Source organism: Rhinoraja longicauda, chromosome 1 (genome assembly GCF_053455715.1).
Source record: "Rhinoraja longicauda isolate Sanriku21f chromosome 1, sRhiLon1.1, whole genome shotgun sequence".
Lineage (NCBI taxonomy): Eukaryota > Metazoa > Chordata > Chondrichthyes > Rajiformes > Arhynchobatidae > Rhinoraja > Rhinoraja longicauda.
Window position 1 is genome coordinate 40,816,055 of NC_135953.1, and position 72,089 is coordinate 40,888,143.

A 72,089-nucleotide genomic window follows, 5' to 3' on the forward strand; every position below is an offset into this window, starting at 1 on the left:
CTAAGTAAAAGACAGACATGTATAATAATCCAGTGAAAAGTGTGTGACTAAAATTATTAATCTGACTGTATTATAATGAAACATTATAAATAACTAATTGTAAAACTTAAGCACAAATTAAATTAAATTATGCCAGGCATGGAAGGGTAGGTGATGTGCTGTGGTTACAGCATTTGGTAGCAGACGGAGACCATTGTGATGCACAGCTGCCACACTTACAATAAGTTGTCTGCAGCTTGAGGAACTTCAGCTCAAAGTCAATGGGCTGGAGTTTGTATTCAGGACACCGTATTGCATTTTGTTTCAGGAGTTATCCATGCCACTTAGATTTCCTGGACAAAGACAGGATGCTGTAGCTACAAGTGAAGGATGTATGAGGACCCAAAAGGCAGCTTTGGAGGAGCTTTCCTTCTTGCATCTGTTCCACAAGTACAGTTTCTTTAAGCTTGTAGAAATATGAGCAGAAACTACAATGAGGTGACCACAATTGTGGTACTGGGGGCAATTAAAGTTGAGGGAGCCAAAAGCAATGTAGTAGTCAAAATAGAAAGGCACCATTATCTCCAACTGCTGGGGTGACCCCCAGAGGCAACAGTAGGTATCTGGCACCATAGCTATTTTGCTCCAAATTGGCATTGACCATCAAGTAACCATTTGCACTAATCTCATGCTGATCCTATATTTATTCTCACATTCCCATTAACTCACCCAGATTCTAGCATTTGCACTAGCAGCAATTTGGGGTGTCCAGTTAACCTAGCAACCCTCATCTCAGAAGGAGATGAGACAGCCTATAGGGATGAAATCCAAAGGCTGGCAGCATGGTGTTCAGTGAACAATCTGGTCCTGAACTCCTCCAAAACAAAGGAACTTATAATTGACTTTAGAAAAACCAGTGGAGATTACGACCCACTCTACATCAATGGGGTCTGTGTGGAAAGGGTACCAGCTTTCAGGTTCCTGGGTACGCACATCGCAGAGGATCTCACCTGGTCTACCAACACCATCACCACAGTAAAGAAGGCACAGCAGAGACTCCACTTCCTGAGGATCCTCAGAAAAACCAACCTGCAGGAGAAGCTCATGTTGTCCTTCTATCGCTGCTCCATCGAGAGTGTGCTGGCATACTGTATAACCACATGGTATGCCAGCTGCTCAGAAAAGGACAGGAAGGCCCTTCAGAGGGTCATCACGACGGCCCAGAAAATCATCGGCTGCTCACTGCCCTCCCTGGAGCACCTGTTCAGCCTACGCTGCCTCAGTAGAGCAGGCAAAATAATAAAAGATCCATCCCACCCCGGCCACCGTCTGTTTGTTCATCTGCCCTCTGGTCGACGTTTCAGGTCGATCAAATCCCGAACAAACAGACTTAAGAACAGTTTTTACCCCAGGGCCATACGAGAACTGAACACTACCTTGCACTAGGCAACACCGTTAAAAAATCGGTCATATAATTGTATTTAATTGTATTTATGTATTTATTTGTTTTTGCATTTATTGCATATATGTTTGTACGCACCGTCAGGATTGGCTATTTTTTAATTTCGTTGTACTCGTTGCAATGACAATAAATGAATATTATTATTATTATTATTATATCTTTGGGATATCGGAGGAAACTGGATCAACCAGAGAAAGTCCACTCACTGTCCGAAAGAACGTGCAAACTCAAAACCTCCACTGGAGGTCAAGTTTAAACCATGCTGTGGGGATGTTACGGTTAGCAACTGGGAGAACCGGTAGTTCCTGATGGTCCGAGCACGTGTTCGACGAAACGGTCACCAAGTCTGCGTTTGGTCTCACCAATGTACGGGAGACCATATCAGAAACACTGGATGCAGTAGATGAGATTAGAGGAGGTGCACATGAACCTTTATCTCATGTGGAAGGACTGCTAGAGTCCCTGAATGGAGTCGAAGGAGGAGGTTTAAGGACAGGCGTTCCATCTCCTATGGTACCAAACAGTAGCATGAGTAGACAAATGACCAAGTTCCAAAAGTAAAGTCAGGACACAGGGGTCATTTTCAGGTGCCAAATTGTAACTCATATGACAATAGACAATAGACAATAGGTGCAGGAGTAGGCCATTCGGCCCTTCAAGATAGCACCACCATTCAATGTGATCATGGCTGATCATTCTCAATCTGTACCCCGTTCCTGCCTTCTCCCCATACCCCCTGACTCCACTATCCTTAAGAGCTCTATCTAGCTGCCACACAAATCAGTTTAGGGGCCCCAATAACTTGTAATCTACACTAATGAGTGAAAAAGAAAAGATACTGGGTGAATAGTGCGCAAATTTGCTGATGATACAAAGGTATATGTGAAAGCAAGTTTTGAGGAGGATGTAGACAGCATACAAAGAGATACAAATGGCTAAGTTTAGCATTTTGGTAACAGTTTGGCAGATAGAGTTCAATATGGAGAAATGTGAGGTTTTCCAGTCTGATAGTAAGAATAGATAAACAGTGTGTAAAATTAGAGCACATGGTGTTGGGGGTAGGGCATTAAAATGGATAGGGAACTAGTTGGCAGACACGAAGCAAAGAGTAGGAATTAATGTGTCCTTTTCAGAATGGCAGGCAGTGATGAATGGGGTGCCACAAGGCTCGGTGCTGGGACCCCAGTTATTTATATATTAATGATTTAGACGAGGGAATTAAATGTGACTTCTCCAAGTTTGCAGATGACACAAAACTGGGTGGTAGTGTGAGCTGTGAGGAGGATGCTATGAGGCTGCAGGGTGACTTGGATAGGTTGGGTGAGTGGCAGATGCATGGCAGATGCAGTATAGTGTGGATAAATGTGAGGTTATCCACTTTGGTGGCAAGAACAGAAGGCAGACTTTTTGTGTTTTACTGAATTTAGATGATCAGCTATGATCATATTGAATAGTGGTGCTGGCTCGAAGGGCTGAATGGCCAACTCCTGCACCTACTTTTCTATGTTTCTAGAATATTATTTAATGCAGAAAGAATCCAGAACGCTGTAAAGAATGTTTATTTTTTATTGTAAAGAGAATGGAGGAAGAGAGTACACCTGATACAACGAGATGAGGTATTGGTAAGACCATTCATGGAGTACTGGAATTAGTTTTGGATTTCTTATTTTAGGAGGGGTATACTCTCATTGGAAGAAGTTCAGAAAAGATTCACTTTAGAGTGAAGGGGATGTCTTGTGAGGAAAAGTTAAGCTTTTACTCATTAATGTTGAGAGAAACATGGTGATCTTGCATAGAGTTCCAGAGGGTTTGTCAAAGTAGATAGTAAGAGCATGTTTTCCCTTGTGCAAAATTACAGAACGATGGGGCTTGATTTAGGGGAAGAGGTCATGCATTTAAGATAGAGAAGTGGAATTTCTTCTCTTAGGAAAGTAGAGGTGAAGCTAAAATCATATCAACCATAATTTTATTGAATAGTAGATCAGGGTCAAGGGATTACATGGCATACTCATGCTCTTTTTCCTTGTTTCTTATTTCATCGTACTGAACATTTCAGAGTCTGCAAATCAGATATTCCTCTCCTCTCCACTTTCGGTCCCTTGGCTAATTTCATTTTCCAAACTGCTGCTGCTCATTTAATCTTATGGACGTCAAAGTCACGAGCAAATTTATATTATGCTTGTCAAAGGCCTTTTGGCAATCTGCACCCTGTCTTTATCAAGATCCATGGTAAAACCTTATTTTAGTAAAATATTGTATGGATGTCAATGGCAATAGACAATAGACAATAGACAATAGGTGCAGGAGTAGGCCATTCAGCCCTTCGAGCCAGCACCGCCATTCAATGCGATCATGGCTGATCACTCTCAATCAGTACCCCGTTCCTGCCTTCTCCCCATACCCCCTCACTCCGCTATCCTTAAGAGCTCTATCCAGCTCTCTCTTGAAAGCATCCAACGAACTGGCCTCCACTGCTTCTGAGGCAGAGAATTCCACACCTTCACCACCCTCTGACTGAAAAAGTTCTTCCTCATCTCCGTTCTAAATGGCCTACCCCTTATTCTTAAACTGTGGCCCCTTGTTCTGGACTCCCCCAACATTGGGAACATGTTATCTGCCTCTAATGTGTCCAATCCCCTAATTATCTTATATGTTTCAATAAGATCCCCCCTCAACCGTCTAAATTCCAGTGTATACAAGCCCAATCGCTCCAGCCTTTCAACATACGACAGCCCCGCCATTCCGGGAATTAACCTAGTGAACCTACGCTGCACGCCCTCCATAGCAAGAATATCCTTCCTCAAATTTGGAGACCAAAACTGCACACAGTACTCCAGGTGCGGTCTCACCAGGGCCCGGTACAACTGTAGAAGGACCTCTTTGCACTCTGTTATTGTAAGAAAATATGGGTTACATCTTCCACTAGATCTAATTGTTGGCAATTTACTGAATTTTATTCCTTGATTTCAAAGCTCCTCTTCCTGCATTTGTTTCTTCCAAATCAGTTGAATTTGGACCATTGTAGGTATGCAAATATTCTTTCAGAGTAGCAATTCAATAATCTACCCTAATCCATGTTTCATAAATTAACTGGCTAAATAGTACTGAAACTATAATCAGAACATTGAGGGATTGACCAGCATAGATTGCAATATTGCTGACAACATAACTCTTTCTGACTTTCCTGCAACAAATATTTCAAAATTATATTGGCTAAAAACACAAAAGTCACTGTGCCTCCCACTGCACACTGGAGGCCCTATTAACAAAATATCTGTTACCATATATTTCAATGGATATTGTAAGGAGGAATTAAATTCAGAATTGGTTGATTTGACTGGAATATGTCTGAGTTACATCAGAATAGAAAAAAACTATACCTCACTGAAATACAACAATAAAAATAAGCTTTTTAATTGGAATATTTGAACTTAGAAGGTCCATCTGTGACCTCCCAGATAATCCTTAGAAACACCGACTGGTAATTCCCTGGCCATGTGGTAATATCGATTGATAAAAACAATTTGTATAACCATAGTGATTTTAAGGCAGTAAAATTTAAAAAGCATTTCGTATGATGCTATCAAAATAAAATTGATACCAGACAACGCAAGCAAATAAATTAGATCTTTAAAACAAACATTACAGATTGTAGGTGGCACTGGCCAAGATCAATGTTTATTGTCTACTCCTAATTGTGATGAGCTTGTCTTTCTGAACCGATGTCCAAAAGCTTTTTAAGTGAAAGCGGTTTTAAATATCTTAAATGCAGAGAGAGATGGAAAGGTTCAGAGGAATCCCAGGGACAGCACATTGGCACAGTGGTAGAGTTGTTGCCTTAAAAATATATATCTTAGGAAGTTCAGCAGCAACTATCACTTGTAAAGAAGATCCATAGAAAGCATTTTGTCGGGGTGCATCACAGCTTGATTTGGGATCAGCTCCATCCAAGACCACAAGATAATTGCAGAGAATTGTGGATGTAACCCAGACCATTACACAAACCAACATCCCTTCCATTGACTCAATCGACACTTCACGCTGCCTCGGCCAGGCCTCCAGCATAATCAAGGATGGGTATCATGCTGGTCATTACCTCATCTCCCTTCTCCCATCAGGCAAGAGGTATAGACGTGTGAAAATGTACACCTCCAGATTTAGGGACAGTTTCTTCCCAGCCGTTATCAGGCAACTGAACCATCCTATCAACAACTAGAGAATGGTCCTGAGATACTATCTACCACATTGCAGACTCTCGGAATATCTTTTATCAGACTTTACTGGACTTTGTCTTGCACTAAACGTTCTTCCCTTTATCATATATCTGTACACTATGGACGGCTCAATTGGATTCATGTATAGTCTTTCTGCTGACTGGTTACTACACAACAAAAAAGCTTTTCACTGTACTTCGGTAGACGTGACAAAAAACTAAACTAAACCAAACTAAACTACAGCTCCAGAGACCCAGGTTCGCTCCTGATAATGGGTGCTGTCTAGATGGAGTTTGCCATCAGGTCCAGATGCTTTCTGAGGGTTTACCCCCCTGAAGGATCTTCTGACGTCGGCCTCTATGACTGTGACTGTAATATCATCAGGGCGTGAGGGGGCTTGGGAAGGCACATTACGTTCTCCCTATCAAAGCATACATAGAATGCATTGAGCTCATCAAGGAGTGATGCTTCGCTGTTGCCTAAGCTGCCCCCTGATTTCATCTTGTAGGAGGTGATGGCATTCAAGCCGTGCCACAGTTGTCGAACATCCGCCTCATCTTCCAGCTTAGAACAAAAGTCCCTATGGCCTTTTTGATGGCCTTATCAAGGTCATGTCTGGACTTCTTGTATTCCTCTGTGTCGCCAGATATGAATGCCTGGGATCTGGTCCTCAGAAAGCAGATCTCCTGATTCTCCGGAATCTGGAATCTGGATTCTCCGGTCCAGAAGGAGATACAGATGCTTGAAAGCACATACCACCAGACTCAGGAGCAGCTTCTTCCCGTCTGTTATCCGGCTCCTAGATAGTGCTTCCATAGGCTAGGGTAGTGTTCGATTCACCTGTATCCCATTGATGACATTGGACGTTGTCAATAGTACTGATGCACTGCAATGCTGAGAACTATATTCTGTAATCTGTATCATCCCCTTTGTTCAATCTATTCATACCTGCAATTAACTGATTGTATCTATATATGGTACATATGACCTGCTTGGATCGCCTGCAAAACAAAGCTTTTCACTGTACCTTGGTACACGAGACAATAATAAACCTAAACTTAAGCCTGCAAATGCATTTCTCCGGGTGGTATTAGAAGGGATCACTGCAGTTTTTGTGGAGCTGAAGTCTCATCATCACATTGCCATCTTTCACCATATTTTATTGGGCCACATACATGTTAAATGTAATAGACACTGAACAGAACTGGCAGCTCAATGCTGGGTATCCCGGAATGCTGTGGATCATCATCAGCAGAGCAGAAATGTACACAATCTGCAATCTCACAGCCCTGCATGTCATTTACTCTCCTTTTGTTCTTTCTATTGCTCTGTGCATTTGCATCAAGCTGAATCACAGAATGGGGATAAGATGAAATGAATCTAATAATTTATTTGTTTAATAATTTATTTGAAAAAGGGACAATGTACATTAATTGACATTTAAACAAATGTAAATGTACTCGAGTTAGTCGAGAGGCTGGTTTTCATCGACAGTCCCTTAGCCTGATGTTGTTAGGCATCCTAGAAAAGAAATACAATACAATATGTACAATAGTTAAAAACATAGTACATTACCATACAAAGCAATGCATTTAATTAAAATGAGCAGACGAAACCCAAACAGCAGATGTAAAAATACATTGTGAGTAGTCTTAATTTAAAGTTTACATTTTTTAAGTTTAAGTTTTAAAAGTCACATTCAAGTTGGAGAAAAACTAGCATCAGTGTTGACATTGTTGGTTCTCAATACGCCATTTCTTGACGTTATGCTTAAATGAATAATATGATAGAGTTAGATAGAGTTAGAGTTAGATAGAGCTCTAGGGGCTAGTGTAATCAAGGGATATGGGGAGAAGGCAGGCACGGGGTATTGATTGGGGACGATCAACCATGATCACAATGAATGGAGGTGTTGGCTCGAAGGACAGAATAGCCTCCTCCTGCACCTATTTTCTATGTTTCCATGTTTCTATGTTTCTAAGATGGGGAATCTCTAACTATAATATAGGTATTGATTTGGAGGGAAGTGCGGGTTCTAACCTGGAGCAATTATAACTATTAGCTACTGTTAACAGTATTGTAGGGTAGTGTTAGTTAACTACTGTTAACTAAAATAAGTAAATTCCAAACTGTGAGCATCTGTGCCTGATCCAGCATCTGTAAGCATCGGAATGGAGTTGAAGGCATGCATTCAGATATAGAAATATACACCAGACTTCATGATGCTAAATGGGTCAAAATTTAAGAATTCTAATTATTTTATATTCACATGGTATTCAATGTAATCTTTCCTTTTATTTCCTGTGTAACTAGATTCAAATATTCAGAAATTGGATAAGAGAAAATTAATTTGAATCCAATTATTCAACATTAATATTGCAGAGCATTTGATTTCAGACAGGTTTAGAATTTTTCCTGGAAAATTAGACTGATTTATCCAAACAACTGTTCTTGTCCTGTCACATTTTGCATAGGTAGTGTTGTTATCAGTGCGCACGGTGCATTTTATTTGCTTGTTAGCAAAAACTGGGTGAAAATTTGAGTTTTATTAGCTCACAGTTTAACAATGAACACATCGTTTTGAAAGCAGTGAAGCCTGTGTGATTTAAAAGGACATTGTTGGGGATATTTATCATAAATTGACTAGGCACTGTTTCAAACGAGTTTTTATTTTAATAACATTGTTAGCCACCCCTAGTGCAAGGTGGAATTGCAGGCTCACTCCCTATCAAATCATAACCCCCTTGCTCATTCCTCAGTCTACTCAGCTGAACCCAGCGCTCAAAACATGCCTACATTTGGATGTGCCCTTAAAACCTCCCTCAATGTAGGGCCCTTCCTCCAGTTTCCTTTCTATGCCCACAGTTTCATCCCCTCACTGTCCCCTGCCCCTCCATCCCTTCCCAATATATAACTTGATAACATAGTTTCCTTCACTTTCCCTCAGTAAGAATATTCCAAATTTATCTTTTGCTTTGGTATATTCTCAAGATTGAGAATTTCTGCTTATTAGAGCACTGTGCCGATGAGGGCAGCAGAGTGGCGCAGCTGGTAGAGCTGCTGCCTCACAGCGCCATGGATCTGCGTTCGATCCTGACCTCGGGGACTGTCCGTGTGGAGTTTGCATGCTCTCCCTGTGGCCGCGTGGGTTTCCATCGGGTGCTCGGGTTTCCTCACACATCCCAAAGACGTGCAGATTTGTAACCTCATGAACAGGATGAAATAAAATCAGGATTTCCATCTGCAATCAAAAACACTGATGACACAATCCACAATAACATACACATGACTTCCATGTGCATCAAAGATGTATTTCCAAAGGAACGTTTATATCCCTGCTAGTCTGACTGTATGCTGAAAACAAAAAGGCTTCAACTTGTTTAATGTATGTTGTAACAGCCAATAAATCCAAACCTGTTTCACTCATGCTATTTTCCATTTTAGATTCAGATTTAATCATCCAGAATGCGATCTATTGGTTGTTATTAGCATAATTGTCTGATGGATATAGAAATTGATAAATAGACAACAAGATTGATCAATCAACTTAACTATCCATCTATCAGCATTTGTTTACACAAAATTGATTCCTTGTCCTGATATAGGTTTCCAGAAGCCTATAAATTATGTTCAACGATGTATTTGCCTAGGTTTGGACATTTTAAACAAGAATCATAATTTAACAATGTTAATGAAGGAATAAAATAATCAACAAAAAAAATGTGCAACAGCTTATCAAAGACCACTGAATTTTCAGCTTAAAATAATTTCTCCATGAGATTGCCAGCATTTGCTATCCAGGCTTAGCTGCCCTTAAACTGAGGAAGGGTACTAAGGGTCAATCATATTTGTTGGCCTGGAGTCACATCCTTGCCAGACTCAGTAAGGACAACTAATCTCCTTCCCTGAGATATTAGTGAATGGCAATCCTATAATTTCATGTTACCTATTCAGAGACTTTATTTTAATTCTACATTTAATGAATCACTTAAATTTGAACCCTAGCTGGCACAAAGGTATTTGAACTTGTATTTCGAGATCAATTGTCCAGAATTGGAACAGCGCGGTAGCTCAGCGGTAGAGTTGCTGCCTTACAGTGCCAGAGACGCGGGTTTGATTCTGACTATGGGTGTTGTCTGTACGGAGTTAGTACGTTCTCCCGGGGACCACAAGGGTTTTCTCCGGGTTCTCCGATTTCGGGTCGAGACCCCGCTTCAGTCTGAAAAAGGGTCTCGACCCGAAACGTCACCCACTCCTTCTCTCCAAGGTGCTGCCTGACCTGCTGAGTTATTCCAGCATTTTGTGATACCTTCGATTTGTACCAGCATCTGCAGTTGTTTTCCTCCAGGGTTGTAGGTTAATTGGCTTCTGTAAAATTGTCCCTAGTTTGGAGGGGAGAACTAGTGTATGGGTGGTCGATGATCAGTGCAGACCCGATGGTGTAGTGCCTGTTTCCACGTTGTATCGCTTAAAAAAAACTGATTGCTATTCAAGTCACTTAACCACTACTTAACCACTACTTAACCACTACTTAACCACTACTCTCATGGTACCCTCACCATGCCGCAACCCATACTGTCTCAGTCTGGTGTGTTAAAGCTCGTTCTATGATTTATATGTGTTCACCGCAAGCCTCTGCATGTTTGTATGAAGGCAGCTCTTTATCATAGCACAGAGATGCACCTGCCAGTCGATAGCATATTATCAAATAAATATGATCCCATTTGTTGTGCAGTATGAAGCATATCAAAGAATGATTAACAAAACTCTCTGATCATTCTTTTTGATTTATACTAGAACATGTGGACCAACTCCAAACTGCAAACGTTAATTATAATTATGGAACAGGATGGTCCGGGGCAGTGCCTCATTCTGAGCTGTCTGAGGCTTACCTGCAGCTCATGATCTGCTCCACTTTGTGGAACGGCCACAATGGTGAGGCCTGGAGATTGTTGGGAGTCACATGACCACAACATGCAACCAAGGGGCCGGACTAGAGGTAACAACAGGAGGCTGTCTAGGTCCAATGTGATTGATCCAATGAGTGTAAGCATGGTTGATGATGATCTTAGTTCAGGCCTGGAATCAGCTCGGGTGCCATTAGTATCATTTGTACCTCTCTGTACAACTGTCACAGTGAACTGTGCTATTTTGTCAGGCTTAGGAATTGAGGAGTCTGCAGCAGTTTGCTGATGTTGAGCTTTGAACCACAGTAGTGCATAAAGTCATAGAGCTATACGGCATAGAAACAGGTCCCTCAGCCCAACTTGTTGAAGCCGACCCAAAAGCCCCATCCAAGCTAGACCGAATTACCTGCTTTTTGCCCATATCTCTCTAAACTTGCCTGGTCAATGTACCTCTTTTAAAGTGCCTTTTAAAGTGCCTTTTAAATTATGTTGTGTTACCTGCCTCAACTAGCCCCTCTGACAGCTCCAAATACCCATCAACCCTGAGTGAAAAAGTCCCCACTCAGGTTCTATCTAAATCTTACCCCTTTCACCTTAATCCCATGTCCTCCAGCTCTTGATTCCCTGGGTACGAGTCTCCGTGCATTCACCTCATCAATTTCCCTCATGATTTTATACATCTTTATAAGATCAGCCATCAGCTCCCTACGTGTCAAGTCCCAGCCTGCCCAACCTCTCTCTCTCGTTCAGGCTTTTGAGTCCTGGTAACATCCACATAAATCTACTACACACTCTCCTGCTTAATGACATCCTTCCAATAGCAAAGTGACCAAAACTGAACACAATACTCCAAATACGGCCTCACCAACATGTTATACAACTGTAACACAATGGAGCAACCTCTGTTGTCAATAGTCTAACTCAGGGGCCTCCAAACTTTTCAGCATGAGGGCCACATTATATATTTGGCACATTTTGACGGGCCGTAGGAAGAAATAAAGAAATGTCAGTTTTATAAATTTAATGAGGTTTATAAGGAAACAAATAAATAATATTCAATTTTTACAAAAAGAGCTTCAAATATTAGAATATATATATACCGTAGGTATACAATTATTTATAAAACAGAAAAATGACAGTGGCCACCAGTGGCATGCAGACAGTATAGAAATATATATAATGGCGGAGTGACCAAATGTGTCACCGCCGCAGTGACTTGCAGGTGGACACTCCGCTAACAAATCATTAAAATTTAAAATTATTATTAAGTCGGCAGCAGCATACAAGCCCTCAACTTGATAGCCTACCTAACCTGTAAGTTCGGAAGCTGCCGAGATCGGCCCTGAAGACCGGAGAGCCGAGGAGGAGGGAGCCGCTGGTGATGAACGGATGCGATGAGTAGGCCAGTAGGAGAGGGGTAATGCCTCCAGCACCTGCAAGGTCGGCTGCAGAAAGCATTTCCCCCGGGACAGACAGGCGGTCGGTCGGGCGAGGAGAGGGACCTCGAACGACGGGCCGAGCCTCTCGAGGGCGACGGAGGAGGCCCTGCAGCAGCCTGGGGCTCGCCTGGATCGGGAGCCGCTCCAGTACATCCAGCGCGCGGACCCGACTTTGGAGTTTTTGTAAACGGCGGCAAAATATGGTGGTGACTCGTGCACGTGTGATCTATGGTAAAATAACTCCACTGTGCAGTGCACATGTGACAATAAACCACCATTCATATAGGCCGCTTAAAAAATAAAAAATAAAATTCCCACGCCACCACAGAACCTGCAGCACGGAACGTGCTTGCTGTGGGCCGGATAAAATCTTGTGGCGGGCGGGATGTGGCCCGGGGGCCACAGTTTGGAGACCGCTGGTCTAACTGATGAAGGCCAAACAAAAGCCATCATTCCCAATTTATCTACTTGTGACACCACTGTCAGGGAACTATGTACCCGTACTCCTAGATCCCTCTGCTCCACAACACTTCCCACAGCCCTGTCGTTCGCAATGAAGGTCCTGTCCTGGTTTGATTTCATGCTACACCTCGCACATCTGCATTAAACTCGATGAGCCATCTCGTCAGCCCACTTCCCCAGCTGATCGAGATCCTGCTCTATTTTTGATAGCCATCTGCAAACTCTACCACCTACTTTAGTGTCATCTGCAAACTTACTAATCATGCCGGCACAGCTACCGACTTATAGCACCAGAGACCCAGGTACGATCCTGACGATGGGTGTTGTCTGTATGAAGTTTGTACGTTCTCCCCATGACCTGTGTGGGTTTTTACCAAGATCTTTGGCTTCCTCCCACACTACAAAGGTTTGTAGGTTAACTGGCTTGGTATGAATATAAATTGGCTCTAATGTGCGGGGATCGGTAGTTGGCACAGACTTGGTGGGCCGAAGGGCCTGTTTCTGCACTGTATCTCTAAAACTAAAACTAAAACTAAATCTAAAACTAAATGCACTGTAAATTCTCATCTGCATCATTAGTCTAAGCCACAAATAAAAATGGGCCCAGCACCAGGCCCTGAGGAACACCACGAGTCACAGGTCTCTAGTTTGAAACACAACCTTCTACTACCACACTCTGCTTCCTTCCATAAAGTTAATTCTGTATCCAGTCAGTTGGCTCTCCCTGGATCCCATGCAATTCAATGTTCCTGCCTTGCATGTTGAACATAACCAAGTTTATGCATTTTAAAGATCAAATTTCATTAGCAAGAGCACGAAGTAGGATTAAGTGATGAGCAATTTCAGTACAAATTAATGTACTGAAATTTAATGTTCTACCTGAGCTTTACTCTCACTGGTGTTGTTAATGTTTAGAACATAGGCTCAAATTGTTTTCGTAATGAGGTTAATGGATGGTAAAATAACATAGCTAAACAATAAAATTACTGCAGTGAATTCATGTTTTAATCTATTAGTGTATCAATTGACAGCAAGAACTGCTCTAACAAATCATATTTCCATTCACATAAATGGGAGTACAAATAAAGTAATTTGAATTACTTTGATGCTGAAGAACGAATATGTTAGTAAAGCCATGTAGTTTAGTTTAGTTTAGTTTAGAGATACAGCGCGGAAACAGGCCCTTTGGCCCATCGAGTCCGCACTGACCAGTGATCACACATTAACACTATTCTGCACACACTAGGGACAATTTACATTTATACCAAGCCAATTAGCCTATAAACCTGTATCTCTTTGGAGTGTGGGAGGAAACCAAAGACCTCGGAGAAAACCATTACAGATCACAGGGATAATGTACAATCTCCGTTCAAACATCACCCATAGTCGGGATCGAACCCGAGTCTCCAGCGCTGCATGTGCTGTAAGGCAACAACTCTACCGCTGCACCTGTAAGATTTGAGAAGTTTTCCCTCATCCTGCAATCAACACCAAACCAAAGAGCTGCAGTTTGGACATTTTACACGGGAGACTGGGGCTGATAGCGGAGAAAGGCTGCGATCAGTTTAACAAGGGATGTCACAATCCGTGGGTCCTAAGATGGCCGCGGGACCTCGTGACCAGCCACAAAAGCAAAAACCTTACAGCCCAGTCTCTAGGTTTCTGCAAAGCCACGGCCAGAACAATGGATGGATATTGGCCATGCAGAAACCCGCGAAACCAGGTCGAAGTCCAGACACTGGGGCGCTGACATCAGCATATTCACAATGCCCCAAGCCGACCTACACAGTTAATCCCGTTAAGGGGGCACAATAGCCCATAGAAACATACCTGGCAGGTGATGGGAAACCATTTACACCCATCACCTCTTAACGGAAAATAGATTAACAGACCGTCTAGCCATCACCGGTACCCCCGGACATAACGCAGAACAGAGAGAAAACTCAAATACCCATCTTTGAAACAAAGAGATCCCGAGATCTGGCGGGAGATAGGACGGGTCAGAATTAGTATAACTGGCCACGATTTTTGGGTTGGAAAGGCATGCAAGTCAGACGTCAGAGGACGCAAAGAAGCACGAAAAACGGACGCAAGAAAGGAAGAAGAAGAGTCAAGCATGTCAGGAGGGACGCAAGGCAAGCAAGTCGGATGGCACGGAGAACGGAAAACAGCGGAGAAGCAGCCCGAACAGCCAGTAACCCCAGTAATAGCCCCATGGTGAGCATGTACCCCGATCCTGCACATCCTGGACATAGCTTCAGTGTAGAGGGGAGGGTGGTTTAATTAACGTGGGTGTATAAGTAAAGATGTGTTGGCCAATTTTGCGAGGTGTCGTACGTTCCCCATCTTACAATCCAGTATATGTCTTGTAGAACTGTGCGTTTATAATTCAGAGTCAAAAGTATTCATGTATATGTCTTGTAGAACTGTGCGTTTATAATTCAGAGTCAAAAGTATTCATGTATATGTCTTGTAGAACTGTGCGTTTTATGATTCAGAGTCAAAGATATTCATGTCATTCGGTATGTGTCATAGAACTGTGAAGAGCATTCATGTACAATAGTCCCAAGCGCTCAATAAAAGCCTTTTCCATTTAAACCCTGGTCTTCAAATCTGGTCTGGTTGAATTTTTCTGCACTATCAACGCTCCTGCATCTAAGTCCAGTGTCTAGAACCGTAAGGGGTGAGTGGGTCGAACCACTCACGGGGAACCAGTGTGCGCGGCCTGGTCAAGGGATCAGAGCAAGGCACAGGGACCTTAAGTCCGGCGAAAGCTCGGCGCAGAAACTCCTTACAAGGCCTCGGAGAAAACCATTACAGATCACAGGGAGAATGTACAATCTCCGTTCAAACATCACCCATAGTCGGGATCGAACCCGAGTCTCCAGCGCTGCATGTGCTGTAAGGCAGCAACTCTACCGCTGCACCACTGTGCCACTCAAAGGTCAAAGAAAGAAAGACTATAATAGACAATAGACAATAGGTGCAGGAATAGGCCATTCTGCCCTTTGAGCCAGCACCGCCATTCAAAGTGATCATGGGTCATCATTCACAATCAGTACACCGTTCCTGCCCTCTCCCCATACCCCGACTCCTCTATAATGAAGAGCTCTATCTAACTCTCTTGTGAAAGCATCCAGAGAATTGGCCTCCACTGCCTTCTGAGGCAGAGAATTCCACAGGTTTACAACTCTCTCAGTGAAAAAGTTTTTCCTCATCACCGTTCTAAATGGCCTATCCCTTATTCTTAAACTGTGGCCCCGATTGGCCCCATAAGGGCTGACCAAAGGGCCTGGCCAAACGATGGCTTCAAGAGGATTCCAAGGTAAGGAAAATGAAATATGGAAATGGAGCAGTTTAATGAGAATTCCTCAGACAGGGCTTGGTAGCTGCATGTGCAGCTGGCAATTCCACATTTCAGTATGATTTAGGAGAAGGCTGTTCTGCCTGTTGTGTCGATGTTGGCTCACAGAGCTATCCTCTCAATCCCATTCCCCTTTTTTATTAAACTGTGATTTACTCTTCCCCACATCCCCCACTAAAGAGTTCCCCTCCCCCACCTACCACCACCCCTGACACTCCTAGCGCCCACCTATGCTTGAAGATAATTAATTTAGCAGCATATCTTTTAGGATGCAGGGAGCAAATAGGAACATTTATAAGGAACTGATCTTCCGGAAAATATGCAAACTCTGCACATACAGTACTGAAGGTCAGGACTGAACTTAGGTCATGCAACGTAGACAACAGAACATGGAAAAGTACAGCACGGGAACAGGCCCTTCACACACCAACGTCTGAGCCGAACATGATATCAAGATAAACTAATCTCCTGTGCCTGCATATGATCCATATCACTTAATTTCCTGCATATCCCTGCATCTATCCAAAATACTCTTAAAGGCTCCTATCATATTTGGCTCCTTCACCACCCCTGACAGTATGATACAGGCACCCACTACTTCTGTGCAATGGTAGCGCAATGTAAATTCCTAAGGTGCATCCTCTTAGTAGGCTCTCAAGAATTCCCTTCCTCAACCTCTCTTCTTGCTGACATTTCTTCTCGTCTTAAAGTATTTGCCCCCAAACCTCCCATTGTTCCAAAGTATCAACACCATCGAATCAACCTCTCACACAAGTAAGGCCTTTCCGTCACCTACTGTACCTGCGCAGATTAGCAAACACGATACATTGAGACTGAGGCTGCAGTCAGATCTGGGATGTGACTCAGGAACTGAAATAGGTTCTGGGTGGGCGTAGACTGCCAGTGATCAGTAGTGGTGATGGGGCCTGCAGGCAATGGTAAGGTTGTGCTGTGCTGGGGGATGGTCATCAATTAGTGACAATATAAGGTGTTGAGGGCAAACACAGGCTGGCATTGTTGTGAGTAGTTAGGTTGTACTGTTGGGATACTGGTCATTGGTTTGATGGTAGTTGTTTGGGAAGAAGGTTGGTGGAGGCTGTGAGTGGCTGTGTTGAAGGCTGACCAATATCCCAGCAGAGAAATGTGGAACCTTCCTCTCCATCCAAGCTGAGATGCGCACTGCCAAGGGCATTGTGTACATAACTCTGTGAACTGTTAAGAATTGAGTGTAGTCTGTGGTATGACATTGATGCATTATTGTTTGGATCAGATGCATTGTCTTTAATGAACAGTTTTCTTCTCAAAGCTCTGCCTCTGCTGAATCGGTTAGACGAGCAGCAACACAAAGGAACAAACACCTCCTTGTGGAACGTTGCTTGTATTGGTTCAACGACCAAGTACGAAGGAAATAGTAAACAGGAGACACACAAGGCCACAGATGCTGAGATCTGGAACAAGGAAAAAAGTGCTGCTGGAGGAACTCAGCAGGTCAGGCAACATCTGCGGAGGGAAGTAGACAGCCAAAATTTCAGATTGCAACGCTTCATCTGGGCTGAAAGAGTCGAGAGGAGATATTCAGTATAAATAGCTGAGGGGAGGGAAGGAGGGTTGGACAATATCTGGCAAGCAATAGGTGAATTCAGATGAGGAGCGGTTGGATTGGCAGATGGAGTCAAATAAGGGAGGGGAGGATGGAGATAGTGACAGGATGGGAGGTGAAAACTGAAGGCCAAAAAGTGCTACTGATTATGAAATCTGACAAGAACACAAGGTGAAAGTGAATCTAAATGTGGGAGGGAGGGTGAGCAGATGGAAATAATGGGATGCGGGGATGGAGAAGCTCTGAGAAAGGAGAGTATAGGTGATGAGCAGATGAATAAGTGGGAGGGGAAAAAAATTGGTGATAGGGAGCTAACAACTCCTTAGAAACCATAAATAGAAATTTCTATAAATAAAAAAAAACATCAATTTATTTTCTAAATATAAAACCATATGGCAAAACATTGACAGTTGAGATTTAATGCTTTGTACAAAGGGTTTTCTGTTTATAGTTCTACCTTTACTTAGAACATATAGCAATACATCACAAGACAGGACCTTCGGACCACAATGTCTGTGCTGAACATGATGCCAAGACCAACTCTTAGCTGCCTGTATATAATCCATATCCCTCCATTCAATGCCTATTCAAAGGTCTCTTAAATGTCCCTCACATGTCTGCCTCCACCACCACCCCTGGCAGTGCATTCCAGGGACTCACTATCCTCTGTTTATCCATTTAGGCAAGTTTCCACAAAAAGCCATTCACAGAAGCTATAATGGGGAATGTGCCTTTAAGAGGTGATGCCCTTCTAGGATTGTTGTACAGCAAAGTGTTAGCGATTACATTCATTCTAAACTGGTAATGTCACGAACACTGCACATCTGGATTTGGCACTTGATTCTAGCATTAAATACCTTACCTTCGTTTCAAGCAGGTTTCAGCCAACCCTTCTATTTCGGTGAGGTCCTGACTGGGCACGTTGGGGAGCTCTGTAAAAGGAGAGTATAGGTGATGAGCAGATGGAGTAAGTGGTTACTCTATGCTTTGGTGCGCGAGAAATGGTTGCCAACTATTGTGGAGGCACATCAGCAGCAATATGTCCTAGGATACTCCAAAATACTTAACTCAAGCCCTCCAGTCCCGGTGACATCCTTGTGAATCTTTTCAACACCCTCTCCAGCTTAGTGTCAACCTTAGTGATATTCTTCCTTTGGCTGAGTGACCAGAACTGCCCACAATACTCAAAGTCTGGTCTCACTAACAATTTGTACAGTTGTAACATAGCAACTCCTGTACTCATTGCCCTGACCAATGAAGTCAAGCGTGCCAAATGGCTTCCTCACCACCCTGTCTATCGGTATTATCGGAATGAATGTATGGCAAATGTAACATTGTGAGAAACAGTAGACAAGAGGAACTGCAGATGCTCAAACCACACATTAAATGCAGATCAGGCAGCATCTCTGGAGTACATGGATAGCTGATGTCAAGTCGGGACCCTTCTTCAGACTGCTTGTAAAGGGGAAGAATAAGCAGGAAAAGAGGTGGGGGTGGGTCAAAGCCTACCACGTGATAGGTGGATACAGGCAGGAAGGATTTTTGATCTGCAGATGGTAGAGAAAGTCTAGAGATGAGGCGACAAAAAGGGGGGCTAAAGAAGACAAAAATGAGACCAGGAGAAATAATCGATGCCGATAACAAGAACATTTTAGTGAAAGAGGAGTGAAATGCAAAACTAGAGGCAGGGATATAAGTGGAAAGAGACTGAGGGGGCATGGTGGGGTTGGGATATTGGGAGAATAGGAGCGTCGGGGTCCTGAAAAAGACCGAGGGGGGGGGGGGGGGGGGGGGGGAGGGCTAAAGACAAGGAGAAAAAAATGGAGTTGGGTTTTGCCTAAAATTGGAGAATTCAATGTTCATACCATGACATTCCAAGTGGAATATGAGGCGAGTTTCATCCATTTTGTGTGTGGCCTCAATCTGGTAATGGAGGAGGCCCATGACAGAAAGGTCAGTAGGGGAATGGGCAGGGTCGTTGAACATAGACATAGAAAACATAGAAAATAGGCGCAAGAGGACGCCATTCGGCCCTTCGAGCCAGCACTGCCATTCATAGTGATCATGGCTGATCATCCACAATCAGTAACCCTTGCCTGCCTTCTCCCCATATCCTCTGCTAACCATTTAAAATGGTTATCAACCGAGAGATGCAGCAGACCTCGGCGAACCGAGCACATGTTCAGTGAAACGGTTACCGATTCTACACTTGCACTTGCCGATGTAAAGGAGGCCACATTGGGAACACAGCATACAGTAGATGAGTCTAGAGGAAGTGCACATGAACCTATGTCTCACCTGAAAGGGCTGTTCGGGTCCCTAGATGGAGGTGAGGGAGGAAGAGCAGGGGCAAGTGTTACATCTTCAGAAATTGCAGGGAAAAATACCTGGGGAGGGGGCAGTTTGGAAAGGAAGGGATGAGCAAACCAAGTAGTTGTGGAGGGGGTGGTCTCTGTTGAACGCGGCTAAGGGGTGAGGATGGGAAGATGTGACTGGGATTATGTTGCAGGTGGCAGAAATGTCGGAAAATGAAGTGTTGGAAAATGAAGTATTTGGTTGGAGGGGTGAAAGGTAAGGATCAGGGGAACATTGTCCTGGGGGGAGATGGAGTGAGAGGATTACTGTGGGACACAGAGGCTATTCTATCATGCGTACACTAATGTTTTTCCTTCCTTTTCAGATCTTTGTCCAACTTTGACTGTAGATTAAGTATATTTCTATAGGTCTCACTGAGGTAACCTTTACATATCCAATAGACATTCACACCTTTTTTTTCCGCATCTTAGCATTTATTGACTGTTCTAACTATTACCTGCATCCGTGGAAAATATTCATAAAATGTAAACTATTGCTCACATCTTTTGATGTTGATCAGCTCAATAACCAAACATTTCTAGCAAAACGGTTGTCAGTTTGATGAATGGTTAATTCTGAGAAATAAATTCATTTCAAAAGCTGCGGTTCTATTTGCATTTCCAGTTTTAAGTGTTCTTATTTCAGATTTCCATCTGTCATAATTGCTCCAGTTTCGTGCTTCACAGAAGGTGTCAGGCCTAGGGTTAAGCATTGAGAATGGTTCTCCTGTACAGGCGTAGACATGTAATTTTGCATTTAAATTTGAACATTTAGTTTTTTTAATATAAGAAATAATTTGACCATTTGCCTGATGCCACTTCGTTGTAAAGACAACTTCAGCACTCTGGGCCTTAAGAGAAATATTCATGAGAAGTATTCAGTCTTTATTTTAGACTTTAGACTTTAGAGATCCAGTAAGCAAACAGGCCCTTCGGCCCACTGAGTCTGCGCTGGCCGCCGATCCCCGTACACTTGCACTATTCTATACATTGGGGAAATTTACTATTTTCACCAAAGTCAATTAGCCTACAAACCTGCATGTTGCTGGAGTGTGGGAGGAAACTGGAGCACCTGGAGAAAACCTATGTGGTCACAGAGAGAGCGTACAAACACTGTACAGACAGCAACTGTAGTCAGGATCGAACCGGATCGCTGGTGACGTAAGGCACCAACTCTATCACTTCACCACTGTGCCACCTCGCTGCACCACTCTTCTGCTCCGGTCTTGGGATGTAAACAATAGTTTACTCAAGCAAAGCAATGGCAAATTATCCTCTGTGCACTCTTCACTGCAAAATCTTCAACCACTTTATAAAGCGATTTAGGATTTTCCTAAAATTAGAGATGCAATTGAATGTGAAGTGGAGTAATCTAATTTACTCCAGCAAATGATATGGAAATCAGATGGTTTTGTTTGACAACAAAAAAAAGAAATTTGCATTTGAGGAAAGCAAAGGTCTGCAGTTACGAAGCAAATCTGAATCTTATATTAAGGCAATATCATTGAAACCTTTTGATTATTGTGGTCAGTTTAAGGTGGTTAGCAACATAAGTAATTATGCCTCACAAATCACTGTATATTCTACTTAAAGTGTAAGGGGTTTTCTGCGCCGAGCTTTCGCCCGACCTACGGTCCCCGTGCCATGCTCTGGTCCCTCGACCAGGCCGCGCACACTGGTTCCCCGTGAGTGGTTCGACCCACTCACCCCCTACGGTTCTAGACACTGGACAGATGCAGGAGCGTTGATAGTGCAGAAAAATTCAACCAGACCAGATTTGAAGACCAGGGTTTAAAGGAAAAGGCTTTTATTGTGCACTTGGGACTATTGTACATGAATGCTTTTACACAGTTCTATCAGACATATACTGAATTACATGAATACTTTGACTCTGAATTATAAACGCACAGTTCTATAAGACATATACTGAATTACATGAATACTTTGACTCTGAATTATAAACGCACAGTTCTATGACATATACTGAATTACATGAATACTTTGACTCTGAATTATAAACGCACAGTTCTATAAGACATATACTCGACTGTAAGATGGGGAACGTACGACACATCGCAAAATTGGCCAACACATATTTACTTATACACCCACGTTAATTAAGCCACCCTCCCCTCTACACTAAAACTATGTCCAGGATGTGCAGGATCGGAGTACATGCTCACCATGGGGCCATTACTGGGATTACTGGCTGTTCGTGCTGCTTCTCCGCTGTTTTCCGTGAGGGTCATGCTTGTTCCGTGAGTTTCTTCCTTCCGTTCTTCTCCGTGAGTCTCCGAGCGTCTCCGTTCTTTTCTCGGTGAGTCTCCGTTCTCCGTGCCGTTCGTTGCGTCCTCTGACTTCTGCCGTGAGACTTCTTCTTCTGACTTCCGACTGCCGTCCCCTTCTTGCGTAAGTTCTTCTGCCTTCTCACTTGCGTGAGTTTCTCTGACTTTAAAACCCAAAAATCATGGCCAGTTATACTAATCCTGACCCGTCCTATCTCCCGCCAGATCTCGGGATCTCCTTGTTTCAAAGATGGGTTTCGAGTTTTCTCTTTGTTCTGCGTTATGTCCGGGAGTACCGGTGATGGCTAGATGGTCTGTTAATCTGTTTCTCGTTAAGAGGTGATGGGTTTAACTGGTTTCCCATCACCTGCCAGGTAGGTTTCTATAGGCTATTGTGCCCCCTTAACGAGATTAACTGTGTAGGTCGGCTTGGGGCATTGTGAGTATGCTGATGTCAGCGCCCCAGTGTCTGGACATCGACCTGGTTTCGCGGGTTTCTGCACGGCCAATATCCATCCATTGTTCTGGCCGTGGCTTTGCAGAAACCCTAGAGACTGGGCTGTGGGTTTTTTTTGCTTTTGTGGCTGGTCACGAGGTCCCGCGGCCATCTTGGGACCCACGGATTGTGACATCCCTTGGTAAACTGACCGCAGCCTTTCTCCGCTATCAGCCCCAGTCTCTCGTGTAAAATGTCCAAACTGCAGCTCCTTGGTTTGGTGTTGATTGCAGAATGAGGGAAAACTTGTCAAATCTTACAAAAGAGAGATGTACTATCTTGACAGAAAAAAATACACAGAGAACAGAGCAGATAGATCACAGAACAGTGCTGCACAGGACTCCCTTTAGTCTACAGTGTCTGTGATGAATATGATGCCAAAATAAACTAATCTCATCTGCTTGCACATGATCCACATTACTTCATTGCCTGCATATCCATGTGCCTATCTAAAAGCCTTTTAAACACCAATAATGTATCTGTCTCCACCATATAAAATATAGAAGATAGAACAGTACATAGAACAGAACATAAAACAGTTTCTTGGAGCGAAGGAAGATGAGGGGTGATCTTATAGAGGTTTTTCAGATCACGAGAGGAATAGATCGGGTAATGCACTGTCTTTTTTTCCAGCATAGGGGAAGCAAGAGCCGTAGGACGTGGATTTAGGGTGAGGGGCAGGGTGGGGGGGGGGGGGGGAATATTTCATAGGAACCTGAAGGGCAACTTTTTTATACAAGGGGCAGTAGAAATATGGAACAAGCTGCCCGAAGAAGTAGTTGAGGCAGTTACTATCGCAATATTTAAATAAGCATTTGGATGGTTACATCGTAGGATAGGTTTAGAAGGAAATGGGCCAAACACAGGCAGGTGGGATTAGTATAGATGGAGCATGCTGGTCGGCATGGGCAATTTGGGCCGAATGTCCTGTTTCCACGCTGCATGACTCTATGACTCCATGACGACATCTGATAGCACATTCATGGCATCCGTCACCCTTTGTGTAAACGCACATCTTCAAACTTTGCCACCTGACCTTAAAGCTCAGCTCTCTAATCTTTGACATTTCCAACCTGATTGAAAGGTTCTGTCTACCCTATCTATGCCTCACATAATTTTATGTACAGTATATCTATCATGATTCTGCTCAACCTCTGGCGTTCCAAAGGAAACAATTTTAGTTTTCCCAACTTCTCCCTGGAGTAACACGCCCTAATTCGGACATTATTCTGGTAAAGCTCTTCTGCACCATTTCCTAAGCCTCCGCACACTTTCCTGTAATGGGGCAATCAGAATGGCATGCAATACTTCAAATGTAGCTGAACAAGGTACAATAGATCTCCATTGTGACTTACTAACTCTTATACTCAATGACCTTACCAAAGGATGTGAGCAGAACATATACCTTTTTTACCACATTATCTACTTATGTTGCCACTTTCAAGGAGCTATGGACTTGGACCCCACTATTCCTCTGCACATCTATGCTGTTGAGGTTCATCATCTGTATGCCTTCCCCTTACATTTGACTTCCCAAAGTGCAGCAACAACTCAAATTTTCTTGCTATCTAGTATGTGAGTAAAGTACTTGTGATATTCTGTGTTGCAGATCTAATATAGCCTTAATTTAATCCCATGGTTGATCCCACTAAACATGCTTGTAGTTCCTTCAATTAGTTATGAACAGCCTCTGAAATTAAAGTCACTGGGATGAAATTCAAAAACAACCACAATATGCATTTTTAAAATTATAATGCAGCTAAATCTGGATGACATTAAAACAACTTTACTATGCATCTCAACATTTCCATGTCCATGGCAGAAGGTGGTTGGGTCGGCTTATTCATCTTTGCTTAATTGTTTCCCACTAACTGTCAGTCATTGCAATATTCAGCTCAATCACTTAACATTTGTAAAATCTGCTCTGTCAAACTGCAGTGGATTAATAATAGGATGCTGTACCAAGATTAGTGAGTCAAGAGTGTTTTATTGAAACGGATCAATTAACTTCCTACTTGCATCAGCACAACAGGAAGGTAAACATTAAATGTCATTTGAGACCCTTGGACTTCATTGGTGACCCTAAGACTATCTTTACTTGGACTTTACTGGACTTTTCTTGCACTAAACGTTATTCCCTTTATCTTGTATCTGTACACTGTGGAAGGCTTGATTGTAATTTCTCCTCTGACTGGATAGCACGCAACAAAAAAGCTTTTAACTCTACCTCGGTACACATGACAATAAACCAAACTAAACTACAAAAAATGATTGATTGGGCATTGAGAGAAAATCACCAGGTAAGCCAAAACGTGTCTTTAAATATGATTGATATTTGATGAATCACCGGAGTCATTTGTGCACAGTTATATTTGATCTTTTTACTATATTGTGGCTGTGAGTAAATCATTATTCAAATGCAAATGTGCTAATGCAGGATGAGTCACATCAATTGGCTCTGTCAATTCCGTATCAAGTGACGCAACTCCAGTGTGATCTGCTTTTGCGATCCAAGGAAAATACTAGATAAAAGAAAAGGTCAGGTGGAGAAAAGATGACACTGCTCAAGATCCCTAAAGACAGCTCTTCTGCTGAATATCAATGCTTTGCTCAGAGTCCCAGGGGAGCCCGGTATGAAATAAGAGTTTCCCAAAAAATGCAGCGACAGATGAGATTGGTCTTAACCCATTCCTTAAAAAATGTGAAATGACAGCAACAATGCTGCGTGAACAGTTAGGATTTCTGTGGTATTTTGTTCCAGCTGAGGAATTAGAAAATGAAATGGTGGGTGAACAGTTAGGATTTCTGTGATACTTAGTTCCAGCTGAAGAATTAGAAAATGAAATGGTGAGTTGAAGGCACATTTCCTTTTCTTACTAAAACAAATAGCAAAAGACATCCTGCACAGATAAAGTCATACAGCGACGAAACAGGCCCTTCGGCCCAACTTGCCCACACCGGCCAACATGTCCCAGCTACACTAGTACCACCATATCTCTGTAAACCTGTCCTTTTCGTGTACCTGTCCAACTGCTTAAATGTTGGGATAGTCCCAGCCTCAATTACCTCCTCCAGCAGCTTGTTCCATACACCCACCACCCTTTTTGTGAAAAATATTTTAATATCTTAGAGATCTTTTCTAAAGTTGGTATCGACGAGAAAACGGGTAATTATAGACCAGTTAGTCTGACATCAGTGGTGGGGAAAATGCTGGAGTCAATTATAAAAGACGAAATTGCTGAGCATTTGGATAGCAGTAACGGGATCGTTCCGAGTCAGCATGGATTTACGAAGGGGAAATCATGCTTGACAAATCTACTGGAATTTTTTGAGGATGTAACTAGGAAAATTGACAAGGGAGAGTCAGTGGATGTGGTGTACCTCGACTTTCAGAAAGCCTTCGACAAGGTCCCACATAGGAGATTAGTGGGCAAAATTAGGGCACATGGTATTGGGGGTAGGGTACTGACATGGATAGAAAATTGGTTAACAGACAGAAAGCAAAGAGTGGGGATAAATGGGTCCCTTTCGGAATGGCAGGCAGTGACCAGTGGGGTACCGCAAGGTTCGGTGCTGGGACCCCAGCTATTTACGATATACATTAATGACTTAGACGAAGGGATTAAAAGTACCATTAGCAAATTTGCAGATGATACTAAGTTGGGGGGTAGTGTGAATTGTGAGGAAGATGCAATAAGGCTGCAGGGTGACCTGGACAGGTTGTGTGAGTGGGCGGATACATGGCAGATGCAGTTTAATGTAGATAAGTGTGAGGTTATTCACTTTGGAAGTAAGAATAGAAAGGCAGATTATTATCTGAATGGTGTCAAGTTAGGAGGAGGGGGAGTTCAACGAGATCTGGGTGTCCTAGTGCATCAGTCAATGAAAGGAAGCATGCAGGTTCAGCAGGCAGTGAAGAAAGCCAATGGAATGTTGGCCTTCGTAACAAGAGGAGTTGAGTATAGGAGCAAAGAGGTCCTTCTACAGTTGTACCGGGCCCTGGTGAGACCGCACCTGGAGTACTGTGTGCAGTTTTGGTCTCCAAATTTGAGGAAGGATATTCTTGCTATGGAGGGCGTGCAGCGTAGGTTCACTAGATTAATTCCCGGAATGGCGGGACTGTCGTATGTTGAAAGGCTGGAGCGATTGGGCTTGTATACACTGGAATTTAGAAGGATGAGGGGGGATCTTATTGAAACATATAAGATAATTAGGGGATTGGACACATTAGAGGCAGATAACATGTTCCCAATGTTGGGGGAGTCCAGAACAAGGGGCCACAGTTTGAGAATAAGGGGTAGGCCATTTAGAACGGAGATGAGGAAGAACTTTTTCAGTCAGAGGGTGGTGAAGGTGTGGAATTCTCTGCCTCAGAAGGCAGTGGAGGCCAGTTCGTTGGATGCTTTCAAGAGAGAGCTGGATAGAGCTCTTAAGGATAGCGGAGTGAGGGGTATGGGGAGAAGGCAGGAACGGGGTACTGATTGATAGTGATCAGCCATGATCGCATTGAATGGCGGTGCTGGCTCGAAGGGCTGAATGGCCTACTCCTGCACCTATTGTCTATTGTCTATTGTCTATTGACTCTTTTTGGCTTTGCAGTATTTTCCTTGCAGAATACTATGTTTAGAAAAAAGGAATTATGTTCAGTTGGATATGCCACATGTTTTAGATGTGTAGTTTCACAAAGTTAAAATAAAACTATTACAATTTTTAACACAGGACAGTTCAGTATCTGTGAATGTTTTCTCTGTTCTCTGCATCAATTAGGGTTTCAATCAAACAAGAAACGAAAATGAAATGATACACAGAACCATGGAATTAATATCAGTACTGAAGGTAGACACAAAATGCTGGAGTAACTCAATGGGTCAGGCAGCATCTTCAGACTGAAGAGGGGTCTCGACCCGAAACATCACCCATTCCTTCTCTCCAGAGATGCTGCCTGACCCGCTGAGTTATTCCAGCATTTTGTGTCTTCCTTCAATTTGAACCATCATCTGCAGTTATTTTCCTACACATCAGTACCAAAGGTGATCTTTTTGTTTCACTTTGCTGCGTGCATCCCAAAGGAATAATCTTTACCTTTATTTCAGCAATATTAGCCAGAATCTGCTGAAGTGTAATGCCAAGGTAATGGTGCAATAGCAACAAATGCCATCACTGTTGTTGTTAATGTGTCAGGAAATGATGACACAGTGAATAATGCGAGGCCATAATGTGGTGGGTTGCTACCTCTACCTTACTAGAACCATCATTGGGTGCTGGCAGCTAGAATCTAATGAGTCCCATGATGGGGCGTTGGAGTATACTAAAGGGGGAAAACAGGAGGGAAGAAGTGGGGCATGAGATAGCTTTGATCCGAGATAAAAAAGGATCCAAAGAGATTCTGCATGTATATTAAGGGCAAAAGAGTAACCAGGGAAAGAATAAGATACCTTACGGGTTCCTTGGTGATCTGCAGGAGGTGTCATGGGCGAGATATTAAATTAATATTTCTCATCCATATTTACTGTGGCGAAAGTCATGGATGCTAGGGAACTTGGGAAAGTTAATAGTGATGTTTTGAGGATAGTCCACATTACAAAAGAGAAGTTGCTGGAGATCTTAACTTCCATGAAAAAAAATCTCTAGGACCTGATCATGTGTATCCTAGGACGTTGTGGGAAGTTAAGGATGAAATTGTGGGACCATTGCCAGAGATTTATGAACCATCGATAACCATGGGTGGTGTTGGAAGACTGGAGGGTGGCGAATAGTATACTCTCTTTTAGAAAGGATGCAACAAAAAGTTTAGGAACTGTAGACTGGTGAGTCTAACTTCAGTTGTGCAATCAATGTAGACCTGGAGTAATTGGTGTTGTCTTTTTGCACTACTATTGTTTGTCAAGGGTCAAGAGTCAAGGGTGTTTTATTGTCATATGTCCCAGAACAATGAAATTCTTACTTGCAACAGCACAACTGAATATGTAAACATAGTACATTGTTAACAATATCATAAATGTGACAAAAAGTTCAGTGTGTACATATACACATATTTAAACACACACACACACACACACACACACACACACACACACACACACACACACACACACACACACACACACACACGTGTGTGTTTAAATATGAAAGATCTTCAGAATATGCACGCCCAGGAATTTGAAGCTATTGACTCTTTCCACCATCGTCCCGTCGATATGGACTAGTTTGTGGTTCCTCATCTCTTCCCTTCCAAAGTCCACAATCAGTTCCTTGGTTTTACTGATATTGAGAGCCAGGTTGTTGTGCTGGCACCATTTGGTCAATCGGTTGATCTCACTTTCATATTCTGACTCATCACCATCTGTAATTCGTCCAACAATGACCGTCGGTGAACTTGAAGATAGAGTTCACACTGTGTCCGTCTACAAGATCGTGAGTATAAAGCGAGTAGAGCAGGGGGCTGAGCACATGGCCTTGAGGTGCTCCTGTACTGATGGTTATTGATGAAAAAATGTTTTTGCCAATTCGAACAGACTGTGGTCTGTTGATGAGGAAGTTGAGGATCCAGTTGCTGGGAGATGCGCAGAGACCCAGTTCCGTGAGCTTGGTAACCAGCTTGGAGGGGATGTTGGTATTGAGCACTGAGCTGTAATCTATAAACTATGTTTGTTTGTTTGTCTTTCTGTGTATGTATGTATATATGTGTATGTGTGTATATATATGTGGGTGTATATATATATACTCGACCCGAAACGTCACACATTCCTTCTCTCCAGAGATGCTGCCTGACCTGCTGAGTTACTCCAGCATTTTGTGATACCTTCTATATGCACACACACATATATAACTTTTTTTCATTTATTATATTGTTTACAGAGTAATATGTTTACTGATTCTGTTCTGCTGCTGCAAGTTAGAAATTCATTGTTCTGTTATGTGGCAATAAAACACTCTCGTCTTGACTTTATTGGAGGGGATTCTGAGACAGGATCTACATGCATTTGTGCCGGTGAGTATCTCCTTTGATCCAGGTTTTAGATTAGTGAAGATCAATCAGGAAGAACAGGTTGTCTTCCTCATGCTGATCAACACCAGATGACGTCCAACAAACGTTGGGCTGGTATATTAATGATAAATGGGAATTCTGATTTTGCTTTTTCCTGGTGAGCCCATTTATCAAAGTTACAGCGCTCTCGGGGATTTTGGAATGAAGCCTGGGTCTCAGGAGTAGGGAATGCTTCCAATCTTTTTTTTTACATCCCCTTGCTCCCCCCACCCCCAAACAGCAGTCTGTGTACACCAGATGTCAAGGCTGGGTGAACAACTCGAGTGAGGCAGAATCCTGCATCCAGTGAGGTCCCAGGCTCAGCTGGAAGATGAAGTTTGCATGTCAAGTGATAAAGCTGACAATCACATCAAGGTGGAATATAGTACAATAAGGTGAGAGCTGTGGTCTGGAATTTTATTTTTAACCTCCATCGTAGGCTTTGTATGTCACACACTGTTGCCCAAGAACAAAAGTAAGTGACCCAATGTCAGGAATCTGCCATGGGCATGTTGTAACTAGTTGCTAGGTTACAACAGCTCGATGCTAGGTGAGGAGCTGATTTTCATTTGCTTGTCCTTTTGCGGATTATTCAATCAAGACGGATGTTGTAAATCAGATCGCCCAATAGTCTCCACTTCACAATTCATCTTGCAGTCTGCTTCCACTCTTTATGGAGTGCTCTAACCGATACACACTTATTATGAATTTCTATAAATCATATCAGAACATATTTTTAATTCTGACACCTTAGTTATTCTATATATCTTAATCAACCCCTTCAATGGGGGTACTTTGCCAGTTCTTTCCCTTATTTCTCTTTTTTTGTAGTTCACTTCGTAATGCTGACTCCATCGTTCGTCATTAGTCATGGACTTCGACGTTGCTCACCTTTCTCAGTACGTCTATCCTACCCTTCTCCAATCCTGTTTGCTGCTGCAGGCCTTGAATCATAATAAAACATAGATGTTGTACAACTCCGGTGCTTGTCTAGGTGAACAGGCTTCACAAAAGCGATGCAGATCCTGTAGATTTCTTTGAAGGGCAGGCATTTTCAAATTGGGCAGCGATTTCTGTTGCAAAAAGGTATCACGGTCAAACTACATGATAAATTTGATTCTTGAAGATAGTTATACTTATATATATATTACACCAGAGAGAACGTTTTTCTTTCTCTTTAGGGCAGCACGGTGGCGCTGTGGTAGAATTCGTGCCTTACTGTGCCAGAGACCTGGGTCGAAACTGACTACGGGTGGGGTCTGTATGGAGTTTGTACGTTCTCCCCATGTACTTTCTCCCTGTGATCATGTGGGTTTTCTTTGGTTGCTCAGGGTTCCTTCCACATTCCAAATTCGTGCAGGTTTGTAGGTTAATTGGCTTCTGCAAATCATCCCTAGTATATAGGATGGAACTAGTGATCGGTGGTCAGCATGGACTAAGTGGGCCAAAGAACATGTTTCCATGCTGCATCTCTAAACTAAACTGAACTAAACTAAACTTTAATGAAAGTGTAGAGTAAATACAATTTTCGTAAATATTTTCAGTGCACTTCTGATGCGGTAAAATCAGTGCAGTGAGAAACTAACAGAGCCTTCTCTGGCCAAGCTTGCCTGATAAGTGTTGGAATTGACTGAATCTTGTCCTCATTGCATAAAAAGCACCAAAGGAATGATACGATATGATACGATAGAATTTTAGTTATCACAGGAGGGAAGTTGATCTGCCAACAGTCATAATGCACAAGATACATGAAACATTAAATTAAAGTGATGAGTGGAAAGGATTGGGGATGTGCAAAGATTGAGGGGGGAGAGGGCAGTCAATCTACCCCACGACAGAAGGGGGTGGCTCACAGTTTGATAGCCACAGGTAAGAAGGATCTCCTGTGGCGTTCTGTGTTGCATCTTGGTGGAACCAATCTGTTGTTGAAAGTACTCAGGTTGACCAGTGTGTCATGGAGGGGGTGAGCTATATTGTCCAAGATGCTCCGCCGTTTGAAGAGCATCTTCCCCTCCAAGACCACCTCCCATGAATCCAACTCTGGCCCCAGGACGGAGCCAGCCTTCCTGATGAGCTTGTTAATCCTGTTGGCATTTGCGGTCTTCGGCCTGCTGAGTTGCCTGGGTCTTTTGCCTCAATGCCTCTTTTTTTTGCATTAACCCCAAATTCCTGCATTCCTTTAATATAAAAACAAAATATCAGTCTTTGTTTTGAAGATATTCAGTGACCGCATCTCCATGACACTCCCGGGTAGAGAATGATAAAGTATTACTATTCTCTGATGGAAGCAATGTCTTCACATTTCAGTCCTGAATTACTTATTTCCCAGTTTGATCCCTTTTGTTCCATATAACCCAACCAAGGAAAACCAGTGTACAACTACACTGTCAGCCCCTGAAGAATATTGTATGTTTCAATGAGATTACTGCTCATTCTTTCAATTTCGAGAGAGTTAAGGCCCAATGAGTTTAACCCTTTTCACAATTCCAAACCAACCATGCCAGGAATTCATCTGATGAATCTCAGCAGTCCCTCAATCATAGAGTCATAGAGTCATAGAGCCATAGAGTAATACAGTGTGGAAACGCTGTAGGTCCCTTACAGTCAGAGACAGATGAATTTATGATGGGAAACAAGGAAATGGCAGAACAGTTAAACAAGTACTTTGGTTCTGTCTTCACGAAGGAAGACACAAACAATCTCCCAGAAATACTAGGGGACTGAGGATCTAGCGGGAGGGAGGAACTGAAGGGAATGCACATTAGTCAGAAAATGGTGTGAGGTAAACTGTTGGGACTGAAGGCAGATAAATCCCCAGGGCCAAATGGTCTGCATCCCAGAGTACTCAAGGAGGTGGCCCTAGAAATCGTGGATGCATTGGTGAGCATTTTCTAATGTTCTCTCGAATCTGGATCAGTTCCTGTGGACCGGAAGGTGGCCAATGTAACTCCACTTTTTAAGAAAGGAGGGAGAGAGAAAATGGGGAATTATAGACCAGTTATCCTTACATCAGTTGTGGGGAAGATGCTGGAGTCGATTATTAAAGATGTTATAGCAGCGCATTTGGAAAGCATGATGGGATCAGTCAAAGTCAGCATGGATTTATGAAGGGGAAATCATGCTTGATTAATCTTTTGGAATTATTTGAGGATGTAAGTAGTAGAATGGATAAGGGAGAGCCAGTGGATGTTATGTATCTGGACTTCTAAAAAGCCTTTGACAATGTCCCACACAAGAGATTAGTGTGCAGATTTCGAGCACATGGTATTGGGGGTGGGGTATTGACATGGATAGGGAACTGGTTGGCAAAGAGTAGGAATTAACGGGTACTTTTCTGAAAGGCAGGCAGTGACTAGTGGGGTGCCACAAGGCTCGGTGCTGGGACAATATTTATTAACAATTTAGATGAGGGAATTAAATGTAACATCTCTAAGTTTGTGGATGACACAAAGTGTGAGCTGCGAAGAGGATTCTATGAGGCTGCAGGGTGACTTGGATAGGTTGGGTGACTGGGCAGAAGCATGCCAGATGCAATATAATGTGGATAAATGTGAGGTTATCCACTTTGGTGGCATGAACAGGAAGGCAGATTATTATCTGAATAGTGTCAGAATAGGAGAAGGGGAGGAGCAAAGAGACCAGGGTGTGCTTGTACATCAGTCACTGAAAGTAAGAATGCAGGTACAGCAGGCAGTGAAGAAAGCCAATGGCATGTTGGCCTTCATTGCAAGAGGATTTGAGTTTAGGAGCAAGAAGGTCCTACTCCAGTTGTACATGACCCTGGTGAAACTGCACCTGGAGTATTGTGTGCAATTTTGGTCTCCTAATTTGAGGAAGGACATTATTGTTATTGAGGGAGTGCAGCGTAAATTCACCAGGTTAATTCCTGGGATGGCGGGACTGACATATGATGAATGGGACGAACGGGTTTGTACTCGCTGAAATTTAGGAAGATAAGAGGGGATCTTATTGATTGATTAGAAGGACTAGATGTTACAATCCCTAAGGTTTGCACTACAATTGACTGGTGTTGTTCTTGGGGGTGACCACTAGGTGATGTTGCTACCATTCCGACACATCTTCAGTTATAGATATATATAACATTCCTAGAGGATTGGACAGGGTAGATGCAGGAAAAATGTTCCTGATGTTGGGCGAGTCCAGAACCAGGGGTCACAGTTTAAGAATAATGGGTCAGCCATGAAGGACTGAGATAAGGAAAAACTTTCACCCAGAGAGTTGTGAATCTGTGGAATTCTCTGCCACAGAAGGCAGAGATTTAGCTCTTAGGGCTAAGGGTATCAAAGGATATGGGGAAAAAGTCAGAACGGTGTACTGATTTTGGATGATCAGCCATGATCATATTGAATGGAACGGCTGAATGGCCTACTCCTGCATCCATATTCTATGTTTCTATGTTTCTATGAAACAGGCTCTTCAGCCCAACTTATCCACACTAACCAACATGTCCCAGTTACTCTAGACCCACCTGCCCACGTTTGGTCCATATCCCACCAAACCTGTCCTATCCATGTACCTGTCTAACTTTTTTTTAAATGTTGAGATAGTCCCTGCCTCAACTACCTCCTCTAGCAGCTTGTTTCATACACCCACCACCCTTTGTGTGAAAAAGTTACCCCTCAGATTCCTATTAAATCTTTTCCCCTTCACCTTAAACCTGTGTCCTCTGGTCAAGACTACACTGGGCAAGAGACTCTGTGCATCTACCCAATCTATTCCTCTCATGATTTTATACACCTCAGTAAGATTACCCCTCATCCTCCTGCACTCCAAGGAATAGAGTCCCAGCCCACTCAACCTCTCTCTATAGCTCAGACCCTCTAGCCCTGGCAACATCTTTGTAAATCTTCTCTGTACCCTTTCCAGCTTGACAACAAGCCTATAACATGGTGATCAGAACTGAACACAGTACTCTAAACGTGGCCTCACCAACGTCTCATAGAACTGCAATATGATCTCCAAATCACAAATATCCTTCCATAGATCAGATCAGTACACAATGTTTCATGTATTGTCTCACAAGGGCTCTACAGAGCCTCAGCAAAATGTATGTACTCTGTGCATTTTAATTTTCAGTGGTTTGAATGTTGTCTCTGCGCACAAAACACACTTAATCTCTCACCAGTTACAAAACACTCTACAGTATATTTCTAGACATGGCTGCTGGAGTAACTCAACTGGTCTAGCAGCATCTCTGGAGAGCTTGGATGGGTGACGTTATGGATCAAGACTTTTCTTCAGACTGATTATGGTGGTGGAGTGGGAAGTGGGGGTGAAGAAAAGTATAGGAGAGGTGGGTGCAGAACAAAGCCAAGCAAACAAAGAATGCAGGTGAGGAGGGGTTCCAATTGGCAGAGTGTTTGACAAAGGCCAGGAACTAAATCAATTAAAATGTCATATTGATATGACGTAACTGCAATCCAGTCCAAGTACTGAGGGTGACACCTTCTTGGTTTCTACAATACGTTTTTTTATGACTGGATATTGCTTTTATTAGGTGAGTCTCCAACATTTGCATCTTTTGTTTAGTGAGCACTTTAGTTCAATTGTCAGATCTATATGTTTGAACCTCATTTCTCCCAAGGGAAATTTTGGCAAAGTAAAAAAAAAACTTTGGTAACTGCTTGTCTGGTTTGTCCTTTTTTAATCAAATAAGCTTAAGGTCAGTTTTCTCCTATTAAACCATTACAGTTCTGTGGTTCATTCAATCCTACTCTCACAAGGCAAACAAAAAAACCCAACTGGTTTCATAAGAAAGAATTTGATAAAATTTCTCAGTTTGACAAGCAGTAAATTTTAAATAAATATCTTTAGGGTGATATAGGGGCATGAAACACCCTTGGCACAAAAAATAAAGGAGAATCCTCAAAGATTTGATAAGTACAGGTATATCACAAGCAAAATTATAGTAAGGGAGGCAATAGGTCTCCTTAAGGATCACAGTGGTCATTTACTGTGTGTGTCTTCAGAATAGTTTACTTTAGTTTAGAGAATACAGCACAGAAATGGGCCCTTCAGCCCACCGAGTCCGCGCCGAGCAGTGATTCCTGCACATTAACACAATCCCATACAAACACCGGGGACAATTAAAAATGAAACCAAGCCAATTAACCTACAAACTCGTAAGTCTTTGGAGTGTGAGAAACCCGGAGAAAACCTACGCAGGGCACGGAGAGAATGTAAAACTCCAGAGATAACTTTACTGCTGCACCACCATGCTGCCCCCCTGGAGCTACAGGAGATGGGCGAGGAATTAAATGGATACTTTTCCTTTGTGTTCACTGAAGGGAAGGTCATAGAACTATTCAGATCAGAGAAGAAAATAATAGTGTCCTGAAGCATGACCCCATTGCAAAATATGTTATCTTGAAGTGAATAAAGATGAATGAATCCCCAGAGCTTAAATGAGTTTATCCTCCGATGTTGTAGGAAGTAAGGGGAGAAATTGCAGTGGCTCTGTCAGGGATTTTTGTATCTTCATTAGACATGGCAAGATAGTGGAAGACTGGATGATGGCTAATGGTGTGTTAATTTAAGAAGAAAAGTAAGAATAAGTCAGGGAACTACAGACTGGTGAACATAACACCAGAGGTGTGAAAATGACTGAAGGGAATCTAAGAGACAGAATCTATCTGCATTTGGAAAGGCAACAACTATTTCAGGATAGACAGCATGGTAGAGGAGGTTAAAGTTACAATGTTTAAAGGAGATTTGGAAAGGTGCATGGATAGGAAAGGTTGAGAGGGATGTGGGACAAACGCAAACAAATGGGACTAGCTCAGGTATGCACCTTGGTTAGCATGGTCAAGTTGTGCCAAAGGGCCTGTTTCTGTGCTGTAATATTCTATAATTCTATTACTCAATTACCATTTATATTTATTGTAAGTACATAGGTCTTATGCACATCCTTCATATCTCGAAGGTATTTATTCACAAAATGCTGGAGTAACTCAGCAGGTCAGGCAGCATCTCAGGAGAGAAGGAATGGGCGACGTTTCGGGTCGAGACCCTTCTTCAGACTGATGTCAGGGGGGCGGGACAAAGGAAGGATATAGGTGGAGACAGGAAGATAGAGGGAGATCTGGGAAGGGGGAGGGGAAGAGAGGGACAGAGGAACTATCTAAAGTGTGTATTTAATGGAGAAGTCAATGTTCATACCACTGGGCTGCAAGCTGCCCAGGCGAAATATGAGGTGCTGTTCCTCCAATTTCTATCTCCTTCATATCTCTATCGTTATCTTATAAATCGACTAAATTTCAAACAATTATGCTACTTTCAATTAGACAGTGTCAAATCCCAGTGGGTAAATGTGTCAATGGTACTTGGGTAAAGTCTTGAAGCTTTAGAATACAAGAGAGAGACTTGCAAAAGCTTCTCTGTGTGTTACAACTATCCTTGGTGAACAAAAACAAACATATTTACTGTAAATTTACAGCGACCAAAGGAATTTGAAAGCCAGGAGGCATCATTTATTACCGTCTCTTGAAAGTAAAGTAAGTTATTCGGTAAAACCAAACCCTGATCCAGAATCACTTGTGTTCAAGACGACAGTTTAACATGCAGGCCATGTCCTCTGTCCACCCTTTTTGTGCGTAATCATTCTCATTGTATTACAAAGTAATTCACTTTTTCCCCTTCTGCATTTACCGAAACTGCTGTCAATAGCAGACAATTAACCCAGGGGGACAAGGGACAAGGGAAGACATAAATCAAGCAAAAACGCTGTCTTTTGCAGCTGACAAATTATCGATTGATGTTGCGACATTGTCCGCAAACTAATTAATAAGTACTCTTTACATCAATTTTCTTGGAAACCTTTTGAAATAACATCTTGTGTCTTATTTTTCTTGTATCTTATTTCTCCTTCCTTAATGGAATGGAATACTTTATTGTCACATGTGACAAGGCACAGTGAAATTCTTTGCTTGCACACCCAATGTATACAATTAGCAGCCACCTACAACGCTGACAAAGTTACAAAGCACGCTGGCTCCACCTTTTGCCCCCCCCCCCCCATCACCCACCACAGCGGTTCCCCACGCCAGATCTCCATTGTTCTTTGTTTTCCCCCCACCCCAATTGTGCATTGTTCTTCCCCTCCCCCCACACGGTGGTCCTCCACACTCTCATCGACAGTTGACCGCGGGTCGATCCGCGAGGTATCGGCGCCGCCGAGGCCCCATCGTCGCGAGGCTTCACCTGCTGAAACCTGCTGAGTTGGAACTTATACAAAAGCAAATAAAAGCAAGTGTTTAAAAATGACTTGGTTTCAAAAGATATAATTCAGAAAAATGTTCAAACTGTTGGACTAAGAGAAGAGATTTACATAATCAAAGTCATTTGCTATAATGTGTTTCCACTGCAGGCAATGTATGATCAATGTGATTCTGCAAGCCTGCATCCTACAGCATCTTATCCCACCTATCATTACCTTTCCATAGATTTATTTTTAGATACATATAGCTGCAATATTAATAATATCATGTTTCTTATAGAATAATTTACAAAGCATATTTGAAGCAACACAAAACAGCATGAATCTTAAAACACCATTATATTTTATTGACTGATAAATCTCAATTGCCACTGCTCCTTTGCAGAAACTTAGTTCCCTCTTTTGTCCCACATATGTCCTGCTCCCCAACTGCACATCAATAACTGTACAAAGACTAAGTCCTTCCAAAACTGGATTCTACAGTCATTTGAGAGAAGCTCCACTACTTCACCTCTGTACTTTTTAACTGAGTGAGGGAAGGATGCAGAAACTTTCCAGCCCTCAAACTAACTCTAACATATTAATTTGGTACTGCAGAAGTTTTAGGCCCTCTGAAAAATGGTTTCTTATTTTTCATATGCTCCAAGTGTATTATTCTCTAGACCTGCCAGCTTGCTGTACTCCAAATAGTAACACGTAATCAGTTCAGTTTATTTTAGAGATTCAAAGCAGAAGCAGGCCCTTCGGCCCACCGAGTCCCAGCCGAACAGCGATCCGCGCATACCATCACTATCCTACACACTAGGGACAATTTACAATTTTTACTGAAACCAATTAACCTACAAACCTGTACGTCTGGAATGTGGGACGAATGCGGGGGGCTCCCGGAGAAAACCCATGCAGCCATGGGGAGAATGTACAAACTCTGTACAGAGTCAGGGTTGAACCCAGGTCTCTGACGCTCTAAGGCAGCACACTGTGACACTGTGCCATCCTAAATGGCCAACAGTAAGCCATTTTTTTGTGGGAGTCTGAATTCACCATATTTCCTTTCTCCAACTGCCTTTGAATGTTATCTCCAGTCAAATATACTTTGACAATTGCAGTAGATTCAATCAAGGTCAACCAAATTTTTGATTGGTGTTTATATTTTCTTTTGCTCATTTCCGCTGCATTAATTTAATCGTCATCACCATACTTGACGATGAAGATAAAGGATCTTTGAAAATGTTATTTTGCTGGTTTATTTAACTGGAGATCAGATCCACACCCTTATCTTATGAGAGGTCCGGTTAGCCATTTAGTAGTCTGATGATAATGGGAAAGAAGCTATTCCTGAATTTGGTGTTGTGTGTAGGAAGGAACTGCGGATGCTGGTTTACACCGAAGATAGACACAAAATGCTGGAGTAGTTCAGCGGGCCAGGCAGCAGCTCAGTCTGAAGAAGAGTCTCGACCCAATGGTTCAGTCTGAAGAAGAGTCTCAACTCGAAACGTCACCCATTCCTTCTATCCAGAGAAGCTGCCTATCCCTGTTAAGTTACTCCAGGATTTTGTGTCTATCCTGAATCTGGTGTTACTGTCTTTCAAGCTTTTGTATCTTCTGCCTGACAGGAGAGGGAAGAACAGGGAACAACTGGGTTTTAAGTAGTCCTTGATTATCTTAGCTGCTTTCTTGTGGCAGCATGAAGTGCAAATTGAGTCGATGGAGGGGAGGCACTGATTTGTGTGATGGGGTGGGCTACAGGGGCAGAAAGTGGTGGTCTAGGGGAGAACTGTTGATAAAAGGCATTAATTACACAAGATGTGATGTAATGAAGTCCCCCTTTGCCCAATTGTCCAATTGTTTGCCTGTCAGGAAGGACTATCTCAGCCCTTCAGTGTATTTTGGGGAGCCAGAACAGCAAGGTCTGATCTTGCAACACTTGGGTACAAAAGAATATGGAATGGCTTCACTTATTCCACTAAGTACATGCAGGTGGTACAATATTCTGTAATTGGAGCAATAGGCAACATTATTTCCTGCTACTGCAGACTTCTGAGATTTGCGAGTTTAGCATTTGGAAAAACAATCTCTGAAGTTATGCAGAAAGTAGGATGTTAACAACCCACTTTGATCTTATTTAGGTGCAAAGAATACAATAAAATATAATTACTGTCCCCCTGTGATCTGCAAAAGCCTAGGAACACTTTATTGAACTATGAAGGGCCAATTTTATAAAATGAATAAAACGTTAATTTATTGAAACCATCTGTCCCATTGATACTTGGCAGCACAGGACAACACACTTTCATCAGGACTGCAGTAATAGACTCATAAATCTTCAGTAATTCCAAATATTCTCACCTAAAGAGCAAAGTATTTTTCACAATTTCATTAAGTTTTACTGCTTGATGTTCAGAACCTGCTGCCTTGACATCTGGGTGGATAAAAATTACCTTGCAGTACTCAGAAATAATGTTGCTAAAAGATAAAGTATTTACCTCTTAGTACATGAAGTTTGTCAAAAGTCACTATCTTTTATTATCACCATTTAAAGTTTTTTACTGCAACTAATTCTTTATCACAAACTCATAACTGCGGATTTTCTAACTTTCCTTGGAATTTAAAAAAAAAATACAAATGTTATTTTAAAATTTTATATTTCCTCGAGATAAGCATATGCTGTTCTTTTTAACAATAAAGTTAACATTAAAGTATCAAAGCTACCTCTTTACCTTTTTCAACCTTCAGACAGGGGTAGCACAGTGGTGCAAAAGGGTTGTAAAGTGGCGCAGCAGTAGAACCGCTGCCTCACAGCACCAGACACCCAGGTTTTATCTTGACCTCAGGTGCTGTCTGTGTGGAGTTTGCATGATCTCGCTGTGACCACGTGGGTTTCCTCCAGTAGCTCTGGTTTTCTCCCACATCCCAAAGATGTGCGGGTTTGTAGGTTAATTGGCCTGTCAAAATTGCCCCTATTGTGTAAACTTTACTTTAGACTTTAGACTTTAGAGATACAGTGCTGAAACAGGCCATTTGGCCCACTGAGTCCGTGCCGACCAGCGATCACCCCGTATACGAGCACTATCCTACAATCTAGGGATAATTTACAATTTTACTGAAGCCAATTAACCTACAAACCTCTACGTCTTTGGAGTGTGGGACGAAACCAAAGCACCCAGAGAAAACCTAAGTGGTCTCAGGGAGAACAGACAGCATCCCTAGTCATGGTCAAACCCGGGTTTCTGGCACCGTAAAGCAATGACTCCACCGCTGAGCCACTGTGTCACAAAAAGAGGGATTGGAAGGGAGTGGATGTGAAAGTAAGAAAACATAGACTGCTCAATTATAACTAGAGTTTGTGTATTATAAAAATACCACATTCTGCCTCCCTTCAGTGCCGCTCCATCTTTTAGTGACTAGAATTTAATGTTTATCTGTTATCTTGTATTGTGCCTGATTTGATAAAGTCGTGTATTAGTCAGTATGGAGATTACGGATAGTTCATAGGAAATCTGAAGGCATTTTTTCACCCATATTCTGATTAAAAGCAGACAAATGAAGGCAGGGCAATGATACGATTCTAACTATTAACAAGCAAGGTTTTAAATTACAACGTTCTACACAGGGTCATTTCTTCATACCATAGTGTTGCCAGAGGCCTTTATGTGCTCTCGAAACCATTGATTAGAATGTCAAAGTATAAAGTCTGTGGCTATACATATGCAATGTGCCGTTTACTAAGTGATTTTTAATCCTCTCCTTTCTGAAGAAGTAATACTTAAATTTTAAGCCTCTAATTGCACAGATAAAATTATTGATCATTTATTTAATAGGCCATGTCCGCCTTTCAACAGATTTAAACTTTATTTCTACTTTTATTGATTTATATTAAAGTGTTTGAAGATTGATGGAAAGGGCATTTCACGTGTGGATTTGCTTTGCATCTGCATCATTTAGTGAGATCTGTAATGAATACGTGAATGTGATATGGATTTGGGAATATAGCCTATTGAATTACATTTAGATTTTTTTTTGCTGTTGGTAATTTGGTGCTTGATAGATGCGTTGTTATAGCAGATATTCCAGATGTTAAAGTAAGAAGATATATTTGAATTTATGTCCGATAGAATGTGTGCTAGATGATTAAATCATAGGACTGCTTAATTTAGACACAAATAAGGCCATGCAATCAATGCTTGTAGCCGGGCAAATTCAATTAATATGCAGTGAGAGGAAACTGCATTTCAATAAATTGATTCTCTTTCCAGCAAAAAAAAAGAATGACACTATTTTTAAAATGAGCAATTAAAGCAAAATAGTGCATGCATTGGAAATCTAAGAAAAACAGAAAATATCCAAAAAATGCTCAGCAGACCGGGAAATATTTGTGCAGAGAGAGAAAGAGTTAACATTTCAAGTCAGTGATGTTAGATCCAATGTGTAGGAAGGAACTGCAGATACTGGTTTAAATCGAAGATAGACACAAAATGCTGGAGTAATTCAGCGGGACAGACAGCATCCCTGGAGAGAAGGAATGGGTCACGTTTCGGGTCGAGACGTCACCCGAAACGTCACCCATTTCTTCTCTCCAGAGATGCTGCCTGTCCCGCTGAATTACTCCAGCATTTTGTGTCCATGTTAGATCCAATACTGCCTTATTGATCAGTATTTTCAGCATTTTCTATTTCTGTTATAAAATGGGAAAATGGTTGTATATTCAATAAACAATAATTTGACATTAAACAGTAAACTATTCAAAGCATTCACAATATGTTACTCTATTACTGTATGTATCTAACTCAGTGGATCAGGTAGGACTGATGTATTCTTTCAGTCCACGTTTCATATACTGCAACCCAAAACAATGACTGTCCATTTCTCTCCACAGATACTGCCTGACAGCTGAATTACCCCAGCAGCTCCTTTTTCGTTCACAACAGTAATTTTTTTCCCACCTTTGTTTTTCTTGAACCGAACAAAACCACTGCCATTTAGCAGCTTCTTTTTTTTGTCTTCTGTGGATGATGCTAATTTTCTGGCCACGGCCTTAGGTTAAGAACAACAAAAAGGAATTAATTTATATGTTGCAGTGGATGACCTTACCTGCATTAACTGTTTTCTATTCACTCCCAGTGTAGTATATCGCAGTGTGTTCATTCGGAGAAGAGGTATCTTCAAATGACTGGTTGACAGCTAATATGACATGGTTAAAACAAAACCAAAAAAACACAGGCACGTTAGCTTAATACTTATAAGGGGAATTTTTTACTCAATGATAAATTAGACACACATCTAACATTAAGAATGTGAGCTAATCAGGTAAGGGTCATGCTTAAAATATCTTACTGAATGCATGGATAAAATAGCAGAAAGGGTATCAAAGGGTAATTCCTCCGATTTTGTCATCTGAGACAAGCATCGACAAGGGGAATCCACAATGTAATACCATCATATGAGTCGTGGGGGAACAGGACAAGAAAGTCAGAAGGATTTTTAAAATTCAAATCTTTTAAGATGTTTTCTGAAAAGCAATAACAAATTAAAATTTTAAAAAAAATAAAGATAACAATAAATATCTAATGTGAGCTTGGACTAAATTTCTCAATACACTTTCTTGTGTATTTGCTGAGGAATTGCCAGAAATGTTGTTGCGCACGATTTGAATGCAATTGCCAAAGATTAGCCAGCAGCTGCTCACAAACTCAGTGCTTCTGGATTTACGTCGAGGTCCAAAAGTTTCAGTTGGTTCCTCAAAGAAATGTTGGCAGATCTGTGGTGAGTTGCCAACATATCCATGCATAAGCAAGCAATGATGTTCGGGCTTTCCCAAACAAAGACTTTGCTGAGAGTAGAACATGTGAGGTCAGGATACCAAGGAAGAACGGACAGTGAACTGACTACAAAAAAAAGGATGCCGAAAACTGAGGTTAAAGAAATATAAACAGATTTTGGTAGTTTATTAATTTATTTTTGTATTTTGTTAAAATACAAAAATGAATTAATAAACTACCAAAATGTGGATAAGAGGACAGTATATTCCATGGAAAATTAGTGTTAATGCTAAATAAAGGAACATAGAAGTACAGGCAAAAGATACACGTATCATTAATGAGAGGAACATGAACTAATAAAACAATAAGTATAATAAATAATATAATTTTATTATACATTATCATGGTTTATTATGGTTTGCAAAATGATAGTTTACATGTTCTCCCCGTGAATGCCTGGGATCTCCTCCCGGTACTCCAGTTTTCTCCTGCATCCCAAAGACCTGAAGGTTTGTGGGTTAATTGGCCTCTATAAATTTTTCCAAAGGAATGGGATGAGAAAGTGGGATAACAGAACAGTGGATATGGTCAGCATGGACATTTGACAAGATGCCTTGTGGTAGGCTGATCCAGAAGATTAAGATGCACATTGTGGATTGGTAGTTTGTATTCACAACTGGCTGACTCATAACAAACAGAGGGTAGTGGTGGAAGGGTGTTTTCCAGCTGTTGGTCTGTGACCAGTGGTGTTATGCAGAGATCAGTGCTGGCAACTCATTGTTTGTCATTGTTTGACTGTTGTTAGATAGGCATATGAATATGCAGGGAGGGTGGAGGGATGTGGATCATGTGCAGACAGTAGGGATTAGTTTAATTTGGTGTCATGTTCAGTATAGACATGGTGGCCTGAAGGGCCTGTTCACGTGTTGTACTGTTCCCTGCTCTATGTTCTTTGTCAATAAATCTTTGGTATGTGATAGCTCTTCCAGAATTTTGGGGCTAATGTGTATTCTTGATATTGAAGTTGTGCTTTTGAAAAAGACAGATTGTGAAATCCCAGTTTTAAGAACATTCAGTTATTCAGTGTCCTTGTTGCACTACAGTGCATTGATCTTCCAAACTAGTTGCACTCGGTAAGGCAATAACATGGGGCTTTAAAAGTGGGTTGCCTTTGTGGAATTGTACATATGTTTGCCAACTAGGATATTGATATCTCAGTCAGCACATAGCAGACTATCAGTAAATATCAATATTGTTGAAACACTTCTGGCTGCTGTGCTACCAAGAATGGCATAAATATTCAATGTGCTTCATACTAGATGCAGAGAGATGGTAATCTCCCGGAGATGCAAGTGAGAGAAATAAACGATTCAACGTCCATGACTGCATGGCTTGGCTTAAAATGTAGTGCTGCCATCAGTCTGCTCCTAACTGCCATTGATTTTTTAAAATGTACTTAGTCTGGCCCTAATTTTTAAATTCTACCACGAATAATTCATCAGTGTCACCTTGAACATGGAGAAAAGGACAACGCTGAATACAGGAAATATACATTTTTAACAAGAAACCAGCCACAGTTGTAACGAGACAGCTATTAAGTAGATTTAAATGCTTTAAATGTTTCAAGCCTGGGAAAGCAATTTTATGTAATGTAAGAACACAACATTTTGGAAGGAATTTTCTTGTAAAACAACTGATTGAGTTGTTTTTTTTTGGTTTTTACGACAGTTTCCCTATTGATTTTTAGTATGAGCATGAATTGAGGATAATCCAAAACCGGTTGCACACAGCACATCTTAAAGTGAAATGTGTTCTCATCTACATCATCTAAGAAATGTTTTGTTTAAATCAATCCACTTTTTTTTCTTTGCATTGATTACAGGTTTACTGATGGCAGGGCCCTGCCACACCAATTTAATCACTTTAATATTCAGATGTATTTTAAGGGCAGATGAAGGCAACTGACTCCAGAGCAAAATGAAAAATAGATTTTAAAAAAAACGTTGTTTACTACGCATTGCTGATCTTACATGGTATAAATATATACAACTGGAGACTTGTTTCACATTAGAAGGGGTGTCAGGTAAGCAGCATTTTGTCTACTATCTTTCTCCATTATATTAGACACAACATAGAAGGTGTCCAGCTTATCTCCAATCCATAGACAGAGTCCCGGTGGTCAGGACTTCAGTGGTGATTATTCCTTTGTTCTACAGGAAATCTTTTACTTGCATTGCTTTGCACAAATAGAGAGTGGAATTAGCATTTCAACTGATACCAGCTACTATATTTCTCTCCCCTGTCCTTCCTCCTTTCCACCAATCACCAGAGGACTGGGAAAGCAGGGGTGCAATGAAGGGTAGATTATATATAATAGCTACTTTTTACTTTTGGAGGATTTTTTAAAATTGATTTCAAAGTCGGAGATCAGAGCTGCAGAAATAAGCCTTAATGTAACACATCTTACAGATATTGCAGGAGAGGCATGGTGGAAGAGTCTCCCTAACCTCAAAGTACATTGGGTTTTTATAACTTCTCTATGCAAAGATAACAACAGGTCATTAGACATGTTTTTTAAAAGTTACCGTGTGTAGTTTACCTTAATATTATGAGGACAAACAAAAGATTTGACAAAATTATACATTTACAAAACAGAGGATATCATGTGACAAGATTAGCTTTGAAAATTCTAACATTGTTTAGCCAAGGTAGTTCATGACATCTTTTTAATAGCTGCTGAAGACAAAATCCTGACCCCCAAAACGTCCTTCTTTTACCACAATATTGTGAGGGCAGGTCAGGAGAACTATGACAAAGATCATGTTTCATGTAGCAAAATGTGGTGGCAAAGTAGCACAATGAGAGAGTTGCTGCCTTACGGCGCCAGACACCCAGGTTGGATCCTGACTATGGGTACTGTCTGGATGGACTTTGTATGTTCTCCCTGTGACCACAGGAGTTTTGTCTGATGCTCTGGTTTCCTCCCACAGTCCAAAGGTGTTCAAAGATGTACCAATTGTAGGTTAGTTGGCTTCTGTAATATTGTAAATTGTTCCTAGTGTATAGGATATTGCTAGTGTACAGGGTGATCGCTGGTCAGCATGTACTTGGTCGGTCGAAGGGCTTATTTCCATGTTGTATCTCAAAAGTTTAAAATCGCCATTCTGGGACGTTGCTTGTCCTTACTCCATAATAGGAGCTACAGGTCCCTATCATTTGATGATACACTGGACAAATATCTTCGCATTTCCCGGAATTGGGAGTAGGGGACGGAGTCCTTACAGGAAGCAGGGTAGGAAGAAGTGTAGTCTTGATAGCTGTGGGACCAGTTAGTCTGACATCAGTGGTGGGGAAGATGCTGGAGTCAATTATAAAAGACGACATTGCGGAGCATTTGGATAGTAGTAACAGGATCGTTCCGAGTCAGCATGGATTTATGAAGGGGAAATCATGCTTGACTAATCTTCTGGAATTCTTTGAGGATGCAACTAGGAAAATTGACAGGGGAGAGCCGGTGGATGTGGTGTACCTTGACTTTCAGAAAGCCTTCGACAAGGTTCCACATAGGAGATTAGTGGGCAAAATTAGAGCACATGGTATTGGAGGTAGGGTACTGACATGGATAGAAAATTGGTTGACAGACAGAAAGCAAAGAGTGGGGATAAATGGGTCCCTTTCAGAATGGCAGGCAGTAACTAGTGGGGTACCGCAAGGCTCGGTGCTGGAACCGCAGCTATTTACAATATATAATAATGACTTGGATGAAGGGATTAAAAGCACCATTAACAAATTTGCAGATGATACAAAGCTGGGTGGTAGTGTGAACTGTGAGGAAGATGCTGGGAGGTTGCAGGGTGACTTGAACAGGTTGTGTGAGTGGGCGGATGCATGGCAGGTGCAGTTTAATGTGGATAAGTGTGAGGTTATCCACTTTGGTGGTAAGAATAGGAAGGCAGAGTATTATCTGAATGGTGTCAAGTTAGGAAAAGGGGACGTACAACGAGATCTGGGTGTCCTAGTGCATCAGTCACTGAAAGGAAGCATGCAGGTACAGCAGGCAGTGAAGAAAGCCAATGGATCAGAGACATTTGCATGATGAGTTCAGCCACATCAAATGTCCTGTGCTGTATTTTTCTTTCTTTGTAGTATTTGGATCATTGGATAACCACCATTTATTGCTGTCCCTTAGTTGCTCAGGGAGATGGTGACAAACAGTATGTCTCCAGTCCATTATGGACCAACTAAGAATTTCCGACACATAGGACATAAGTGTGATAATCTTTTTGATAATCTGTCGACTTCAGAATCACTTTAATCAATGCCAATTTACTCATTATTTGCCGTGCAAACAAGAGATGTAATGTAGAGTTTAAGATAAAGGAGTGTACCTATGATGCCCAATTGGTCATGTAGTTGACAATGAGAAGAACTTTACACTGCAGGAAAATTATAGAATGTCTGGTCAGTTTTGCAGAAGTGTGGCAAATAAAGTTTGGTCCGGGAGGAAGTGAGGGCAACGGTGGAGGAGGAGAGGTCTAGCAGAGCGGCTGGCTTGAGGCAGTAGGGGGCAGGGACAAGGTGGGAGCAGGCCATGGACCGAAAAGTTACATGGACTGAGCTCTGGCAGGCTGAACCACAGCGTATCAAGTTCCACAGGCAGTGTACAATGTCCTGCCCAGCACCCCCACCACCTACATGATCAACTTTGTGAAGGCTGGAGTGCAGCTGCCAAGAACCGCAGCAGCCTAGAATCCATCAGGAATCCTGGGAACTGCGCAGGACTGGCAGCTTTCTGTAGACCTTGTGAAACAGCTGAAGTTCCCATGGCACATCGCCACGACACAAACCTGAGGCCGGACATCCTCTTGGTCTCAGAGGCGACCAGAAACATCATCTTGTTGGAACTGCCAGTGCCGTGGGTGGACCGTCTGGAGGAGGCCCACGAGAGGAAGATGAACAAGTACGAAGAGCTGGTCATAGACTGCCGTAAGCAGGGCTGGAAGGCAAGGTGTATGCCCATCGAGGTTGGCTGTAGAGGTTTTGCAGGGCAATTGCTCTACAAAGCCTTGAGTGCACTGGGCATCACTGGAATGGAGAGGAGAAGAGTCATCAAGAACACCACAGAGGCAGCGGAGAAAGCCTCCAGATGGCTCTGGATCAGGAGAGGAGGTCCATGGGAAGGAGCGAATGCCACCTGAACACAAGTCGTGGTCTGATCAACCATGGCTGGGTCGCTCGGGTGAGAGTGTCTGATGTTGAAAGACCCGAAACACCCAATGACCCCAGGTTACATCACTGATGATGTGTACAGGAGCATCAAGAGATATATTTTATCAATCAATTCGGAAAGCATCAAAACTAGGAGTTAGAGATTTAAAGTAATTGTTGGATGATTATAGAGGAGACAAGGAACAATTTTCTTCAGCAAGAGCTTATTGGTAGTCTTGAACTCTGCCTGAAAGGATGGATAAGGCAGAAATCCTTGTCACTGCACCTGGATGTGCACGAATAGCCAAGGCCTGTGGAACAATGGATATGGCTCTGGTACTGGAAGCTGCAATTTGGCTGCGTAGTCTTGTTTGTTTTAAATTGTCTATTATTTCTGTGATCTTTGCTTTCTTTTATTATTTATTCATTCATGCATCTGGACGCTGTTATTTCTGCTGACATTAATTGTGCATCTCCACTTTCCATGTTGGCCATCACTATTTTCCGTGGATTGTTGAGGAAGTTAAGAGCCAAAATTAAATACGTTAGAAGAAGGGTCTCGACCCGAAACGTCACCCATTCCTTCTCTCCGGAGATGCTGCCTATCCCGCTGAGTTGCTCCAGCTTTTTGTGTCTATCTTTGGTTTAAACTAGCATCTGCAGTTACTTCCTACACATTAAATACATGTTGTCCAGTGAGGGCAAGTTGGGCCAAAGGGCCTGTTTCCATGATGTAGGAATCTGTGACATAGCACGTATGTTCTCAATACTGCAAGTGCATGCCCCATTCAATGTAAGCATGGATTACTTCATTATCTGAGAAGTTTCAAAACATTGTTCACCACAGGCCAAGCCATCTTCTTTGCAATGGGTATGACTCCAGCCCGTGAAATATTTTCTTCTATATACATTAACTTCAATCTTGCAAAGCTTTCTAAATGCCATAATTGGTTGAGTACTGTATTCATATCACTGAGTTGAATTGATGTCATGCATTGATATGCTTGCCTTACCTTTGAAATTGGCCTTTCTGCCCATATTTGAATGTTATACCTAAAACTGAATAATCCCAACTGGGTCATCAGTATGCAGATTACCAGTGAACAAATGTCACTTGAAAATACTACAGATGACACATCTCAACACTTGCAGTTCATTACAAGTAGACTGAGAGGATATTAATGAGATGCATTGGAATTTTGTGGACTGGACATACCTGAGTAATTTTCTACAATGTTGGGCAGATGGCAGCTTGACAGCTGTACTGGAACAAGTTGACAAGAGACACGGCTCGCCCTTGACCGCAGAGCTAGCTTTCAGTATTAGTGAAGAAGGCTTATGGAATTCTGGCCTTTATCAGCAAGGGCATCGAGTATAGAAGTTGTGATGCTACGTTGTATTTGTACAAGATGCTGATGAGGTCACACATGGAGCATTGCATGACGTTTTGGTCATTCTGTTATAGGAAAGATGTCATGAAGCTTGAAAGAGTTGAGAGAAGGTTTACGAAGGTGTTACCAGGACTTGCGGGCCTAGATTTTAGGAAAAGGTTGGTCAGTAAAATACTTTATCCGTTAAAAGTGCAGGACACTGAGAGGTGATCTTCAAGGAGTGTATAAAATCATGAGGTGCATACGTAGGATGAAAGCAGACAGACTTTTTCACAGGGTTGGAAGATTAAGAAGTAGTGGGCATAGCTTTAAGGTGAGAGCAGATACTGTAGGATTAATAGGGACGTGATGGGAACCATTTGCACACAGAGGGTGGTGGGTACATGGAACAAGCAACCAGATTAAGTGGTTGAGGCAGGTACAATAAAAGCATTTAAAATATGTTTAGATAGTAAATTAGGAATTACATAAAAGGATATGGGGCCAACACAGGCAAATGGGACTAGCTTAGATGGGCATCTTGGTCGGCATGGATGCATTGGGCCATAGGGCCTGTCTCTGTGATGTATGATCCAATGACTATGAAGCAGCAGCTGGAATATACTCAGGATCTGTACCTTCTCCTATAATCAGAACCCTCGTCTGTTTATTGGTGCCATGTGTAATGCTTCAAGTTGACTGAGATTCTCTCTCTGGAGTAGACAGCTTTAAATCACCATGTTAGTCCAGGCATTTGAAAAGTTGTTGAAGGAGAGAAATGGTCTTCGCAACATTCATGGTTGTTCTTTGGGTGCACTTCCTAGAGCTCTGATCACCAAGGCTCTAGTGAGAAAATCGTCCCCAAAGTGTCTTATGTTGGTCTCATATGGTAACTTCAATGCTTGGACATTACCTGAGAATAAATGAGTTGGATGAGTTCTTGGATTCATAATCATTATCAGCATTATCTTCTCCCAACATTATAGTTTATTATAAGGAATGAAAGCTCTTTCTGCCCCTCAATAGATCTGTATGGAGTTGTTAGTCCCACATGCAGCCAATTTATTTCTCCCAGTACTAGAGGGAAACCTAAAATCTCTGCAAATTTATATAAGAACATAAGAACACAATATGGCTGGTCATCTGGCTGGTCAACACTACTCCACCATTTACTGAGATATTGTCTGATCTTCGACCTCTGTACTGTTTGCTTTGAATAAAAACTGAAAAAATATAGGAACACTCAGAAGGGCAGGAAGCATACATGGAAATAATAAAACAGAGATGGTGTTTTTGGTTGAAGGTGCTTCATCAGAATTGGGATATTGGGAAAATAAATTAGTTTTAAATCACAGAGACGGTTGGGAGTGCAAGATATATAGGACAAAGTGAATAGTGCTATCAGGATGAGCCCATGAATACCAATGTGATTAGTGTTCACAGAGCTGTCTGATTGAATGATAAATGAGGGGAGTTAGAGAGGGAGCAACCAAACAAAGGAACATGTGAGTATCGAAAATTGTTGATCAGAGCTAGATTAGGACCTGAAGTCAAAAGGAGAATGCAGGAAATGCCCACACCCTTGATTCTTTCATCATACAATGTTTCCTTCTGTGACAGAGCTTCCACAACTATTTACATTAGAGAAACGTCATCCTCTGAATGGAAACATTTCTCTTCATCTCCCTCCTAAATTAAAATGTTGATCACTAGTTCTGGACTCCAAAGCCAGTGAAACATTTTTCCTACCTCCAGCCTCTTAAGCTTTTTAAACATTTCAAGGAGTTTCCATGAGATCTCTCATTTTGTCTAACCTCCAGAGAATACAGTCCCCACAGAAGAACAAATCGAAGTTTGAGCTGGTGCAGCTCTTTATTCAGCACAAGCAGATACACAGGGAAATCTGGTGAAAGAATCCCCTAAAACCCAAAATGTACAGAACTTTTATATCATTTTACATTAAATAAATGATCAAATAGAATTTTAAAAGCTACAATATATAGTTTACTTCAAAGTTTTGTGTGTAAACAAGTATTTGGGGTGCGCTACCAGGGGTAATGGTGCAGGTAGATATGATAATGGAATTTAAGAGGCTTTTGGATAGGCATATGGATATGCAGAGAATGGAGGGGTATGGATTATGTGGAGAGGGATAAGACTTGGTTGTGGCATTATGTTCGGCACAGACATTGTGGGCCGATGGTCCTGTTCCCGTGCTGCGCCATTCAATGTTCTATGCTCAAAATTCATTGCTGCCTGCTCGTAAAGAAAAGCTACAGCATCTTGTTATATTTTATTCATTCTATTTGGGATTTTACTAGGAAGCCTTCAATCTTTCATTTCTCTCTTAAATAATTCTCATTTCTATTAATTCGTTTTTTACCAGGGAAAAAAAGTTAAAAGTTCCCACTGTCCATGTGCAATGTCACAGATTGGCTGACACTGAATATTCCTCATTGCTATTTGTACTCTGGGGTATAAATTGAATGTCAGAAGTTGAATGTAAGCAGAAACTGACATGGGTAACCAGGACACAAATTTAAAGTAATTGCGGAAGAACCAGAGGTGAGATGAGAAAAAAAACCATCCAGTATTTTATCATCTGAAATGACAGCCTGAAAGACTAGTGGAAGCAGATTCGATAATAAGTTTCAAAATTGAGTTTTATAAACAGTTGAAGGGAGATTATTGCAAAGCTGCTGTGAGTGAATGGAGCATTAATTAGGTAGATCTCGTATGAAGACCGAAAAGCCAAATGACCTTTATCCAGTTCTATCAATAATTTAGTTAATTAAAGAAAAAGGTTCCATGCTTCTTGATGACAAGTGGAAAGGAAATGGTTGTCAATGTATGGTGTGGTATTTAGAAGTGATGGTCAAAAGGCTCATTAAAACAAACTGGCTTTAGGACAAGGATTTTGAAAATGGAGAGATAAAATGGCTTTGGAAAAAAAATCTTCAAATTTAAATTGAAATGACTAGCAGCGAAGACTGAGCGAAGAAAAGTTATACAGAATACTCCAGTCAGATGAATACTCCATTACAGAGGTCAAGAGTGGGTGGTGGGGAGGAGAGGTGGAAATGAGACCATAAAGGAATTTTACGAAAAAGAGGTGGTTTTTAATTCGCTATGAGATGAGGAAGCATGGGAAGCCAGTGCAGACTGTGACGAACAGGGGGCAGGACATTGTGTGACACAGAATGTTGAACTACTGAGGATGGGTGTAGAGATGGGAGGAGAGATGGCCAAAGATAGAAACATAAAAACATAGAAAAATAGGTGCAAGTGTAGGCCATTCAGCCCTTCGAGCCAGCACCACCGTTCAATACGATCATGGCTGATCATCTGAAATCAGTACCCACTTCCTGATTTTCCCCAAATCCCTTGATTCCTTTAGCCCTAAGAGCTAAATCTAAAGGGCCTGTCCCACTTAGGCGATTTTAAGGCGACTGCCGGCGACTAGACTGTCGCGGGCATGATCGTGAGGAGTCTTCCAAGAATCGTGGTGGATCCCAGCGCGTCGCTGAGGAATCAACCGTAGTGAAATTTCTCGGCGACAGCTGGCTGGTTGCCAGGTATCGTTGCTTATTGCGGGCGCTGTCGCATGCTGTCCCCAGGTTTGCTAGGTTCTCTTGGAATGCATTTAGAAGCACATAATACTAAAATAAGTAAAGTAATTTGTAGATACCATAAAATACCTGTATTTAACCAATTTATTTACCGTCAGGCCATTTGACAGGTAGATTGTAGGCGACAGTTTGACGGTCAGGTAAGTGTGGGAATTTTCGCGATATTTATGGCCATTAGCGTTTCAATTTAAAGTAGGCTCCCAACCCAGATTTGCAACCAGAAACTAGATATGCATCTCCCGTACATTTTCAAAGAATGCCCACACTCCACACAAAAATCCATTTAACCACTCTTAAAATTAAATTTCTTAATACTCCTATTAGTAAACTGGAAGTAAATCCAGTTTATGCCTTGTTACCGTGAAGCTTGGTTTTTAGGTAGCCCATACAAGATGTTATAGTTCAAAACTCTCAAGTACTTACCGACTTGTCAGTGATTTCAGCGAAAATTAGGACGCTGGAGAAGCATTGACAGCGTGGGAATTTTTGCGATGTTTCCGAAGACGGTGTAATCTCGACCTGACTCGGCATTGTCGTGGTCATTGTTGTAGGGTAAAAGAAAATATTGGCGACCTGCTAAGACTTTGACAGTCGCCGGCAGTCACCTAGAAAATCGTCTAAGTGGGACAGGCCCTTAAATCTCTCTTGAGAACATCCAGTGAATTGGCCTCCACTGTCTTCTGTGGCAGAGAGTTCCACAGATTCACAACTCTCTGAGTGAAAAAAACATTTCCTCGTCTCAGTCCGAAATGGCCTACCCCTTATTCTTAAACTGTGATCCCTGGTTCTGGACCTCCCCCAACATTGGGAACATTTTTCCTGCATCTAGCGTGTCCAATTCCTTAAGAATTTTATATGTTTCTATAAGATTCCCTCAAATCCCTCTAAATTCTTTCTTTGTTTTACATGTTCCAAATAAAATATAAACAACAAAAACAACAACAACAACACCAATTCCAGTGAGTACAAGCCCAGTCGACCCATTCTTTCATCATATGTCAGTCCCGCCATCCCGGAAAGTAACCTGGTGAACCTACGCTGCACTCCCTCAATAGCAATAATGTCCTTCCTCAAATTAGGAGACCGAATTGCACACAATACTCCAGGTGGGGTCTCACCAGGGCCCTGTACAACTGCAGTAGGACCTCCTTGCTTCTAAACAAATCCTCTTGCAATGAAGGCCAATATGCCATTAGCTTTCTTCACTGTCTTCTGTACCTGCATGCTTACTTTCAGTGACTGATATACAAGCACACCCAGGTCTCGTTGCACCTCTCCTTTTCCTAATCTGACACCATTCAGATAATAATCTGCCTTCCTGTTCTTGCCACCAAAGTGGATAACCTCACAATTATTCACATTATACTGCATCTGCCATGCATCTGCCACTCACCCAACCTATCCAAGTCACCCTGCAGCCTCATAGCATCCTCCTCGCAGCTCACTCTGCCACCCAGCTTTGTGTTATCCGCAAACTTGGAGATGCCACATTTAATTCCCTCGTCTAAATCGTTACTATATATTGTAAATAACTGGGGTCCCAGCACCGAGCCTTGCGTCACACCACTAGTCACTGCCTGTCATTCTGAAAAGAACCGGTTAATTCCTACTCTTTGCTTCCTGTCTGCCAACCAGTTCTCTATTATCCATGTCAAGATAGGACGAGACTACAAGTTTTTAGAGATCAAGTTAAAGGAATCAAAAGCATGAATATGATTTTAGTAAAATAACTTTAAAATAACTACTTGTACTACTGCTCTCAAACCTTGCACAATGCCACTGCAATAATGTTTCATGAAGTAATCAATTTACCGATGTTTAGTGAGAGAGTTGCTAATCTGTACAATGCTGGGTATGTCATGTTTCACTTTATTACTTCATCCCACGAGCATAATGAAATGAAGTTGCCAGCTGGCCCCCCCAAAAAAAATCAAGATTTTGACCCCTATTGTCAAATGACTCAGTGATGTCTCCCACCCACCTCAAAGTTTCTCTACCTTGTTGTCTCTTGATCTTTCACTCCCTTGCTCAGATACTGGTTCACTCCTTGTTTCCCAATAGTTTCACCCCCACATTCACTCTTTTCCCCGCCCCTAACAGTTTCATCTAAAATATTGTGGCGACACTTCCTTCTTCTTTCGTATGTCAACTACAACAATCAAAAGTGGCAATTGGTGCCACTTCTGTTGTTTTCTCCCACCCTTGTTGTACATCTGTACTTCATTATTAGACATGAGCTCTGAATGTGGAAGTCATCATGTGTTCTGCTAAATGGATTGATTCTGTGTAATTATATCATTTATATCATGTTGTAGTGGCCTGGCGGAGGCCAGAAAAAAGGCAGGACGCCAGACAGGTTTAGTTAACGGTCTTTATTAGGCTGTGAGCTCCTGCTCACAGCGTAATCCACCTAGGGATGAACCACACCACCCAACGGGCTGACCTTTAACCCCTTACGCCTGTCCGTCAAGTGACGAGGGGGCTGACCCAAGGAGTGGCCTGATCCCCAGGGACCGCCACAGGACCCCCCCCCCCCCCAAGAACCGGAGGTACAAAGCGGACAGGAGGGCGAACGAGGCGACCAGCCCGGGTGCGCACCACGACCGGTGCAGGGACCGGCGACCGACCGACAGGCGGGGTAACGTGGACGGAGGGCGACCGCGCAGGCGGGGCTACGCAACCGGCACCGGCCGATCAATGTTCATGTGTGCGGGCTTCAGTCGTGCAATCGAAACAGTCTCGCTGCGACCCCCCATGTCCAGAACAAATGTGGCCGAGCCGTGTTGCAGGACCCAGAAGGGGCCCTCGTACGGCCGTTGGAGAGGTGATCGGTGAGTGTCCCTGCGCAGGAAAACAAACTGGCAGTCCTCCAGAGCGGCAGGGACGTGAGGATGGAAGGTCCCATGACGCGACGTGGGCACAGATGCCAGCCCGACGCTGCGGAAAAGACGGCCATCCAGACGGGACATCCAGAGCTGGTCAGCGCGCTCGCCCAGCCCCTGCGTGTCGGTGAAGGGGTCCCCGGCGAGCTGCGAGCGGAGGTCGGCTGGGAGCTGCCGAAGGTAGGCATATTTAAATAGGAAACAGGACTCGTGGCCGCCCATAAGGGTGAGCATGTCCTCCAGAAGGGCCGACGGCCGTCAGTCCCCGAGGCCCTCCTTGCTCATAATTCGAGTTGCCCGCTCGGCTTCGTTGAGGCCGAACCTCCTGATAAGGAGGTCCTTGAGGCCCGCATATTTGTTAGCCGCGGGGGGGGGGGGGGGGCGGTCAGGTAGGGCTTTACTCGCCTTGCTGTCTCCTGGTCGAGGGCGCCGACGACGTAGAAATACTTTGTATCTCCACGGTCACGCCTCGCACAGCAAACTGTGCCTCTGCCTGCTGGAACCAGACCTCAGGCTCTTCGGTCCACAGGGTCGGGAGTTTGAGCGAGACGGCATCGAGGTCAGCAGGACCGGGTTGCGCATTACTGCGATACATCATGACGCGTGATGAATCTCGGGGTCACCAATGTAGTGGCCTGGCGGAGGCCAGAGGAAAGGCAGGACGCCAGGCAGGTTTAGTTAAAGGTCTTTATTAGGCTGTGAGCTCCTGCTCACAGCGTAGTCCACCTAGGGATGAACCACACCTCCCAACGGGCTGACCTTTAACCCCTTACGCCTGTCCGTCAAGTGACGAGTGGGCTGACCCAAGGAGTGGCCTGATCCCCACAATGTTGAAAGAAAGTTACTAAAGTAGCAACAAGCAATTGGATATGGATCCAAAATGAATTATATTAGGATTATCAGAACATACTACAAACTTTACAACAAGTCAGGTACATTTTCTTGATTACAGTTTAATAACTGCGAAAAAATTAATACTTAAATTTTGGAAAAAACCAATAACCCCCACAATTAAAATGTGGACTATGGAAATGACAGAGACCCTGCATTTGGAAAAAATAAGATCTGCCTTAATTGACAAACCTGAGTTATTTTTTAAAATATGGTCTCCATTTATTGAATTTTTAGAAAAGTAAATGGGTTTGGCACAGGACTAAAATAAAAATTTTAAATTAAAAGTTGAAACTTGAGTTTAGGGTTGGATGTACAACTGTGGTTATTGTCTCCCGGATCTACCCCCTTTAATTTTTATAGTTATACCTTTTTTTTAATTTTCTTATTCTCTCTTTCCAATAGTTTATAGTTTTTTTTTTCTTTCTTCTTTATTTTTTATTTTCTCTCTTTAAAAATTTAAAAATTGAAGCTATGTAAGAACTTTGTAACAAATTTGTCTTTTATTTCTATTTGTACATATGCTTTTCAAAAAAAAAAATATTTAAAAAAAAAACAATGTTGAAAGAAAGTTGAAAGAAAGTATTTATCCTGACATCTCATTATTGCTTGCGAGCTTAACCTGGAAGAAAGGAGAATGCTGGTGGTGGATTAGTAACCTGCTCAAAGTGCGTACAGGAAAAAAATCATGCTTGGTGGTAGAATATGGATGGTGATTTGTGTTCTTCAAGATACGGGCATGGCAGATGTAGTAGAGGAATGGCATCCAAGTTCGGCTACGAGAGGTGGCCTGGGGTACAGAGGATGAGCCTTGGCTAGGTGAGGCAAGGGGCGGCATGTTTGTGGGTCAATGTGTTCAGATCGCGGTGTCAATGTACAGGGCTGCTAGAGGCCCTGCATCAGCCTGGGACTCAATTGGATCAGGCTCCACTCCAAGAAACCATACGCACGGATCAGACGCGGCCTGCACCCCCACGGAGTGGCGGAGCAAGGGTGGAGAACATCGACAACAGGCCAATCCCTGCAACTCCAAACTAGTACCAGCACCCGGCCAACAGTGGCCAAGATAAGACCCTACATTTTTAGCAATTCTGAACTTCAATAATACAAGATGGCACTGAATCAAAACAATTCTTGGGCATTGCCTCAATATAATCTCCGATTCTTAAACTCTTGTACTTAAACATGATTATGCCAATGTATAGTAAGATTTTTATTGAAATGGATGCAAAAAAAAGGAATTTCACAGTACCTATGTCGACGTGACAATAAGGTACCATTGAACCATTGTGACCCAAAACTGTCTGAGGAGGTTAAATAAGTAATAATGAGTAGAATAGACGACGAGCCAAAACATTATGACCACTGACAGGCGAAGTGAATAACATTGATTATCTTGTTACAATGGCATCTGTCAAGGGGTGGGATATATTAGGCAGCAAGTGACCAGTCAGTTCTTAAAGTCGATGTGTTGGATGCAGGAGAAACAGGCAGGAGTAAAGACTTGAGCGACTTTGACAAGAGCCAAATTGTTATGGCCAGACGACTGGGATAGAGCACCTCTGAAACGGCAAGGCTTGTGGGGTGCTCCCAGTAAGCAGTGATGAGTACCTAAGGACAGTGGTCTGAGGAGGGACAAACCACAAACCGGCGACAGGGTGTTGGGCACCCTAGGCTCATCGATGCACGAGGGCAACGAAGGCTATTCCATCTGGTCCGAACTGAGTCACAGAAAATTTTAATGGTGGTCACGGGAGGAATGTGTCACAATGCACAGTGCATCGCACCCTGCTGCATATGGGGCTGCACACAGAGGACAAACAGCATATTTGGCAGGTGGTCATAATGTTTTGGCTCATCAGGTCATAATGTTTTGGCTGATCGGTGTAAAGTTTGGCCCTGAGAACTAAAGTGATATCATGTGCGCTGCAGTTAATGGAGGAGATGCATGTGTTAGGGCAATGAAGGTCATGAAGCATGATCTGTCACTGGAATCAGATCCCTAAGTGATCTTCTTGGTCAAACATCTTATCTGCAGTCTCTGCTGCTGCCAGTGAGAAGATGTCCATTCTGCTTTTATCTTCCATCAAACTTTCAAAACCATTGTCTCATAACCAGTGGGCCATAACTTGCATACCAAATCTGGAGTATGGACATAAGAACATAATGGACATGAGGACATAAGGACATAAGGAATAGGAGTAGAATTAGGCCATTCAGCCCATCAAGTCTACTCCGCCATTCATTATGACTGATCTATCTCTCCCTCCTAACCCCATTCTCCTGCCAACTCCCCACACCTCTGACACCTGTACTAATCAAGAATCTATCTATCTCTGCCTTAAAAATATCTACTGACGGCCTCCACAGTCTTCCGTAGCAAATAATTCCACAGATTCACCACTCTCTGACTAAATGCATTTCTCCTCATCTCCTTCCTAAAATAACGTCCATTAAATCTGAGGCTAATTGAGATGAGGAGGAATTTCTTTAGCCAGAAGGAAGTGAGTCTGTGGAATTCATTGCCACAGACGACTGTGCAGGCCAAGTCATTGGGTATTTTTAAAGTGGAGATTCATTGGTTGCAATAAAAATGAAATGCAGATGGTGGTTTATACAAAAGGTAGACCCAAAATGGTGGAGTAACTCAACAGGTCAGGCAGCATCTTTGGAGAAAATGGATAGGTGACGTTTCTGGACCCTTCTTCAGACTTAATTTTCTTTGATTAGCAAGGGCTTCAAAGGTTACAGGGAGAAGGCAGAGAATGGGGTTGAGAGGAAAAAATGGACCCGCCATGATCGAATAGTGGAGCAGACTCAATGGGCCGAATGGCTGAACTCTGCGCTTATGTCTTCTGGTCGTATGATCTTATAACCAGCATATACCTTTCTTTTTATTATGATAAACATTAGTAACAGTTGCAACCAACTGTTGCACGGTGGCGCAGCGGTAGAGTTGCTGCCTTACAGCGAATGTAGCGCTGGAGACTCAGGTTCGATCCTAACTACGGGCGCCATCTGTACGGAGTTTGTACGTTCTCCCTGTGACCTGCGTGGGTTTTCTCCGAGATCTTCAGTTTCCTCCCACACTCCAAAGACATACAGGTTTGTAGGTTAATTGGCTGGGCAAATGTAAAAATTGTCCCTAGTGGGTGTAGGATAGTGTTAGTGTGCAGGGATCGCTGGGCGGCGCGGACCCGGTGGGCCGAAGGGCCTGTTTCTGCACTGTATCTCTAAATCTAAAAACCACTCTTTAATAGGTGAAGATTGTCTTTAAATAGAAACATAGTTGCCTATGATTCAAACCTTTGAGGCAAGCTGTTAATTAACATCACTAGTGATGAAACGGTCATCTACTAAATGGTAAAGAAAGAACCTAACCAATGTTGTTCCTTAATTGCAGTCAGATTTGGTATGCCAGTTATGGCCCCAGGGTCGAAGGGCCGAATGGCCTACTCTTGCACCTATTTTCTATATTTTCAAAGTGCCCAGCCAAATCTCTTCCTCACATGTCACGAAAATCTGCGAGATTAGAGAATTAAATCTCCACATGTTAAAGAACACCTGAACAATAGATGCTAAAACAGTGCGACACAAAAGCATGTAAAATAATCTGAAGCAATTCAAAATTTATGGCTGCCATTTACAAATGAAGATACACAGTTACTATGGTTACCACTACCTTAGTTGAAGTTGCTTTGAGATTTGGTTACAGCACACTGACTTCCAACTATCTCCATGGGAATAATTTAGAAGTTGTCGTATTATCATCTCAACAACACCGGCAGACAGCGACAAGCCAAAACATACTCCTGTGCACAGTAGGGGTATGAAATAACGCTGCTGAAATTAATAGTGTTATTGTTCACTGCCCTCATTTTCATATCCAATCAGCTTCATTACTAACCAGTTAATATCTTTTAGCATCTCTGCTATTAGTATTCAGTGCTGAGACATAGACCCATTGACATTCCCTTTGTCACAGATCATGTTCCTAATTTCAACCAATTCAATATAAACAAAAACTGACCAATGGTTTCCTCAGAAATAGTTTAGTTTAGTTTAAAGATACAATGTGGAAACAGGCCCTTTGGCCCACCGAGTCCGCACCGACCAGCGATCCCTGCACATTAACACTATCCTACACAAATTAGGGACAACTTAGATTTATACCAAGCCAATTAACTTACAAACCTGAACGTCTTTGGAGCGTGGGAGGAAACCCAAGATCTCGGAGAAAACCCACGCGGTCAAGTGGAGAACATACAAACTCCATACAGACAGCACCCGTATTTGGGATTGAACCCACGTCTCTGGCACTGAAAGTACTGTAAGGCAGCAACTCTACCGTTGCGCCACCGTGCTGCCCTGAATAAAAGAAGGAGAAAGAACATTAGCACCTTTAATGACCACACAAGATCTGTTACAGAATATAAAATAGTTTTGTTGTGTTATGGAAGTAATATGTGCACAACAAGATACCACCATTGACATATTTTCAATGGAATTATCTCAGGGATATTAATTAGCCAGGAATCAGAGGCTTCACTGGTAGTCTTCCAAAGGGTGCCACAGGATCTTTTATGATAAGTTATTCTACCTGCACAGGTCTCAGTTTAAGTTCTGAACAGGAAGGCCATTATCCAACATTGCAGCTCTCTTCAGTATCGCTGGATATTTTGTGCTTACACCTCTTAAGTAGAACTTGAACCTGTAATCCTGTGCTTCAGAAGGTGGAGGGAACAAAAGGATTGAGTACCCAGATAGTTTAAAAATCTGTTCTGGCGAGGTACAGAAATGAGTTAACTGCCTTAACATCTTCATTATTGTGGGTACATGGGAGGGAAAGATTTGAAAAATAATCAGAATAAAATGGCTCATCCTTCTTTCGATTTAAAACTGTTCCTATATCTAAATCTCATATTATTTTGTAAAATACTGTGATTATTTACAGAAAATAAAAAGTTGCATTTATTGCACTCCTTTCATAACACCAGGAACCAGATTCAATCACATTGTCAACTGCTATTAAGAAATTTGAATTGATTCATTCACTTGAACACCACTATTTGTGCGGTGAACATATCAATACAATTCTATCATGCAACATGTTTGTGTCACCAGCCAAAACAATGATCATAAAACCATCAGCTCCGGTCAGTTTTCCAAAACCTCCTGTTCTTAATGGGAAGATCCCAAAAGCAAGATCTATCAACATTTTGAGTTTAAAGAGATACTGCACAGAAATAGGCTCTTTGGCCCACTGAGTGCATGCCAACCAACAATCACCCGTACACTAGTTCTATGTTATCCCAGTTTTATAACTTACACACTAGGGGCATTTTACTGAACCACAAAGCCCCTGTGCCACCCCAACTCAAGTTGGGAGAAAATCTACTGGAAGACACATGTTACTTGACTGTTTTGGCTAGATCGAACAGTAATTTATTGGATTACTAGTCCAAGTGGACCCTTTGGGCCCAAACCTCTCCTGCATTGGTGCAGCACCCTCTCCTCTCCCCCCTCCTCCCTCCCCCTAACCCCCTTGCCCCCTCCCCTTAACCCCCTTTCCCCCTCCCCCTCGCCCCCTCCCCTCTCCCCCTCCCTCCTCCCTCCCCTTCCCTCCCTCTCCCCCTCCCCTCCCCTCCCCCTCCCTCTCCCTCCACCCCCCTCCCCCTCCCCTCCCCTTCCTCCCCACTCCACCCCCCTCAACCCCCCTCATCCTCTCACCTCCCCCCTCCCCCCTCCCTCCCTCCCCTCTCCTCTCCCTCCACCCCCTCCCTCCCCCTACCTAGGATTTAGACTTAAAGTCTAAAATGTGAATAACTTTAAAAATATAACACCAATTTCAATTAAACTTCTTCCATTCGCACCAAAGGGACGACAGTGATAAGGTGGGCCTAAAATTGTCGCACTATCGTGTACCATTTTGGCTATTATTCAGGAACAACAATCAAACAAATGAGAGTTTTAGTATATAGATTTTAGTTTAATTTAGAGATACAACGTGGAAACAGGCCCTTTGGCCCACCAAGTCTGCACCGACCAGCAATCCCCGTACACCAGCACTATCCTACAAACTAGGGACAATTTACAATCTTTTACCAAAGCCAATGAACCTACAAACCTGTATAGCTTTGGAATGTGGGAAGAAACCGGAGCACCCGGGGAAAACCCATGTGGTCATGTGGAGAACCTACAAATTCTGTACAGATAGCACCTATAGTCAGGATCGAACCCTGTTCTCTGCTGCTGTAAGGCAGCAATTCTACTGCTTTTTTCTATTCATTCAGCTATCTCTCATTGGATCCCATGCAATCTAACTTTCCAGAGCAGCCTACCAATGTTGTATTCAGTGTTCTGAGAATATTTGACAATGTTGTGAATAAAAGAGCAAAATGAAAATGCATGGGATTGGGGGAAGGTACAGAGATGGATATCGGACTGGTGTGCAGATGGATATAGGACTGGTGTGCAGATGGATATCGGACTGGTGTGCAGATGGATATAGGACTGGTGTGCAGATTGGAAACAAAGTGTTATTTTCTGGTGGCAAGATGTGATTAGAATATGTGGATGATCATTTAACATCATTTACCATCCACAGGAACACTAAAAATGTGATGATATCTACTTTTGCCACATTAATACATTGTTGCATCCAACTCTGATGCAATGCATGCCATTCTCTGTAGAAATTAGCTAAAATCCAGTTTGAAACAATATTTATGTGGTATAGTCTGAAAGAAGTGGAAAAAGAGAAAATGCGCGATTCCCAACAGGATCTCAGTCAGATTAAACTGCTATTATTTCACGAATACTTCACTGCATAACACTCCCATTATTTTTTTGTGTCCTTTATTTAAGCTAAGGCTACTGAGAGTCATAGAGTGATACAGCATGGAAAATGAGTCTTGAACCTAACTTGCCCATGCTGACCAAGATGCCCCATCTACAATAGTCCCACCTGGCTGCATTTATCCTACATCCCTCTAAATCTTTCCTATTCATGTGCCTGTCCAAATGTTGTTATAGTGCCTTTTCGAACCATGTCCTCTGGCCATTCGTTCCATATACCAACCACCCCAGGTGTGAAAAAGTTGCTGCTCAGGTTGCTATTAAATCTTTCCCCTCTCACCTTAAACCCATGTCCTCTGTTCCTGGGTAAAAGTGCATGCACCCTATTTCCCTTATGATCTTATACGTAAATCTTCTCTGCACTTTTTCCATCTTAGCAACATCTTTCCTATAATAGTGCGACCAAAACTGAACATAATTCTAAATGTGGCCTCAGCAACATCTTGTACAACTGTAATATACATCCCAACTTCTATACTCAATACTATGACTGGTGACAGCCAATGTGCTGAAATCCTTCTTGACCACCCTATCAACCTGTGATGCCACTTTTAAGGAACAATGTTCCTGCACTCCAAGATCCTTCTGCTCTACAATGCTCCAGCACTGAATTTGCATGAATTATTGGCTCAGGAAGGTGGGACTAGAGTGGCTAGGACACGTTGGCCGGTGTGGGCAAGTTGGGCCGAAGGGCCTGTTTCCACTGTATCATTCTATGATTCTAGGAACTGCTTAACGATAGTTCTTCAGGTGGGCTGTTTTATATGTTGGGATATGTTCATGATGGGAATATGGGATGGCAGAGTATTAGGGATTTGACCAGTGAAAGAGAAAGAGGCAAACTGTGAAATAGTGTGGAAGGAGACTGGGTCAGGGCAAGATAGAAGGTTTGGGAGCTGTGTAAATGGGGACAATGGAAGTTAGGAAATGGGAACTAATAGTTGGAGAAACTTCTAGCAGGAGAAAGGCAGTCAGAGAGAGTGGGAGTTCCCTCCCCTCATTCAGAAAGGCCCATTCCATGACTCCCTGGTTCACTCTTTTATCTCCACCTTATTCACTCACCTCATCACAGAATCTTCCCTTATAACCACAGGAGATGCAACACCTAGCATTTTACCTCTTCCCTTTCCAATATCCAGGGACCCAAACACTCCTTGGAGTAGCGACTTATTTGGATTTCTTACAATTTAATATACTGGATTTGTTGATCAAGATGCCAATCAAATCTACATTAAAAATAAACAAAAGTGGGATTGGTGACCATTTTGCTTCAAAACAGTTTGCACTTTACGATCCCTTTGGCCTCTCAGTCTTTAGTCTCTTAAAATGTTCCAATGAAACCTAGCATCTCAAGAAATGTCGTATCTTCTCTTAAATCATGTTTCAGGTTTTGGGTAGAAAACAGAAATAACAATTTGGGGTAACTTCTTTCCCAGCTTGGGTTAGAATTGGCTGAGCAAGGGGTGCTGGGATGCTTGGTGAGTCAGGTGGCACTTTTTGAGAGGGTTGGATGGGCAGCATTAGTGCTTGGAGTCAATGACCTTTCAAGGCCATCCATCTAGCATCTTTCCTATTCAATGGATGCTCCCTGGACTCAAGAGTAAATCCAGCTTTTCAGATCCTTTTCAGATCTCCAGTCTCTGCACTCTTTGTTTTTCATCTCTACTCAGATCAGTTTTAAGATTATCAATGTGTAACATTAACTGAGCCTTCTTATCTCTCCAAATGTTTGCAGACCTGTTGGGTTCTCCAAACATTCTCCTTATTTTCAGATTTCCAGAAAAGGTCATGCTCTGTCTCTCACAGTTGCACATATTTTGTCATTTCTCTTTCTATTCTCCCACTATTTATACCTCCTCTTGATAGATTAGAAGTTTTTAACAAAACTTCTTCAGGCTCTTTCAGTCAACACCATCTATTTTCTCTTGCTCTGACAAATCATATTTCTTCCCTCCATTTTCCCCTTTCTCGGCTACTTAAAATATGAGTGTTTTCTAAAATTCACCAGTTTCAATGAAAGATCGTTGTCCAGAAATGTTAAGTATTTCTCTATCCACAGATGCTGCTTGACTAGTTAAGTATTTCTAGCATTTTTTGTTTTTAAAGCTTAAAAGTTAAGAGGGGGAACAAGCGCCCTTTTGCCAGTCAAAATCCCTTTACCCATATTCACCTATCAGTTGCCAGGCTTTATACTGCCCCCATCTATCTTTTCCAGGTTTCTCTGCCCTACTACAATCAGTTTGAAGAAGGGTCCTGACACAAAACGTCATCAGTCTATTCCCTTCACAGATGCTGCCTGACCTGCTTAGTTCCTCCAGCAGCGTTGTGGGGCCATGTGGCCCTTTGATCACCCTCTGATGTTCATCGAGCCACTGGCAGATCTTCCATCTCTGCTCCCTGTTCCAGAATTATCACCGTATCCCTTGATTTTCGGAATGCCCGGAAACTTATTGATCTTGGAACTCAGTGGCTAAGCCTTCACCGTCTTCCAGGGTAGATTATATCAAATTTCTTCTCATTGTAATCCATTAGTTTAAATAAAAAATGTTGGAAATGCTCAGCAATTAGGCTGCATATATGGGGAGAGAAATGAAGTCAACATTTCAGATTGAAGACCTGCAAAGATTCTGACAGAGGGCCTTCAACTTGAAACATTAACTCTGTGTTTGTACAAGGTCACATAACTCCATTTGAGCAAAGACACTTCCAATCTGTCACCATATAAAACAATGCTCAGCTTTGCTGATTTTAACATGAAAATGAACAACTTCACATTTTGTTCTATCTAACATATCCTCACCTGCTCACATACGTTATCCCTGTCACCTTGAAGCCACTTTACATGTCCCTAAGTAATTACAATTCCACCTGTGAAAATATGAAAATATGACATTTGGTTCCTTCAGCCAAATCGTTAATATAAATTGTAAATAACTCTTCCAAAGCACCAATCCCTCCAATATTCTCAGTACGAATTGGCCTCAACATAATTTTTTGGTCTCAGGAGGAGAACAAAGCCCGACCTGTGAAGTAAATCTATGGTTGATATTCCCTGCTCTGCAACTCCCTTGTTTCTATTATAAGTCCTCAAATCTGGGTCATTAAATGACATCCCTTTGAGGAGAGGCATGCCTCCATGCAATTTGTTTCTAAATAATTTATTCCAACATTCACAGGGCTCTCTGTTCACATATGGTTGACAGAAGAGGATACCACACAGTCTTCCCAATCACATGATAAGTGGCCTAATGTGACCAGCCCTGTAAAGTAGAGTGGAGCCCTGCTGCTCACCCTCAAGGTCAAGCTGGAGAGGAAAAAGCCAATCTATCACCTGACATTGTAATCAATCCTCTTTCACTTAACTTGCCAGTTTGTCATATCAAGGGATAAATAATACATTCTAGTCTTGCTGACAATGTCCACATGACGTAAATGGATTAAATAAAAAGTATGATTGTTTGGCGAGTTGGAAGAACTGGGGTGCAATGGGCAAGATCACAATGGGCTGCATGGTGGTGTAGCAGTAATGTTGCTGCCTTGCAGCGCCAGAGACCCGGGTTTCGATCCCGACTATGGGCGCTGTCTGTATGGAGTTTGTACGTTGTCCCCGTGAACTGAGTGGGTTTTCTCCAGGTGCTCCGATTTTGTCCCACATTCCAAAGACGTACAGGTTTGTAGGCTAATTAGCTTGATAAAATTGTAAATTAGCCTGAGTGTGTGCAGGATAGTGTTAGTGTGCTGGGATCACTGGTCGACGCAGACATGGTGGGCAGAAGAGCATGTTTTTGTGCTGTATCTCTAAATTAAACCAAACTAAACTAAATAAACGAACTAAACTAAACAATCGGCTGTCCTTCCAGATGTATACTATGGGTCAGTCTTCCTACCTATAGAGAAATGGCCATGCAGAGTCAATGCATGAGATACTGAAGATGAGGAGGGTCAAGGATAACATGTGCACACTCCCACCAACTACCTCTGCTACCTGCACTTCTAGCGGCAAAGGAACAGTTTCTTACCTGTCTTCATGCCTCTGGCAGAAGAGCAGTATCTGAGGACCTTAGTTGACTATATTGCAAGAAGTTGGGGGAGCAATTTATTTGAGTTCAGCTGCCAAAGGTTTTCTGAGTGGGATGGGTTGAATCATTGGTTTACTCTACATTGAACCGAAGATGCCACATCGGATAAAAGGAGCCAAAGACTGCATGGAACATCTCCTGGAGGATGGTTGTGGGGTTGATTATCACTTAAAAGGATCAATAATACTGCATTAATGAGGCTTGCACTATATTCTGGGGAATGGACCAAAACACAGTGTGTCGGGATTAACTCAGCGGTTAGGCAGCATCTGTGGAGGGAAAAGCAAATTATGTTTTGGGTCAAGACCTTTCTTCAGACTGGTGATCAATTCCCTCCATAGATGCTGCCTGACCCTCTGAGTTCCTCCTGCACTTTGAGTTTAGCTCATGATTCCAGCATCTGCAGTTCGTTCTGTTTCTATTTTGGGGATTGGAGCTTGTCTTGCTTTCATCTGGAACCTGTGTGAGCACATTTTCCATCCACGGGCTATCCTCCAAACCAATGGTGGGAGACCGTTTCAATGAAGGGGAAACTGCATAAATCATTCCATAAAGCTTGCATCTGATCAATGTTTGAAGTGTAATATATGCAAGTACAAGGTGAAATAGCTCCAGCATTTTAAGTTATAATAATCACAATTAGCAACAAAATTGTATGTTCAATTCAAACTTTGAAACAACCATGGCTTATTATTACACAAAGTGCTGGAGCAACTCAGTGGGTCAGACGGCATATCTGGAGAAAATGAATAGGCAATTTGGGTCGGGACTTTTCCTCAGACTGATTGCGGTGAGGGGGTTGGGTGGAGGGGGGGGGGGGGGGGGGAGGAAGAGAAAAACTTGAAGAAATGAGCAGCCCGACACTGCCTGGTGAGTGTTGGGTGGATACAGGAGAAGGGGTGGGGGTTGATAGGTCCGACAAAGGCCAGAGATGAAAAGATTAAAATTGTGAGCTAAGGATAGAAGTGTGAATTGAGGAAGGAATATAGGCAGATAGGGAGGGGAGAAATAGGTGCATATCCAGATGGGGCACAGTGATGTGGGGGAAGGGTGGAAGGGGGGGAGAAGATGTGTGGGGGGGGGGGGGGAATTCAATGTTTATACCATTCGGTTGTAAGCTACATAAGTGGAATATGTGGTGCTGTTTCTCTTGTTTGGTTCACTCTGACAATAGTTGATGATTAGGACAGAAAAGTAAGTGTGGGACTGGGAAGGTGAGTTAAAGTGGTTAGCCACTAGGAAATCTAGTAAGTATTTGGTGAATCGGTCGCTGAGTCTACGCTTAGGCTCATCCATATCAAGGAGGCCACATCGGGAATAGCAGGTGCAGTAGGTGAGGTTAGAGAATTGGCCACATCTGGAATCTGGTGATCCCAATGTGCCCTCCTTTACAACGGTGAGCCTAAGTGTAGATCCGACGACCATTTCGCTGTACACATGTGCTCAGTTCGTCGATCAATAACCCCCTCACCTGTATCCACCTATCATTCCTCAATTGTCCTGTCCCATTTTCTCTCTCAGCTTTCTTCCCCCACTCTCAGTCCGAAGAAGGGTCCCGAGCCAAAACATCATCTATCCATGTTCTCCAGAGATGTTGCCTGACCTGCTGACTTGCTCCAGCACTTTGAAGTCTTTTTTGGTAAACCCGTATCTGCAGCTCCTTGTTCCTTTAAGGCTTATTAGTACCCCTCACCCCTTTACCACTTGTTCAAAATAGCTCCTTTAAACTCCTTTAAGCTCCTTTAAGCAGCCAAATGGCAACCAGTCAATTTGTGCACACCTGCCACTCTGTTAATACATACAAGGATTGCTGAATTAGATTGGAGAGTTCAAGCGTCAATACTAAGGTCAAGGCCAATTCCTTCCAATAACTTCTTGGAACTAAGTGTTCCCAAGGCACGAAAGCTTTGCTGTCTTTAACACCACTGCAAAAAGAATAGATACTTACCTAGCAAAAATATTTGAATTAGTTATGCAAATTTAAAGAAACAGTGGTGAGTTTACAAAAACGAAATCTCCTGACACAGGAGAATATCATAATTATTCAAGAGAGTGCACCTCATGCTAAAGAAACATAATGGTCTTAATGGATGAAAAATTGAGGACAATGTAAGTCTGAATTCTCAATGTGACCCAAAGTGTGAGAACAATTTTGTAAACTTTCTCTGATGAGTAATCAAAATCCTGATGTGAACTGTTTTAAACTTTGTCAAGGTTTATATCACAAGAGGGCATGATTGAGGCATTTTGTTACTCTCCGGCTCTCTATATGGATACCAAAATGAATGGTGCTCTACTGAAAACACCATTTTAATTAAAAAAAAGAAAAAAGCAATAACATCACTGAAACAGTGCCAAAGATTGATTATGAGCTGGCAGCTATTTCAATGAACTGCAGCATTAACAGGAAACGAAAGAGGCTTAAACAAAAATGTACTATTATTATCCGATGACAGTTTCACTTAAGTGTTGGATTTTCTAAACAGAGCATTACATTGAATGAAAACTGTCAGGTGATTCAATAATTTCCAATCAACTAACAAGTTCCTTCACTTCCGTCCATGGACGTCAGCTGGCCTTTCAGGTGAGACGGAGGTTCACATACACATTTTCAAACCTTATATACTGCATTTGGTGCTCCCGACGTGGCTTCTTGTACATTGCTGAGACCAAGCAAAGACTAGGTGACTATTTCATCCAACACTTGCTCTCTGTCCACCAAGATTAAAATGATACTCACCAATTGAGCATAGAAGTTGGGAGGGTCTCGACCCAAAACGTCACCCATTCCTTCTCTCCCAAGATGCTGCCTGACCTGCTGAGTTACTCCAGCATTTTGTGAATAAATCGATTTGTACCAGCATCTGCAGTTATTTTCTTATAATAATAGAAGTTGGGAGGTTATGTTGCTGTTGAATAAGACATAGGTGAGACCACATTTAGAATATTGTGTTCAGTTCTGGGCACCATGTTACAGGAAAGATATTGTCAAGCTTGAAAGGGTTCAGAAAAGATTTATGAGGATGTTGCCAGGACTAGAGGGTGTGAGCAAGAGGGAGGTTAAGTACTCGCTTGTACTCGCTGGAATTTAGAAGATTGAGGGGGGATCTTATAGAAACTTACAAAATTCTTAACGGGTTGGACAGGCTAGATGCAGGAAGATTGTTCCCGATGTTGGGGAAGTCCAGAACAAGGGGTCACAGTTTAAGGATAAGGGGGAAGTCTTTTAGGACCAAGATGAGAACGTTTTTTTCACACAGAGAGTGGTGAATCTGTGGAATTCTCTGCCACAGAAGGTAGTTGAGGCCAGATCATTGGCTATATTTAAGAGGGAGTTAGATGTGGCCCTTGTGGCTAAAGGGATCAGGGGGTATGGAGAGAAGGCAGGTACAGGATACTGAGTTGGATGATCAGCCATGATCATATTGAATGGCAGTGCAGGCTCGAACCTATTTTCTATGTTTCTATGTTTCTACGTAGGCTGGGTCTCTATTCCTTGGAGTGCAGGAGGATGAGAGGTGATCTTATAGAGGTGTACAAAATCATAAGAGGAATAGATCGGGTAGATGCACTGTCTCTTGTCCAGAGTAG

The 72,089-nt window shown here is 42.4% G+C and overlaps 1 long non-coding RNA gene across 1 annotated transcript; it reads right to left on the reverse strand.

The window, feature by feature from the left end:
* Positions 1-7,131: 7,131 nt before the first annotated feature.
* Positions 7,132-42,992, reverse strand: LOC144599186 (uncharacterized). The gene is made up of 3 exons (XR_013547975.1): positions 42,914-42,992; positions 18,290-18,359; positions 7,132-7,176 (listed from the first exon to the last, which is right to left on the reverse strand). It is a non-coding gene; the product is annotated as an uncharacterized LOC144599186 (long non-coding RNA).
* Positions 42,993-72,089: the final 29,097 nt, after the last annotated feature.